Source organism: Symphalangus syndactylus, chromosome 5 (assembly GCF_028878055.3).
Source record: "Symphalangus syndactylus isolate Jambi chromosome 5, NHGRI_mSymSyn1-v2.1_pri, whole genome shotgun sequence".
Taxonomy (NCBI): Eukaryota; Metazoa; Chordata; class Mammalia; order Primates; family Hylobatidae; genus Symphalangus; species Symphalangus syndactylus.
In genome coordinates, this window is record NC_072427.2 from 78,706,006 (window position 1) to 78,768,467 (window position 62,462).

The window sequence follows — 62,462 nt, forward strand, 5'->3', positions numbered from 1 at the left end:
GTCAAGTTTGTGTCAAACCATTTCGCAAACATAAAACGGGAAATGTTCATCTCCCCCATTCCTTTCAACTTTATTTATATGAATAAAGGAACGTGAGACAATTGAGCTGAATTTTAATATTTCCCAAGCATTATTTTGACTGGGTACCCAGGTTTAAGTTATGAACATTGACAGTGTCCATTATATAACCACGCTTGAAGTAATTAAGGACTTAACCACTTCCTAATATTAGCCTATTTTCGACACTGCTCTTCACATATATGCCCATTAACAAATGGAATGTCTGTTCCATTTGTTGGTTTGTGAATGTTTCTGGAAAACCGCAGTGTGTGTGAAGACCAATTTCCATGCTGGCACAGCACGCATCCAAATATTCATGCACAGAGGCCCAGAATTAGAGCAACAAGAGAGCATTTTCAAACACTAGCACGCCCCATTCCCCTTCTGATTGCTTGTTTGCTTAGTACTTCTTCAAACAAAAAAGACTTGAATTCAACGTATAACTACCAAAGAAAGAGTAACGGTAGGGCACATACTCAGGGTTCGAATGAAATTGTAAGCACTCGCGGGAGCAAAACACTAGACATTTGTTTATATTAATATACGAATATACGACCTAAGTAACTAAAACTCTTCTCTAACAGGGCCTTCCAAAATCATTGGTGACAACATGATTTATGTTGAAATGTAAACAAGAAATGACCGTGTGTTCTTTGGGAACTTAAGAACTCAGACTATCCAAGTTTGAATTCAGGTCTGTAAGAAGTGAGAAGCCTGTACTAAGCAACTGTGCTACATTTCTGCTGCAGTTAGGTTATTTTGGACAATTATACCTAAACTATCCTTGGTTTCATCCAGCAAAAGGAATAGAATACAAACAGGAAAGCATGCCAGCCACTTACGGGTTTAATAACACATGACTTTTATTCTCTTGCTCTGAAAACTTATATCAAAAAAAAAAAGAATTTAAGGAAAGTAACTCAAGATTTATGGGGTGCTTGTGCTTCAAAGAAGAAAAAAAAAGGTACCCACTAATTTGCTCAGATATAGCAGGCCTAATGGTTCTATATTTTCAACAGGTTTTAAGAATGGTTTCTAATGTAGGAGAGGGAAAACATCCACTCTCCCTTTTCAGAATATAAATGGAGGGCACTAAACCCTCCTTACACCCAAAACCTATGGCTGCAGTTCAAATCTGACCAAGATAAATGTAGAATAGAGATGTTCTAAACACGGCTAGGACTCAGCAAGTCTAACACACTAAAATCATGATTACATTTTAAAAGAAAATGCACAAAACCAAATAGAAATGTTGACATTTTTCTCATTTGAAAGTAACCTTAATGCTATTAAATTCACAAATGCTAATTTAAATACACAACCCCATTTATCTAAAACACACATTGCAAACACACAAATGATCTATTCTCTCCACATGTCCGCGCCCATTCATATCATGCTTTGGAAATGGGGAGAATAGATTCCCCTTAAACTGCAAGTCGGCAGGTGTTTCTTCACAGTTAACTTCAGCAACATTCCTACAAAGTAGTAATTAACAACGATCTTCTTTGCTTGTTAACTCACAGGGAAACACCTTGGAAACTGCATTTTGTTAAAGTTTCTGTACTAAAATGTAGAAAAACTGAACTACACAAATATTGACAAGTTAAAAATTCCTTAATTTTCTATTCCCGGTACCACTACCACAATTTACAGGGCAATATACCTGATGTAATGAAAAGAAAAAGAAAAAGACAAAGCTACAACAGATAAAAGACCTCAGGAATGTACATCTAATTGACACTACATTGCATTAATCAATAGCTGCACTTTTTGCGAACTGTGGCTGCGACAGTCCTGAACCAGAAGGGTTCCCTGTTTAAGCTGCACTCACTTTTCTGACTATGGATCATCATACCTTCTGTGGCGGATTTTTACAGTTCCTCTAACGCTTTGGGGAGGCCTGTCGCAAAGTAACCTGCAGCTTTCCTGACAACTCCTCGCTCTCTCTCCTGCTAAGAACTGTAGCCCTTTTCTGCTGTTTTTAGAACCTGCTGCTACCATATCCACCACTTCCACCACCAGATCCATAACCACCACCATAGGGACTGCCCGAGCCTCTTCCACCAAAACTGCCCCCTTCCCTGGGTCCATAATTTGATTGCTGTTGTCCACTATAACTTCCAAAATCATTAGAGTTGCCACCACCACCGTAGTTGCCACCGCCAAAACTTCCTCCTTCATTGTAACCGTCATATCCTCCACCACCTCCACCGTGTGCACCACCTTGGTTTCCGTATCCTGGTCCACCACCACCATAGCCCCCTCTACTTCTATAACCAGGACCACCGCCATAGTTGCCACCATCTCCTCCAGATCCACTATATCCACCATCACCTCCTCCATAACTACCTCTGCTGCCACCACCTCCACCACCATAGCATCCTCTTCCACCAAAGTTTCCACCACGGCCAAAATTACCTCCGCCACCTCCAAAGTTTCCCGCGCGACCCATAAAATTGCCAGATCCACCTCCACGACCTCTGTGTGATCCTGCAGACTGCATCTCTTGTTTAGAGAGGGCCTTTTTCGCTTCATAATTATGCCCATTAATAGTGTGGTATTGCTGAACAACAATTTTATCAACTGTGTCATGATCGTCAAAAGTTACAAAAGCAAATCCTCTCTTTTGTCCACTCTGCCCGTCTCACAGAACTTCTATGGTTTCCATCTTGCCGTACTTTTCAACGTAGTCTCTCAAATTATATTCTTCTTTATCTTCTTAAATACCACCAACAAAAATTGTTTTCAGTGTTAGATGGGCACCAGGCTTTACAGAATCCTCTCCAGAAACAGCTCTCTTTGGTTCCACTACACGCCCATCAACCTTGTGTGGTCCAGCACACATGGCTGCATCCGCCTCTTCAACACAAGAATAAGTCACAAAACCAAAGCCCCTGGAACGATTTGTATGGGGGGTCTCTCATTACCACAGAATCTGTGAGTGTGCCCCATTTCTCCGAATGTGCTCTTAAACTGTCATCTGTAGTTTCCAAGCTCAGATCACCAGTAAAACGTTTTCTCAACCGCTCTGATTCCTTTGGATCATGGCCCTCCTCCCCCCGGCGGCGACGGCGACGGCCGGAGTCGGGCTGGGGAAGACAGGGTGGCGGTTTCAGCTTCATTGTGAGTCCGGACTCGGCTCTTCCAACTCGAGTTCCCCAGGTCTCCTTTCATTTCCCTTGGCACTCAGGGAAAGGCCACTCCTTCCCGCTCGCCACCGGGCACACGCCTGGACACCTTTGTTGGTTTCGCCATCGCCCCACGTGCCCCCGGTGACAGGCATTCACGCCGTCTGCTCTGGGATACGTCAGTGCGCGCCTCATCGCCTCGTCTCCACCTCGGTTTGGCCCGGTCCTTGTCTGCACGCACGTGTCCTGGAAAGCGGTGTCGGCTTGCAGGAGCCCCAGGGCTTTCAGAAGCGGGGCGGGCCACTGCTCTTTCAACGGAAGAGGGAGGCAGAGGGCTCACGGATCAGTGAATTTTCAGCTGACACCACGCCTCGAGGGCCATGGGATCATTCTGTGCTGCAGCGAGGCCCTGGCCCGCCTCACCACATGTGGTGAGCCCATCCTTTCTCACTCGGAGGGGTCCAAAGTCACATCTGAAGAGGAGTCCTGAGAACCCTGCAGGCACCCTGAAGCTCCCGCTGCGTCGGTGGAACTCGGCTCAAGGAGGTCCCGAACACCGGACTCTTGGGTGCTGGGCCCTGGGACACGCGCGGCCCCCTCCCCCATCCGGCCCCAAACTGGACCCCGGATCCAGCCGCAGCGCCGGGGCTGCAGCAGGATCCCCCTCTGCTGGGGCGCAGCTGCCCTTATTTAAAGGGGACGGGGCCTGACTGCTGGGAGCGGAGCGCGAGTTGGCCCAGCCAGTGCGCATGCGCGAGGAGCGAGCGGATTCTCCCGTCACAGTGCTTCCCACGGTTGTCTTAGAAACCAGTCCCTGAGGCTGGGCAACGCAGCAGTCCTCCGCGGCAGCCCTTGGGTGTCCAGCCTCCAAGGCTCCGGCCTGACCTCTCCATGGGGTCCACAGGGCGGATTCCCCTAGAATCCTAGAATCAGCGCTGGGCGACGTTGACAGGCCTTGTCTTCTAGGACAGGTGCTGTCGAATCTCCTCTGCAATTCCCGTGTCACTCTTGAGGGACATCCTCTCCTCTGCTCATAGGCGGACTGTCTCCCTGAATCTTCTGGCTGTAAGGAATGTCAGGAAACCAAAGGTACTGCGCCGGACTGCGGCTGGGGTCGCGTGCAGGGGAGGATGCGTCAGGGCTGCCTGGGCGTGAAGGGTTGGGGGTGGGGTTAATCTTGCGGAAAGCTCTTTGCTCCTCTGGCAGGCATTTCAAACTGTGGCTTGGCCGGAGGCACAGGCCCCTCCTGGATCCCAGGTCTTCTTTCATTTCCCTTGGCACTCAGGGAAAGGCCACTTGTTCCCCCTTGCCTCCGGGCACATGTCTGGACACCCTTCTTGGTTTCGCTATCGCCCCATATGCCTCCGGTGACATGCATTCGCGCCATCAGCTCTAGGATACGTCAGTGCGCGCCTGATCGCCTCGTCTCTACTCGGATTTGCCGGGTCCCTGTCTGCACGTGTCCTGGAAAGCGGTGTCGGCTTGCAGGAGCCCCAGGGCTTTTAGAAGCGGGGCGGTCCACTGCTCTTTCAAAGGAGGAGGGAGGCAGAGGGCTCACGGATCAGTGAATTTTCACCTGACACCACGCCTCGAGGGCCATGGGATCCTTCTGTGCTGCAGCGAGGCCCTGGCCCGCCTCACCACATGTGGTGAGCCCATCCATTCTCACTCGGAGGGGTCCAAAGTCACATCTGAAGAGGAGTCCTGAGAACCCTGCAGGCGCCCTGAAGCTCACGCTGCATCGGTGGAACTCGGCTCAGGGAGGTCCTGAACACCGGACTCTTGGGTGCTCGGCCCTGGGACACCTGCGCCCCCATCCCCCACGCGGCCCCAAACTGGACCCCGGATCCAGCCGCAGCGCCGGGGCTGCAGCAGGATCCCCTTCTGCTGGGGCGCAGCTGCCCTTATTTAAAGGGGACGAGGCCTGACTGCTGGCAGCGGAGCGCGAGTTGGCCCAGCCAGTGCGCATGCGCGAGGAGCTAGCTGATTCTCCTGTCACTGTGGTTCCCACGGTTGTCTTACAAACCAGTCCCTGACGCTGGGCAACGCAGCAGTCCTCCGTGGCAGCCCTTGGGTGTCCGGCCTCCGAGGCTCCGGCCTGACCTCTCCACGGGGTCCACAGGGCGGATTGCCCTAGCATCCTAGAATCAGCGCTGGGCGACCGTCACTGGCCTTGTCTACCAGGACAGGTGCTGTCGCATTTCCTCTGCACTTCCTGTGTCACTCTTGAGGGACATCCTCTCCTCTGCTCATAGGCCGACTCTCTCCCTGAATCTTCTGGCTGTAAGGAATGTCAGGAAACCAAAGGGACTTCGCCGGACTGCGGCTGCGGTCGCGTGCAGGGCCAACTGGGTCAGGACTACCTGGGCGGTGGAGGGTTGGGGGTGGGGTGAATCTTGCAGAAAGCTCCTTGCTCCTGTGGCAGGGATTTCAAGCTGTGGCTTGGACTGTGGCACAGGTCCCCTCCTGCTTCCCATTGCTTCTCTCTTTTTCTTTTTTTTTTTTTTCCAGTAAATTACTCTTTAGTTAGTGAAAGAATTCAAATTCAAGGATTACCTAATGCTTATTGCCCTTCCTTGCAGGTCTAAGTGCTAGACCTAGTGACTGTGGCAACTATGTCTCATTGATGTTCCAAAAGGCCAAGAGCTCCTTCCTGCTAGACTTTCTTCGACATTTCAGTTGGTATAAGCACATTTAACTAGCTTTTGGAAAGTTGCTCACTCTCCTCATAGTATCTTATGCCTTCACTTCTCTGTAGTTGAAGCTCTTGCTGCTGCCTTGTCATTCTTTATTTATGCTGACTTGTCCAAACGCAAAAGGCTGCTGAAGTCCTGTCTTAGTGAGTTTCTGTGATCCAGGGTGTGCTTAAAAAGCACACCTTAGGTCCTTTAAAGCTGGTTACATCGCCCTCCTCACGGCTTACTTTTCCACACTGTTCACAAGAGCTAAGATAATACAACTGATAAACAGGTCACATACAGAGATTTCACCTGCTTATAGGTTGTAAACATCAACTTACTGTAAAGATTTTCACTATAATACTAGTTCCAGAGGATAGAAAGTTGTTTAACTGTACAATTAACCTCATGCCATTGAAAGATACTGTCAAGTTTGTGTCAAACCATTTCGCAAACATAAAACGGGAAATGTTCATCTCCCCCATTCCTTTCAACTTTATTTATATGAATAAAGGAACGTGAGACAATTGAGCTGAATTTTAATATTTCCCAAGCATTATTTTGACTGGGTACCCAGGTTTAAGTTATGAACATTGACAGTGTCCATTATATAACCACGCTTGAAGTAATTAAGGACTTAACCACTTCCTAATATTAGCCTATTTTCGACACTGCTCTTCACATATATGCCCATTAACAAATGGAATGTCTGTTCCATTTGTTGGTTTGTGAATGTTTCTGGAAAACCGCAGTGTGTGTGAAGACCAATTTCCATGCTGGCACAGCACGCATCCAAATATTCATGCACAGAGGCCCAGAATTAGAGCAACAAGAGAGCATTTTCAAACACTAGCACGCCCCATTCCCCTTCTGATTGCTTGTTTGCTTAGTACTTCTTCAAACAAAAAAGACTTGAATTCAACGTATAACTACCAAAGAAAGAGTAACGGTAGGGCACATACTCAGGGTTCGAATGAAATTGTAAGCACTCGCGGGAGCAAAACACTAGACATTTGTTTATATTAATATACGAATATACGACCTAAGTAACTAAAACTCTTCTCTAACAGGGCCTTCCAAAATCATTGGTGACAACATGATTTATGTTGAAATGTAAACAAGAAATGACCGTGTGTTCTTTGGGAACTTAAGAACTCAGACTATCCAAGTTTGAATTCAGGTCTGTAAGAAGTGAGAAGCCTGTACTAAGCAACTGTGCTACATTTCTGCTGCAGTTAGGTTATTTTGGACAATTATACCTAAACTATCCTTGGTTTCATCCAGCAAAAGGAATAGAATACAAACAGGAAAGCATGCCAGCCACTTACAGGTTTAATAACACATGACTTTTATTCTCTTGCTCTGAAAACTTATATCAAAAAAAAAAAAGAATTTAAGGAAAGTAACTCAAGATTTATGGGGTGCTTGTGCTTCAAAGAAGAAAAAAAAAGGTACCCACTAATTTGCTCAGATATAGCAGGCCTAATGGTTCTATATTTTCAACAGGTTTTAAGAATGGTTTCTAATGTAGGAGAGGGAAAACATCCACTCTCCCTTTTCAGAATATAAATGGAGGGCACTAAACCCTCCTTACACCCAAAACCTATGGCTGCAGTTCAAATCTGACCAAGATAAATGTAGAATAGAGATGTTCTAAACACGGCTAGGACTCAGCAAGTCTAACACACTAAAATCATGATTACATTTTAAAAGAAAATGCACAAAACCAAATAGAAATGTTGACATTTTTCTCATTTGAAAGTAACCTTAATGCTATTAAATTCACAAATGCTAATTTAAATACACAACCCTATTTATCTAAAACACACATTGCAAACACACAAATGATCTATTCTCTCCACATGTCCGCGCCCATTCATATCATGCTTTGGAAATGGGGAGAATAGATTCCCCTTAAACTGCAAGTCGGCAGGTGTTTCTTCACAGTTAACTTCAGCAACATTCCTACAAAGTAGTAATTAACAACGATCTTCTTTGCTTGTTAACTCACAGGGAAACACCTTGGAAACTGCATTTTGTTAAAGTTTCTGTACTAAAATGTAGAAAAACTGAACTACACAAATATTGACAAGTTAAAAATTCCTTAATTTTCTATTCCTGGTACCACTACCACAATTTACAGGGCAATATACCTGATGTAATGAAAAGAAAAAGAAAAAGACAAAGCTACAACAGATAAAAGACCTCAGGAATGTACATCTAATTGACACTACATTGCATTAATCAATAGCTGCACTTTTTGCGAACTGTGGCTGCGACAGTCCTGAACCAGAAGGGTTCCCTGTTTAAGCTGCACTCACTTTTCTGACTATGGATCATCATTCCTTCTGTGGCGGATTTTTACAGTTCCTCTAACGCTTTGGGGAGGCCTGTCGCAAAGTAACCTGCAGCTTTCCTGACAACTCCTCGCTCTCTCTCCTGCTAAGAACTGTAGCCCTTTTCTGCTGTTTTCAGAACCTGCTGCTACCATATCCACCACTTCCACCACCAGATCCATAACCACCACCATAGGGACTGCCCGAGCCTCTTCCACCAAAACTGCCCCCTTCCCTGGGTCCATAATTTGATTGCTGTTGTCCACTATAACTTCCAAAATCATTAGAGTTGCCACCACCACCGTAGTTGCCACCGCCAAAACTTCCTCCTTCATTGTAACCGTCATATCCTCCACCACCTCCACCGTGTGCACCACCTTGGTTTCCGTATCCTGGTCCACCACCACCATAGCCCCCTCTACTTCTATAACCAGGACCACCGCCATAGTTGCCACCATCTCCTCCAGATCCACTATATCCACCATCACCTCCTCCATAACTACCTCTGCTGCCACCACCTCCACCACCATAGCATCCTCTTCCACCAAAGTTTCCACCACGGCCAAAATTACCTCCGCCACCTCCAAAGTTTCCCGCGCGACCCATAAAATTGCCAGATCCACCTCCACGACCTCTGTGTGATCCTGCAGACTGCATCTCTTGTTTAGAGAGGGCCTTTTTCGCTTCATAATTATGCCCATTAATAGTGTGGTATTGCTGAACAACAATTTTATCAACTGTGTCATGATCGTCAAAAGTTACAAAAGCAAATCCTCTCTTTTGTCCACTCTGCCCGTCTCACAGAACTTCTATGGTTTCCATCTTGCCGTACTTTTCAACGTAGTCTCTCAAATTATATTCTTCTGTATCTTCTTAAATACCACCAACAAAAATTGTTTTCAGTGTTAGATGGGCACCAGGCTTTACAGAATCCTCTCCAGAAACAGCTCTCTTTGGTTCCACTACACGCCCATCAACCTTGTGTGGTCCAGCACACATGGCTGCATCCGCCTCTTCAACACAAGAATAAGTCACAAAACCAAAGCCCCTGGAACGATTTGTATGGGGGGTCTCTCATTACCACAGAATCTGTGAGTGTGCCCCATTTCTCCGAATGTGCTCTTAAACTGTCATCTGTAGTTTCCAAGCTCAGATCACCAGTAAAACGTTTTCTCAACCGCTCTGATTCCTTTGGATCATGGCCCTCCTCCCCCCGGCGGCGACGGCGACGGCCGGAGTCGGGCTGGGGAAGACAGGGTGGCGGTTTCAGCTTCATTGTGAGTCCGGACTCGGCTCTTCCAACTCGAGTTCCCCAGGTCTCCTTTCATTTCCCTTGGCACTCAGGGAAAGGCCACTCCTTCCCGCTCGCCACCGGGCACACGCCTGGACACCTTTGTTGGTTTCGCCATCGCCCCACGTGCCCCCGGTGACAGGCATTCACGCCGTCTGCTCTGGGATACGTCAGTGCGCGCCTCATCGCCTCGTCTCCACCTCGGTTTGGCCCGGTCCTTGTCTGCACGCACGTGTCCTGGAAAGCGGTGTCGGCTTGCAGGAGCCCCAGGGCTTTCAGAAGCGGGGCGGGCCACTGCTCTTTCAACGGAAGAGGGAGGCAGAGGGCTCACGGATCAGTGAATTTTCAGCTGACACCACGCCTCGAGGGCCATGGGATCATTCTGTGCTGCAGCGAGGCCCTGGCCCGCCTCACCACATGTGGTGAGCCCATCCTTTCTCACTCGGAGGGGTCCAAAGTCACATCTGAAGAGGAGTCCTGAGAACCCTGCAGGCACCCTGAAGCTCCCGCTGCGTCGGTGGAACTCGGCTCAAGGAGGTCCCGAACACCGGACTCTTGGGTGCTGGGCCCTGGGACACGCGCGGCCCCCTCCCCCATCCGGCCCCAAACTGGACCCCGGATCCAGCCGCAGCGCCGGGGCTGCAGCAGAATCCCCCTCTGCTGGGGCGCAGCTGCCCTTATTTAAAGGGGACGGGGCCTGACTGCTGGGAGCGGAGCGCGAGTTGGCCCAGCCAGTGCGCATGCGCGAGGAGCGAGCGGATTCTCCCGTCACAGTGCTTCCCACGGTTGTCTTAGAAACCAGTCCCTGAGGCTGGGCAACGCAGCAGTCCTCCGCGGCAGCCCTTGGGTGTCCAGCCTCCGAGGCTCCGGCCTGACCTCTCCATGGGGTCCACAGGGCGGATTCCCCTAGAATCCTAGAATCAGCGCTGGGCGACGTTGACAGGCCTTGTCTTCTAGGACAGGTGCTGTCGAATCTCCTCTGCAATTCCCGTGTCACTCTTGAGGGACATCCTCTCCTCTGCTCATAGGCGGACTGTCTCCCTGAATCTTCTGGCTGTAAGGAATGTCAGGAAACCAAAGGTACTGCGCCGGACTGCGGCTGGGGTCGCGTGCAGGGGAGGATGCGTCAGGGCTGCCTGGGCGTGAAGGGTTGGGGGTGGGGTTAATCTTGCGGAAAGCTCTTTGCTCCTCTGGCAGGCATTTCAAACTGTGGCTTGGCCGGAGGCACAGGCCCCTCCTGGATCCCAGGTCTTCTTTCATTTCCCTTGGCACTCAGGGAAAGACCACTTGTTCCCCCTTGCCTCCGGGCACATGTCTGGACACCCTTCTTGGTTTCGCTATCGCCCCATATGCCTCCGGTGACATGCATTCGCGCCATCAGCTCTAGGATACGTCAGTGCGCGCCTGATCGCCTCGTCTCTACTCGGATTTGCCGGGTCCCTGTCTGCACGTGTCCTGGAAAGCGGTGTCGGCTTGCAGGAGCCCCAGGGCTTTTAGAAGCGGGGCGGTCCACTGCTCTTTCAAAGGAGGAGGGAGGCAGAGGGCTCACGGATCAGTGAATTTTCACCTGACACCACGCCTCGAGGGCCATGGGATCCTTCTGTGCTGCAGCGAGGCCCTGGCCCGCCTCACCACATGTGGTGAGCCCATCCATTCTCACTCGGAGGGGTCCAAAGTCACATCTGAAGAGGAGTCCTGAGAACCCTGCAGGCGCCCTGAAGCTCACGCTGCATCGGTGGAACTCGGCTCAGGGAGGTCCTGAACACCGGACTCTTGGGTGCTCGGCCCTGGGACACCCGCGCCCCCATCCCCCACGCGGCCCCAAACTGGACCCCGGATCCAGCCGCAGCGCCGGGGCTGCAGCAGGATCCCCTTCTGCTGGGGCGCAGCTGCCCTTATTTAAAGGGGACGAGGCCTGACTGCTGGCAGCGGAGCGCGAGTTGGCCCAGCCAGTGCGCATGCGCGAGGAGCTAGCTGATTCTCCTGTCACTGTGGTTCCCACGGTTGTCTTACAAACCAGTCCCTGACGCTGGGCAACGCAGCAGTCCTCCGTGGCAGCCCTTGGGTGTCCGGCCTCCGAGGCTCCGGCCTGACCTCTCCACGGGGTCCACAGGGCGGATTGCCCTAGCATCCTAGAATCAGCGCTGGGCGACCGTCACTGGCCTTGTCTACCAGGACAGGTGCTGTCGCATTTCCTCTGCACTTCCTGTGTCACTCTTGAGGGACATCCTCTCCTCTGCTCATAGGCCGACTCTCTCCCTGAATCTTCTGGCTGTAAGGAATGTCAGGAAACCAAAGGGACTTCGCCGGACTGCGGCTGCGGTCGCGTGCAGGGCCAACTGGGTCAGGACTACCTGGGCGGTGGAGGGTTGGGGGTGGGGTGAATCTTGCAGAAAGCTCCTTGCTCCTGTGGCAGGGATTTCAAGCTGTGGCTTGGACTGTGGCACAGGTCCCCTCCTGCTTCCCATTGCTTCTCTCTTTTTCTTTTTTTTTTTTTTCCAGTAAATTACTCTTTAGTTAGTGAAAGAATTCAAATTCAAGGATTACCTAATGCTTATTGCCCTTCCTTGCAGGTCTAAGTGCTAGACCTAGTGACTGTGGCAACTATGTCTCATTGATGTTCCAAAAGGCCAAGAGCTCCTTCCTGCTAGACTTTCTTCGACATTTCAGTTGGTATAAGCACATTTAACTAGCTTTTGGAAAGTTGCTCACTCTCCTCATAGTATCTTATGCCTTCACTTCTCTGTAGTTGAAGCTCTTGCTGCTGCCTTGTCATTCTTTATTTATGCTGACTTGTCCAAACGCAAAAGGCTGCTGAAGTCCTGTCTTAGTGAGTTTCTGTGATCCAGGGTGTGCTTAAAAAGCACACCTTAGGTCCTTTAAAGCTGGTTACATCGCCCTCCTCATGGCTTACTTTTCCACACTGTTCACAAGAGCTAAGATAATACAACTGATAAACAGGTCACATACAGAGATTTCACCTGCTTATAGGTTGTAAACATCAACTTACTGTAAAGATTTTCACTATAATACTAGTTCCAGAGGATAGAAAGTTGTTTAACTGTACAATTAACCTCATGCCATTGAAAGATACTGTCAAGTTTGTGTCAAACCATTTCGCAAACATAAAACGGGAAATGTTCATCTCCCCCATTCCTTTCAACTTTATTTATATGAATAAAGGAACGTGAGACAATTGAGCTGAATTTTAATATTTCCCAAGCATTATTTTGACTGGGTACCCAGGTTTAAGTTATGAACATTGACAGTGTCCATTATATAACCACGCTTGAAGTAATTAAGGACTTAACCACTTCCTAATATTAGCCTATTTTCGACACTGCTCTTCACATATATGCCCATTAACAAATGGAATGTCTGTTCCATTTGTTGGTTTGTGAATGTTTCTGGAAAACCGCAGTGTGTGTGAAGACCAATTTCCATGCTGGCACAGCACGCATCCAAATATTCATGCACAGAGGCCCAGAATTAGAGCAACAAGAGAGCATTTTCAAACACTAGCACGCCCCATTCCCCTTCTGATTGCTTGTTTGCTTAGTACTTCTTCAAACAAAAAAGACTTGAATTCAACGTATAACTACCAAAGAAAGAGTAACGGTAGGGCACATACTCAGGGTTCGAATGAAATTGTAAGCACTCGCGGGAGCAAAACACTAGACATTTGTTTATATTAATATACGAATATACGACCTAAGTAACTAAAACTCTTCTCTAACAGGGCCTTCCAAAATCATTGGTGACAACATGATTTATGTTGAAATGTAAACAAGAAATGACCGTGTGTTCTTTGGGAACTTAAGAACTCAGACTATCCAAGTTTGAATTCAGGTCTGTAAGAAGTGAGAAGCCTGTACTAAGCAACTGTGCTACATTTCTGCTGCAGTTAGGTTATTTTGGACAATTATACCTAAACTATCCTTGGTTTCATCCAGCAAAAGGAATAGAATACAAACAGGAAAGCATGCCAGCCACTTACGGGTTTAATAACACATGACTTTTATTCTCTTGCTCTGAAAACTTATATCAAAAAAAAAAAGAATTTAAGGAAAGTAACTCAAGATTTATGGGGTGCTTGTGCTTCAAAGAAGAAAAAAAAAGGTACCCACTAATTTGCTCAGATATAGCAGGCCTAATGGTTCTATATTTTCAACAGGTTTTAAGAATGGTTTCTAATGTAGGAGAGGGAAAACATCCACTCTCCCTTTTCAGAATATAAATGGAGGGCACTAAACCCTCCTTACACCCAAAACCTATGGCTGCAGTTCAAATCTGACCAAGATAAATGTAGAATAGAGATGTTCTAAACACGGCTAGGACTCAGCAAGTCTAACACACTAAAATCATGATTACATTTTAAAAGAAAATGCACAAAACCAAATAGAAATGTTGACATTTTTCTCATTTGAAAGTAACCTTAATGCTATTAAATTCACAAATGCTAATTTAAATACACAACCCTATTTATCTAAAACACACATTGCAAACACACAAATGATCTATTCTCTCCACATGTCCGCGCCCATTCATATCATGCTTTGGAAATGGGGAGAATAGATTCCCCTTAAACTGCAAGTCGGCAGGTGTTTCTTCACAGTTAACTTCAGCAACATTCCTACAAAGTAGTAATTAACAACGATCTTCTTTGCTTGTTAACTCACAGGGAAACACCTTGGAAACTGCATTTTGTTAAAGTTTCTGTACTAAAATGTAGAAAAACTGAACTACACAAATATTGACAAGTTAAAAATTCCTTAATTTTCTATTCCTGGTACCACTACCACAATTTACAGGGCAATATACCTGATGTAATGAAAAGAAAAAGAAAAAGACAAAGCTACAACAGATAAAAGACCTCAGGAATGTACATCTAATTGACACTACATTGCATTAATCAATAGCTGCACTTTTTGCGAACTGTGGCTGCGACAGTCCTGAACCAGAAGGGTTCCCTGTTTAAGCTGCACTCACTTTTCTGACTATGGATCATCATTCCTTCTGTGGCGGATTTTTACAGTTCCTCTAACGCTTTTGGGAGGCCTGTCGCAAAGTAACCTGCAGCTTTCCTGACAACTCCTCGCTCTCTCTCCTGCTAAGAACTGTAGCCCTTTTCTGCTGTTTTTAGAACCTGCTGCTACCATATCCACCACTTCCACCACCAGATCCATAACCACCACCATAGGGACTGCCCGAGCCTCTTCCACCAAAACTGCCCCCTTCCCTGGGTCCATAATTTGATTGCTGTTGTCCACTATAACTTCCAAAATCATTAGAGTTGCCACCACCACCGTAGTTGCCACCGCCAAAACTTCCTCCTTCATTGTAACCGTCATATCCTCCACCACCTCCACCGTGTGCACCACCTTGGTTTCCGTATCCTGGTCCACCACCACCATAGCCCCCTCTACTTCTATAACCAGGACCACCGCCATAGTTGCCACCATCTCCTCCAGATCCACTATATCCACCATCACCTCCTCCATAACTACCTCTGCTGCCACCACCTCCACCACCATAGCATCCTCTTCCACCAAAGTTTCCACCACGGCCAAAATTACCTCCGCCACCTCCAAAGTTTCCCGCGCGACCCATAAAATTGCCAGATCCACCTCCACGACCTCTGTGTGATCCTGCAGACTGCATCTCTTGTTTAGAGAGGGCCTTTTTCGCTTCATAATTATGCCCATTAATAGTGTGGTATTGCTGAACAACAATTTTATCAACTGTGTCATGATCGTCAAAAGTTACAAAAGCAAATCCTCTCTTTTGTCCACTCTGCCCGTCTCACAGAACTTCTATGGTTTCCATCTTGCCGTACTTTTCAACGTAGTCTCTCAAATTATATTCTTCTGTATCTTCTTAAATACCACCAACAAAAATTGTTTTCAGTGTTAGATGGGCACCAGGCTTTACAGAATCCTCTCCAGAAACAGCTCTCTTTGGTTCCACTACACGCCCATCAACCTTGTGTGGTCCAGCACACATGGCTGCATCCGCCTCTTCAACACAAGAATAAGTCACAAAACCAAAGCCCCTGGAACGATTTGTATGGGGGGTCTCTCATTACCACAGAATCTGTGAGTGTGCCCCATTTCTCCGAATGTGCTCTTAAACTGTCATCTGTAGTTTCCAAGCTCAGATCACCAGTAAAACGTTTTCTCAACCGCTCTGATTCCTTTGGATCATGGCCCTCCTCCCCCCGGCGGCGACGGCGACGGCCGGAGTCGGGCTGGGGAAGACAGGGTGGCGGTTTCAGCTTCATTGTGAGTCCGGACTCGGCTCTTCCAACTCGAGTTCCCCAGGTCTCCTTTCATTTCCCTTGGCACTCAGGGAAAGGCCACTCCTTCCCGCTCGCCACCGGGCACACGCCTGGACACCTTTGTTGGTTTCGCCATCGCCCCACGTGCCCCCGGTGACAGGCATTCACGCCGTCTGCTCTGGGATACGTCAGTGCGCGCCTCATCGCCTCGTCTCCACCTCGGTTTGGCCCGGTCCTTGTCTGCACGCACGTGTCCTGGAAAGCGGTGTCGGCTTGCAGGAGCCCCAGGGCTTTCAGAAGCGGGGCGGGCCACTGCTCTTTCAACGGAAGAGGGAGGCAGAGGGCTCACGGATCAGTGAATTTTCAGCTGACACCACGCCTCGAGGGCCATGGGATCATTCTGTGCTGCAGCGAGGCCCTGGCCCGCCTCACCACATGTGGTGAGCCCATCCTTTCTCACTCGGAGGGGTCCAAAGTCACATCTGAAGAGGAGTCCTGAGAACCCTGCAGGCACCCTGAAGCTCCCGCTGCGTCGGTGGAACTCGGCTCAAGGAGGTCCCGAACACCGGACTCTTGGGTGCTGGGCCCTGGGACACGCGCGGCCCCCTCCCCCATCCGGCCCCAAACTGGACCCCGGATCCAGCCGCAGCGCCGGGGCTGCAGCAGGATCCCCCTCTGCTGGGGCGCAGCTGCCCTTATTTAAAGGGGACGGGGCCTGACTGCTGGGAGCGGAGCGCGAGTTGGCCCAGCCAGTGCGCATGCGCGAGGAGCGAGCGGATTCTCCCGTCACAGTGCTTCCCACGGTTGTCTTAGAAACCAGTCCCTGAGGCTGGGCAACGCAGCAGTCCTCCGCGGCAGCCCTTGGGTGTCCAGCCTCCGAGGCTCCGGCCTGACCTCTCCATGGGGTCCACAGGGCGGATTCCCCTAGAATCCTAGAATCAGCGCTGGGCGACGTTGACAGGCCTTGTCTTCTAGGACAGGTGCTGTCGAATCTCCTCTGCAATTCCCGTGTCACTCTTGAGGGACATCCTCTCCTCTGCTCATAGGCGGACTGTCTCCCTGAATCTTCTGGCTGTAAGGAATGTCAGGAAACCAAAGGTACTGCGCCGGACTGCGGCTGGGGTCGCGTGCAGGGGAGGATGCGTCAGGGCTGCCTGGGCGTGAAGGGTTGGGGGTGGGGTTAATCTTGCGGAAAGCTCTTTGCTCCTCTGGCAGGCATTTCAAACTGTGGCTTGGCCGGAGGCACAGGCCCCTCCTGGATCCCAGGTCTTCTTTCATTTCCCTTGGCACTCAGGGAAAGGCCACTTGTTCCCCCTTGCCTCCGGGCACATGTCTGGACACCCTTCTTGGTTTCGCTATCGCCCCATATGCCTCCGGTGACATGCATTCGCGCCATCAGCTCTAGGATACGTCAGTGCGCGCCTGATCGCCTCGTCTCTACTCGGATTTGCCGGGTCCCTGTCTGCACGTGTCCTGGAAAGCGGTGTCGGCTTGCAGGAGCCCCAGGGCTTTTAGAAGCGGGGCGGTCCACTGCTCTTTCAAAGGAGGAGGGAGGCAGAGGGCTCACGGATCAGTGAATTTTCACCTGACACCACGCCTCGAGGGCCATGGGATCCTTCTGTGCTGCAGCGAGGCCCTGGCCCGCCTCACCACATGTGGTGAGCCCATCCATTCTCACTCGGAGGGGTCCAAAGTCACATCTGAAGAGGAGTCCTGAGAACCCTGCAGGCGCCCTGAAGCTCACGCTGCATCGGTGGAACTCGGCTCAGGGAGGTCCTGAACACCGGACTCTTGGGTGCTCGGCCCTGGGACACCCGCGCCCCCATCCCCCACGCGGCCCCAAACTGGACCCCGGATCCAGCCGCAGCGCCGGGGCTGCAGCAGGATCCCCTTCTGCTGGGGCGCAGCTGCCCTTATTTAAAGGGGACGAGGCCTGACTGCTGGCAGCGGAGCGCGAGTTGGCCCAGCCAGTGCGCATGCGCGAGGAGCTAGCTGATTCTCCTGTCACTGTGGTTCCCACGGTTGTCTTACAAACCAGTCCCTGACGCTGGGCAACGCAGCAGTCCTCCGTGGCAGCCCTTGGGTGTCCGGCCTCCGAGGCTCCGGCCTGACCTCTCCACGGGGTCCACAGGGCGGATTGCCCTAGCATCCTAGAATCAGCGCTGGGCGACCGTCACTGGCCTTGTCTACCAGGACAGGTGCTGTCGCATTTCCTCTGCACTTCCTGTGTCACTCTTGAGGGACATCCTCTCCTCTGCTCATAGGCCGACTCTCTCCCTGAATCTTCTGGCTGTAAGGAATGTCAGGAAACCAAAGGGACTTCGCCGGACTGCGGCTGCGGTCGCGTGCAGGGCCAACTGGGTCAGGACTACCTGGGCGGTGGAGGGTTGGGGGTGGGGTGAATCTTGCAGAAAGCTCCTTGCTCCTGTGGCAGGGATTTCAAGCTGTGGCTTGGACTGTGGCACAGGTCCCCTCCTGCTTCCCATTGCTTCTCTCTTTTTCTTTTTTTTTTTTTTCCAGTAAATTACTCTTTAGTTAGTGAAAGAATTCAAATTCAAGGATTACCTAATGCTTATTGCCCTTCCTTGCAGGTCTAAGTGCTAGACCTAGTGACTGTGGCAACTATGTCTCATTGATGTTCCAAAAGGCCAAGAGCTCCTTCCTGCTAGACTTTCTTCGACATTTCAGTTGGTATAAGCACATTTAACTAGCTTTTGGAAAGTTGCTCACTCTCCTCATAGTATCTTATGCCTTCACTTCTCTGTAGTTGAAGCTCTTGCTGCTGCCTTGTCATTCTTTATTTATGCTGACTTGTCCAAACGCAAAAGGCTGCTGAAGTCCTGTCTTAGTGAGTTTCTGTGATCCAGGGTGTGCTTAAAAAGCACACCTTAGGTCCTTTAAAGCTGGTTACATCGCCCTCCTCACGGCTTACTTTTCCACACTGTTCACAAGAGCTAAGATAATACAACTGATAAACAGGTCACATACAGAGATTTCACCTGCTTATAGGTTGTAAACATCAACTTACTGTAAAGATTTTCACTATAATACTAGTTCCAGAGGATAGAAAGTTGTTTAACTGTACAATTAACCTCATGCCATTGAAAGATACTGTCAAGTTTGTGTCAAACCATTTCGCAAACATAAAACGGGAAATGTTCATCTCCCCCATTCCTTTCAACTTTATTTATATGAATAAAGGAACGTGAGACAATTGAGCTGAATTTTAATATTTCCCAAGCATTATTTTGACTGGGTACCCAGGTTTAAGTTATGAACATTGACAGTGTCCATTATATAACCACGCTTGAAGTAATTAAGGACTTAACCACTTCCTAATATTAGCCTATTTTCGACACTGCTCTTCACATATATGCCCATTAACAAATGGAATGTCTGTTCCATTTGTTGGTTTGTGAATGTTTCTGGAAAACCGCAGTGTGTGTGAAGACCAATTTCCATGCTGGCACAGCACGCATCCAAATATTCATGCACAGAGGCCCAGAATTAGAGCAACAAGAGAGCATTTTCAAACACTAGCACGCCCCATTCCCCTTCTGATTGCTTGTTTGCTTAGTACTTCTTCAAACAAAAAAGACTTGAATTCAACGTATAACTACCAAAGAAAGAGTAACGGTAGGGCACATACTCAGGGTTCGAATGAAATTGTAAGCACTCGCGCGAGCAAAACACTAGACATTTGTTTATATTAATATACGAATATACGACCTAAGTAACTAAAACTCTTCTCTAACAGGGCCTTCCAAAATCATTGGTGACAACATGATTTATGTTGAAATGTAAACAAGAAATGACCGTGTGTTCTTTGGGAACTTAAGAACTCAGACTATCCAAGTTTGAATTCAGGTCTGTAAGAAGTGAGAAGCCTGTACTAAGCAACTGTGCTACATTTCTGCTGCAGTTAGGTTATTTTGGACAATTATACCTAAACTATCCTTGGTTTCATCCAGCAAAAGGAATAGAATACAAACAGGAAATCATGCCAGCCACTTACGGGTTTAATAACACATGACTTTTATTCTCTTGCTCTGAAAACTTATATCAAAAAAAAAAAGAATTTAAGGAAAGTAACTCAAGATTTATGGGGTGCTTGTGCTTCAAAGAAGAAAAAAAAAGGTACCCACTAATTTGCTCAGATATAGCAGGCCTAATGGTTCTATATTTTCAACAGGTTTTAAGAATGGTTTCTAATGTAGGAGAGGGAAAACATCCACTCTCCCTTTTCAGAATATAAATGGAGGGCACTAAACCCTCCTTACACCCAAAACCTATGGCTGCAGTTCAAATCTGACCAAGATAAATGTAGAATAGAGATGTTCTAAACACGGCTAGGACTCAGCAAGTCTAACACACTAAAATCATGATTACATTTTAAAAGAAAATGCACAAAACCAAATAGAAATGTTGACATTTTTCTCATTTGAAAGTAACCTTAATGCTATTAAATTCACAAATGCTAATTTAAATACACAACCCTATTTATCTAAAACACACATTGCAAACACACAAATGATCTATTCTCTCCACATGTCCGCGCCCATTCATATCATGCTTTGGAAATGGGGAGAATAGATTCCCCTTAAACTGCAAGTCGGCAGGTGTTTCTTCACAGTTAACTTCAGCAACATTCCTACAAAGTAGTAATTAACAACGATCTTCTTTGCTTGTTAACTCACAGGGAAACACCTTGGAAACTGCATTTTGTTAAAGTTTCTGTACTAAAATGTAGAAAAACTGAACTACACAAATATTGACAAGTTAAAAATTCCTTAATTTTCTATTCCTGGTACCACTACCACAATTTACAGGGCAATATACCTGATGTAATGAAAAGAAAAAGAAAAAGACAAAGCTACAACAGATAAAAGACCTCAGGAATGTACATCTAATTGACACTACATTGCATTAATCAATAGCTGCACTTTTTGCGAACTGTGGCTGCGACAGTCCTGAACCAGAAGGGTTCCCTGTTTAAGCTGCACTCACTTTTCTGACTATGGATCATCATTCCTTCTGTGGCGGATTTTTACAGTTCCTCTAACGCTTTTGGGAGGCCTGTCGCAAAGTAACCTGCAGCTTTCCTGACAACTCCTCGCTCTCTCTCCTGCTAAGAACTGTAGCCCTTTTCTGCTGTTTTTAGAACCTGCTGCTACCATATCCACCACTTCCACCACCAGATCCATAACCACCACCATAGGGACTGCCCGAGCCTCTTCCACCAAAACTGCCCCCTTCCCTGGGTCCATAATTTGATTGCTGTTGTCCACTATAACTTCCAAAATCATTAGAGTTGCCACCACCACCGTAGTTGCCACCGCCAAAACTTCCTCCTTCATTGTAACCGTCATATCCTCCACCACCTCCACCGTGTGCACCACCTTGGTTTCCGTATCCTGGTCCACCACCACCATAGCCCCCTCTACTTCTATAACCAGGACCACCGCCATAGTTGCCACCATCTCCTCCAGATCCACTATATCCACCATCACCTCCTCCATAACTACCTCTGCTGCCACCACCTCCACCACCATAGCATCCTCTTCCACCAAAGTTTCCACCACGGCCAAAATTACCTCCGCCACCTCCAAAGTTTCCCGCGCGACCCATAAAATTGCCAGATCCACCTCCACGACCTCTGTGTGATCCTGCAGACTGCATCTCTTGTTTAGAGAGGGCCTTTTTCGCTTCATAATTATGCCCATTAATAGTGTGGTATTGCTGAACAACAATTTTATCAACTGTGTCATGATCGTCAAAAGTTACAAAAGCAAATCCTCTCTTTTGTCCACTCTGCCCGTCTCACAGAACTTCTATGGTTTCCATCTTGCCGTACTTTTCAACGTAGTCTCTCAAATTATATTCTTCTGTATCTTCTTAAATACCACCAACAAAAATTGTTTTCAGTGTTAGATGGGCACCAGGCTTTACAGAATCCTCTCCAGAAACAGCTCTCTTTGGTTCCACTACACGCCCATCAACCTTGTGTGGTCCAGCACACATGGCTGCATCCGCCTCTTCAACACAAGAATAAGTCACAAAACCAAAGCCCCTGGAACGATTTGTATGGGGGGTCTCTCATTACCACAGAATCTGTGAGTGTGCCCCATTTCTCCGAATGTGCTCTTAAACTGTCATCTGTAGTTTCCAAGCTCAGATCACCAGTAAAACGTTTTCTCAACCGCTCTGATTCCTTTGGATCATGGCCCTCCTCCCCCCGGCGGCGACGGCGACGGCCGGAGTCGGGCTGGGGAAGACAGGGTGGCGGTTTCAGCTTCATTGTGAGTCCAGACTCGGCTCTTCCAACTCGAGTTCCCCAGGTCTCCTTTCATTTCCCTTGGCACTCAGGGAAAGGCCACTCCTTCCCGCTCGCCACCGGGCACACGCCTGGACACCTTTGTTGGTTTCGCAATCGCCCCACGTGCCCCCGGTGACAGGCATTCACGCCGTCTGCTCTGGGATACGTCAGTGCGCGCCTCATCGCCTCGTCTCCACCTCGGTTTGGCCCGGTCCTTGTCTGCACGCACGTGTCCTGGAAAGCGGTGTCGGCTTGCAGGAGCCCCAGGGCTTTCAGAAGCGGGGCGGGCCACTGCTCTTTCAACGGAAGAGGGAGGCAGAGGGCTCACGGATCAGTGAATTTTCAGCTGACACCACGCCTCGAGGGCCATGGGATCATTCTGTGCTGCAGCGAGGCCCTGGCCCGCCTCACCACATGTGGTGAGCCCATCCTTTCTCACTCGGAGGGGTCCAAAGTCACATCTGAAGAGGAGTCCTGAGAACCCTGCAGGCACCCTGAAGCTCCCGCTGCGTCGGTGGAACTCGGCTCAAGGAGGTCCCGAACACCGGACTCTTGGGTGCTGGGCCCTGGGACACGCGCGGCCCCCTCCCCCATCCGGCCCCAAACTGGACCCCGGATCCAGCCGCAGCGCCGGGGCTGCAGCAGAATCCCCCTCTGCTGGGGCGCAGCTGCCCTTATTTAAAGGGGACGGGGCCTGACTGCTGGGAGCGGAGCGCGAGTTGGCCCAGCCAGTGCGCATGCGCGAGGAGCGAGCGGATTCTCCCGTCACAGTGCTTCCCACGGTTGTCTTAGAAACCAGTCCCTGAGGCTGGGCAACGCAGCAGTCCTCCGCGGCAGCCCTTGGGTGTCCAGCCTCCGAGGCTCCGGCCTGACCTCTCCATGGGGTCCACAGGGCGGATTCCCCTAGAATCCTAGAATCAGCGCTGGGCGACGTTGACAGGCCTTGTCTTCTAGGACAGGTGCTGTCGAATCTCCTCTGCAATTCCCGTGTCACTCTTGAGGGACATCCTCTCCTCTGCTCATAGGCGGACTGTCTCCCTGAATCTTCTGGCTGTAAGGAATGTCAGGAAACCAAAGGTACTGCGCCGGACTGCGGCTGGGGTCGCGTGCAGGGGAGGATGCGTCAGGGCTGCCTGGGCGTGAAGGGTTGGGGGTGGGGTTAATCTTGCGGAAAGCTCTTTGCTCCTCTGGCAGGCATTTCAAACTGTGGCTTGGCCGGAGGCACAGGCCCCTCCTGGATCCCAGGTCTTCTTTCATTTCCCTTGGCACTCAGGGAAAGGCCACTTGTTCCCCCTTGCCTCCGGGCACATGTCTGGACACCCTTCTTGGTTTCGCTATCGCCCCATATGCCTCCGGTGACATGCATTCGCGCCATCAGCTCTAGGATACGTCAGTGCGCGCCTGATCGCCTCGTCTCTACTCGGATTTGCCGGGTCCCTGTCTGCACGTGTCCTGGAAAGCGGTGTCGGCTTGCAGGAGCCCCAGGGCTTTTAGAAGCGGGGCGGTCCACTGCTCTTTCAAAGGAGGAGGGAGGCAGAGGGCTCACGGATCAGTGAATTTTCACCTGACACCACGCCTCGAGGGCCATGGGATCCTTCTGTGCTGCAGCGAGGCCCTGGCCCGCCTCACCACATGTGGTGAGCCCATCCATTCTCACTCGGAGGGGTCCAAAGTCACATCTGAAGAGGAGTCCTGAGAACCCTGCAGGCGCCCTGAAGCTCACGCTGCATCGGTGGAACTCGGCTCAGGGAGGTCCTGAACACCAGACTCTTGGGTGCTCGGCCCTGGGACACCCGCGCCCCCATCCCCCACGCGGCCCCAAACTGGACCCCGGATCCAGCCGCAGCGCCGGGGCTGCAGCAGGATCCCCTTCTGCTGGGGCGCAGCTGCCCTTATTTAAAGGGGACGAGGCCTGACTGCTGGCAGCGGAGCGCGAGTTGGCCCAGCCAGTGCGCATGCGCGAGGAGCTAGCTGATTCTCCTGTCACTGTGGTTCCCACGGTTGTCTTACAAACCAGTCCCTGACGCTGGGCAACGCAGCAGTCCTCCGTGGCAGCCCTTGGGTGTCCGGCCTCCGAGGCTCCGGCCTGACCTCTCCACGGGGTCCACAGGGCGGATTGCCCTAGCATCCTAGAATCAGCGCTGGGCGACCGTCACTGGCCTTGTCTACCAGGACAGGTGCTGTCGCATTTCCTCTGCACTTCCTGTGTCACTCTTGAGGGACATCCTCTCCTCTGCTCATAGGCCGACTCTCTCCCTGAATCTTCTGGCTGTAAGGAATGTCAGGAAACCAAAGGGACTTCGCCGGACTGCGGCTGCGGTCGCGTGCAGGGCCAACTGGGTCAGGACTACCTGGGCGGTGGAGGGTTGGGGGTGGGGTGAATCTTGCAGAAAGCTCCTTGCTCCTGTGGCAGGGATTTCAAGCTGTGGCTTGGACTGTGGCACAGGTCCCCTCCTGCTTCCCATTCCTTCTCTCTTTTTCTTTTTTTTTTTTTTCCAGTAAATTACTCTTTAGTTAGTGAAAGAATTCAAATTCAAGGATTACCTAATGCTTATCGCCCTTCCTTGCAGGTCTAAGTGCTAGACCTAGTGACTGTGGCAACTATGTCTCATTGATGTTCCAAAAGGCCAAGAGCTCCTTCCTGCTAGACTTTCTTCGACATTTCAGTTGGTATAAGCACATTTAACTAGCTTTTGGAAAGTTGCTCACTCTCCTCATAGTATCTTATGCCTTCACTTCTCTGTAGTTGAAGCTCTTGCTGCTGCCTTGTCATTCTTTATTTATGCTGACTTGTCCAAACGCAAAAGGCTGCTGAAGTCCTGTCTTAGTGAGTTTCTGTGATCCAGGGTGTGCTTAAAAAGCACACCTTAGGTCCTTTAAAGCTGGTTACATCGCCCTCCTCACGGCTTACTTTTCCACACTGTTCACAAGAGCTAAGATAATACAACTGATAAACAGGTCACATACAGAGATTTCACCTGCTTATAGGTTGTAAACATCAACTTACTGTAAAGATTTTCACTATAATACTAGTTCCAGAGGATAGAAAGTTGTTTAACTGTACAATTAACCTCATGCCATTGAAAGATACTGTCAAGTTTGTGTCAAACCATTTCGCAAACATAAAACGGGAAATGTTCATCTCCCCCATTCCTTTCAACTTTATTTATATGAATAAAGGAACGTGAGACAATTGAGCTGAATTTTAATATTTCCCAAGCATTATTTTGACTGGGTACCCAGGTTTAAGTTATGAACATTGACAGTGTCCATTATATAACCACGCTTGAAGTAATTAAGGACTTAACCACTTCCTAATATTAGCCTATTTTCGACACTGCTCTTCACATATATGCCCATTAACAAATGGAATGTCTGTTCCATTTGTTGGTTTGTGAATGTTTCTGGAAAACCGCAGTGTGTGTGAAGACCAATTTCCATGCTGGCACAGCACGCATCCAAATATTCATGCACAGAGGCCCAGAATTAGAGCAACAAGAGAGCATTTTCAAACACTAGCACGCCCCATTCCCCTTCTGATTGCTTGTTTGCTTAGTACTTCTTCAAACAAAAAAGACTTGAATTCAACGTATAACTACCAAAGAAAGAGTAACGGTAGGGCACATACTCAGGGTTCGAATGAAATTGTAAGCACTCGCGGGAGCAAAACACTAGACATTTGTTTATATTAATATACGAATATACGACCTAAGTAACTAAAACTCTTCTCTAACAGGGCCTTCCAAAATCATTGGTGACAACATGATTTATGTTGAAATGTAAACAAGAAATGACCGTGTGTTCTTTGGGAACTTAAGAACTCAGACTATCCAAGTTTGAATTCAGGTCTGTAAGAAGTGAGAAGCCTGTACTAAGCAACTGTGCTACATTTCTGCTGCAGTTAGGTTATTTTGGACAATTATACCTAAACTATCCTTGGTTTCATCCAGCAAAAGGAATAGAATACAAACAGGAAAGCATGCCAGCCACTTACGGGTTTAATAACACATGACTTTTATTCTCTTGCTCTGAAAACTTATATCAAAAAAAAAAAGAATTTAAGGAAAGTAACTCAAGATTTATGGGGTGCTTGTGCTTCAAAGAAGAAAAAAAAAGGTACCCACTAATTTGCTCAGATATAGCAGGCCTAATGGTTCTATATTTTCAACAGGTTTTAAGAATGGTTTCTAATGTAGGAGAGGGAAAACATCCACTCTCCCTTTTCAGAATATAAATGGAGGGCACTAAACCCTCCTTACACCCAAAACCTATGGCTGCAGTTCAAATCTGACCAAGATAAATGTAGAATAGAGATGTTCTAAACACGGCTAGGACTCAGCAAGTCTAACACACTAAAATCATGATTACATTTTAAAAGAAAATGCACAAAACCAAATAGAAATGTTGACATTTTTCTCATTTGAAAGTAACCTTAATGCTATTAAATTCACAAATGCTAATTTAAATACACAACCCTATTTATCTAAAACACACATTGCAAACACACAAATGATCTATTCTCTCCACATGTCCGCGCCCATTCATATCATGCTTTGGAAATGGGGAGAATAGATTCCCCTTAAACTGCAAGTCGGCAGGTGTTTCTTCACAGTTAACTTCAGCAACATTCCTACAAAGTAGTAATTAACAACGATCTTCTTTGCTTGTTAACTCACAGGGAAACACCTTGGAAACTGCATTTTGTTAAAGTTTCTGTACTAAAATGTAGAAAAACTGAACTACACAAATATTGACAAGTTAAAAATTCCTTAATTTTCTATTCCTGGTACCACTACCACAATTTACAGGGCAATATACCTGATGTAATGAAAAGAAAAAGAAAAAGACAAAGCTACAACAGATAAAAGACCTCAGGAATGTACATCTAATTGACACTACATTGCATTAATCAATAGCTGCACTTTTTGCGAACTGTGGCTGCGACAGTCCTGAACCAGAAGGGTTCCCTGTTTAAGCTGCACTCACTTTTCTGACTATGGATCATCATTCCTTCTGTGGCGGATTTTTACAGTTCCTCTAACGCTTTTGGGAGGCCTGTCGCAAAGTAACCTGCAGCTTTCCTGACAACTCCTCGCTCTCTCTCCTGCTAAGAACTGTAGCCCTTTTCTGCTGTTTTTAGAACCTGCTGCTACCATATCCACCACTTCCACCACCAGATCCATAACCACCACCATAGGGACTGCCCGAGCCTCTTCCACCAAAACTGCCCCCTTCCCTGGGTCCATAATTTGATTGCTGTTGTCCACTATAACTTCCAAAATCATTAGAGTTGCCACCACCACCGTAGTTGCCACCGCCAAAACTTCCTCCTTCATTGTAACCGTCATATCCTCCACCACCTCCACCGTGTGCACCACCTTGGTTTCCGTATCCTGGTCCACCACCACCATAGCCCCCTCTACTTCTATAACCAGGACCACCGCCATAGTTGCCACCATCTCCTCCAGATACACTATATCCACCATCACCTCCTCCATAACTACCTCTGCTGCCACCACCTCCACCACCATAGCATCCTCTTCCACCAAAGTTTCCACCACGGCCAAAATTACCTCCGCCACCTCCAAAGTTTCCCGCGCGACCCATAAAATTGCCAGATCCACCTCCACGACCTCTGTGTGATCCTGCAGACTGCATCTCTTGTTTAGAGAGGGCCTTTTTCGCTTCATAATTATGCCCATTAATAGTGTGGTATTGCTGAACAACAATTTTATCAACTGTGTCATGATCGTCAAAAGTTACAAAAGCAAATCCTCTCTTTTGTCCACTCTGCCCGTCTCACAGAACTTCTATGGTTTCCATCTTGCCGTACTTTTCAACGTAGTCTCTCAAATTATATTCTTCTGTATCTTCTTAAATACCACCAACAAAAATTGTTTTCAGTGTTAGATGGGCACCAGGCTTTACAGAATCCTCTCCAGAAACAGCTCTCTTTGGTTCCACTACACGCCCATCAACCTTGTGTGGTCCAGCACACATGGCTGCATCCGCCTCTTCAACACAAGAATAAGTCACAAAACCAAAGCCCCTGGAACGATTTGTATGGGGGGTCTCTCATTACCACAGAATCTGTGAGTGTGCCCCATTTCTCCGAATGTGCTCTTAAACTGTCATCTGTAGTTTCCAAGCTCAGATCACCAGTAAAACGTTTTCTCAACCGCTCTGATTCCTTTGGATCATGGCCCTCCTCCCCCCGGCGGCGACGGCGACGGCCGGAGTCGGGCTGGGGAAGACAGGGTGGCGGTTTCAGCTTCATTGTGAGTCCGGACTCGGCTCTTCCAACTCGAGTTCCCCAGGTCTCCTTTCATTTCCCTTGGCACTCAGGGAAAGGCCACTCCTTCCCGCTCGCCACCGGGCACACGCCTGGACACCTTTGTTGGTTTCGCCATCGCCCCACGTGCCCCCGGTGACAGGCATTCACGCCGTCTGCTCTGGGATACGTCAGTGCGCGCCTCATCGCCTCGTCTCCACCTCGGTTTGGCCCGGTCCTTGTCTGCACGCACGTGTCCTGGAAAGCGGTGTCGGCTTGCAGGAGCCCCAGGGCTTTCAGAAGCGGGGCGGGCCACTGCTCTTTCAACGGAAGAGGGAGGCAGAGGGCTCACGGATCAGTGAATTTTCAGCTGACACCACGCCTCGAGGGCCATGGGATCATTCTGTGCTGCAGCGAGGCCCTGGCCCGCCTCACCACATGTGGTGAGCCCATCCTTTCTCACTCGGAGGGGTCCAAAGTCACATCTGAAGAGGAGTCCTGAGAACCCTGCAGGCACCCTGAAGCTCCCGCTGCGTCGGTGGAACTCGGCTCAAGGAGGTCCCGAACACCGGACTCTTGGGTGCTGGGCCCTGGGACACGCGCGGCCCCCTCCCCCATCCGGCCCCAAACTGGACCCCGGATCCAGCCGCAGCGCCGGGGCTGCAGCAGAATCCCCCTCTGCTGGGGCGCAGCTGCCCTTATTTAAAGGGGACGGGGCCTGACTGCTGGGAGCGGAGCGCGAGTTGGCCCAGCCAGTGCGCATGCGCGAGGAGCGAGCGGATTCTCCCGTCACAGTGGTTCCCACGGTTGTCTTAGAAACCAGTCCCTGAGGCTGGGCAACGCAGCAGTCCTCCGCGGCAGCCCTTGGGTGTCCAGCCTCCGAGGCTCCGGCCTGACCTCTCCATGGGGTCCACAGGGCGGATTCCCCTAGAATCCTAGAATCAGCGCTGGGCGACGTTGACAGGCCTTGTCTTCTAGGACAGGTGCTGTCGAATCTCCTCTGCAATTCCCGTGTCACTCTTGAGGGACATCCTCTCCTCTGCTCATAGGCGGACTGTCTCCCTGAATCTTCTGGCTGTAAGGAATGTCAGGAAACCAAAGGTACTGCGCCGGACTGCGGCTGGGGTCGCGTGCAGGGGAGGATGCGTCAGGGCTGCCTGGGCGTGAAGGGTTGGGGGTGGGGTTAATCTTGCGGAAAGCTCTTTGCTCCTCTGGCAGGCATTTCAAACTGTGGCTTGGCCGGAGGCACAGGCCCCTCCTGGATCCCAGGTCTTCTTTCATTTCCCTTGGCACTCAGGGAAAGGCCACTTGTTCCCCCTTGCCTCCGGGCACATGTCTGGACACCCTTCTTGGTTTCGCTATCGCCCCATATGCCTCCGGTGACATGCATTCGCGCCATCAGCTCTAGGATACGTCAGTGCGCGCCTGATCGCCTCGTCTCTACTCGGATTTGCCGGGTCCCTGTCTGCACGTGTCCTGGAAAGCGGTGTCGGCTTGCAGGAGCCCCAGGGCTTTTAGAAGCGGGGCGGTCCACTGCTCTTTCAAAGGAGGAGGGAGGCAGAGGGCTCACGGATCAGTGAATTTTCACCTGACACCACGCCTCGAGGGCCATGGGATCCTTCTGTGCTGCAGCGAGGCCCTGGCCCGCCTCACCACATGTGGTGAGCCCATCCATTCTCACTCGGAGGGGTCCAAAGTCACATCTGAAGAGGAGTCCTGAGAACCCTGCAGGCGCCCTGAAGCTCACGCTGCATCGGTGGAACTCGGCTCAGGGAGGTCCTGAACACCAGACTCTTGGGTGCTCGGCCCTGGGACACCCGCGCCCCCATCCCCCACGCGGCCCCAAACTGGACCCCGGATCCAGCCGCAGCGCCGGGGCTGCAGCAGGATCCCCTTCTGCTGGGGCGCAGCTGCCCTTATTTAAAGGGGACGAGGCCTGACTGCTGGCAGTGGAGCGCGAGTTGGCCCAGCCAGTGCGCATGCGCGAGGAGCTAGCTGATTCTCCTGTCACTGTGGTTCCCACGGTTGTCTTACAAACCAGTCCCTGACGCTGGGCAACGCAGCAGTCCTCCGTGGCAGCCCTTGGGTGTCCGGCCTCCGAGGCTCCGGCCTGACCTCTCCACGGGGTCCACAGGGCGGATTGCCCTAGCATCCTAGAATCAGCGCTGGGCGACCGTCACTGGCCTTGTCTACCAGGACAGGTGCTGTCGCATTTCCTCTGCACTTCCTGTGTCACTCTTGAGGGACATCCTCTCCTCTGCTCATAGGCCGACTCTCTCCCTGAATCTTCTGGCTGTAAGGAATGTCAGGAAACCAAAGGGACTTCGCCGGACTGCGGCTGCGGTCGCGTGCAGGGCCAACTGGGTCAGGACTACCTGGGCGGTGGAGGGTTGGGGGTGGGGTGAATCTTGCAGAAAGCTCCTTGCTCCTGTGGCAGGGATTTCAAGCTGTGGCTTGGACTGTGGCACAGGTCCCCTCCTGCTTCCCATTCCTTCTCTCTTTTTCTTTTTTTTTTTTTTCCAGTAAATTACTCTTTAGTTAGTGAAAGAATTCAAATTCAAGGATTACCTAATGCTTATCGCCCTTCCTTGCAGGTCTAAGTGCTAGACCTAGTGACTGTGGCAACTATGTCTCATTGATGTTCCAAAAGGCCAAGAGCTCCTTCCTGCTAGACTTTCTTCGACATTTCAGTTGGTATAAGCACATTTAACTAGCTTTTGGAAAGTTGCTCACTCTCCTCATAGTATCTTATGCCTTCACTTCTCTGTAGTTGAAGCTCTTGCTGCTGCCTTGTCATTCTTTATTTATGCTGACTTGTCCAAACGCAAAAGGCTGCTGAAGTCCTGTCTTAGTGAGTTTCTGTGATCCAGGGTGTGCTTAAAAAGCACACCTTAGGTCCTTTAAAGCTGGTTACATCGCCCTCCTCACGGCTTACTTTTCCACACTGTTCACAAGAGCTAAGATAATACAACTGATAAACAGGTCACATACAGAGATTTCACCTGCTTATAGGTTGTAAACATCAACTTACTGTAAAGATTTTCACTATAATACTAGTTCCAGAGGATAGAAAGTTGTTTAACTGTACAATTAACCTCATGCCATTGAAAGATACTGTCAAGTTTGTGTCAAACCATTTCGCAAACATAAAACGGGAAATGTTCATCTCCCCCATTCCTTTCAACTTTATTTATATGAATAAAGGAACGTGAGACAATTGAGCTGAATTTTAATATTTCCCAAGCATTATTTTGACTGGGTACCCAGGTTTAAGTTATGAACATTGACAGTGTCCATTATATAACCACGCTTGAAGTAATTAAGGACTTAACCACTTCCTAATATTAGCCTATTTTCGACACTGCTCTTCACATATATGCCCATTAACAAATGGAATGTCTGTTCCATTTGTTGGTTTGTGAATGTTTCTGGAAAACCGCAGTGTGTGTGAAGACCAATTTCCATGCTGGCACAGCACGCATCCAAATATTCATGCACAGAGGCCCAGAATTAGAGCAACAAGAGAGCATTTTCAAACACTAGCACGCCCCATTCCCCTTCTGATTGCTTGTTTGCTTAGTACTTCTTCAAACAAAAAAGACTTGAATTCAACGTATAACTACCAAAGAAAGAGTAACGGTAGGGCACATACTCAGGGTTCGAATGAAATTGTAAGCACTCGCGGGAGCAAAACACTAGACATTTGTTTATATTAATATACGAATATACGACCTAAGTAACTAAAACTCTTCTCTAACAGGGCCTTCCAAAATCATTGGTGACAACATGATTTATGTTGAAATGTAAACAAGAAATGACCGTGTGTTCTTTGGGAACTTAAGAACTCAGACTATCCAAGTTTGAATTCAGGTCTGTAAGAAGTGAGAAGCCTGTACTAAGCAACTGTGCTACATTTCTGCTGCAGTTAGGTTATTTTGGACAATTATACCTAAACTATCCTTGGTTTCATCCAGCAAAAGGAATAGAATACAAACAGGAAAGCATGCCAGCCACTTACGGGTTTAATAACACATGACTTTTATTCTCTTGCTCTGAAAACTTATATCAAAAAAAAAAAGAATTTAAGGAAAGTAACTCAAGATTTATGGGGTGCTTGTGCTTCAAAGAAGAAAAAAAAAGGTACCCACTAATTTGCTCAGATATAGCAGGCCTAATGGTTCTATATTTTCAACAGGTTTTAAGAATGGTTTCTAATGTAGGAGAGGGAAAACATCCACTCTCCCTTTTCAGAATATAAATGGAGGGCACTAAACCCTCCTTACACCCAAAACCTATGGCTGCAGTTCAAATCTGACCAAGATAAATGTAGAATAGAGATGTTCTAAACACGGCTAGGACTCAGCAAGTCTAACACACTAAAATCATGATTACATTTTAAAAGAAAATGCACAAAACCAAATAGAAATGTTGACATTTTTCTCATTTGAAAGTAACCTTAATGCTATTAAATTCACAAATGCTAATTTAAATACACAACCCTATTTATCTAAAACACACATTGCAAACACACAAATGATCTATTCTCTCCACATGTCCGCGCCCATTCATATCATGCTTTGGAAATGGGGAGAATAGATTCCCCTTAAACTGCAAGTCGGCAGGTGTTTCTTCACAGTTAACTTCAGCAACATTCCTACAAAGTAGTAATTAACAACGATCTTCTTTGCTTGTTAACTCACAGGGAAACACCTTGGAAACTGCATTTTGTTAAAGTTTCTGTACTAAAATGTAGAAAAACTGAACTACACAAATATTGACAAGTTAAAAATTCCTTAATTTTCTATTCCTGGTACCACTACCACAATTTACAGGGCAATATACCTGATGTAATGAAAAGAAAAAGAAAAAGACAAAGCTACAACAGATAAAAGACCTCAGGAATGTACATCTAATTGACACTACATTGCATTAATCAATAGCTGCACTTTTTGCGAACTGTGGCTGCGACAGTCCTGAACCAGAAGGGTTCCCTGTTTAAGCTGCACTCACTTTTCTGACTATGGATCATCATTCCTTCTGTGGCGGATTTTTACAGTTCCTCTAACGCTTTTGGGAGGCCTGTCGCAAAGTAACCTGCAGCTTTCCTGACAACTCCTCGCTCTCTCTCCTGCTAAGAACTGTAGCCCTTTTCTGCTGTTTTTAGAACCTGCTGCTACCATATCCACCACTTCCACCACCAGATCCATAACCACCACCATAGGGACTGCCCGAGCCTCTTCCACCAAAACTGCCCCCTTCCCTGGGTCCATAATTTGATTGCTGTTGTCCACTATAACTTCCAAAATCATTAGAGTTGCCACCACCACCGTAGTTGCCACCGCCAAAACTTCCTCCTTCATTGTAACCGTCATATCCTCCACCACCTCCACCGTGTGCACCACCTTGGTTTCCGTATCCTGGTCCACCACCACCATAGCCCCCTCTACTTCTATAACCAGGACCACCGCCATAGTTGCCACCATCTCCTCCAGATCCACTATATCCACCATCACCTCCTCCATAACTACCTCTGCTGCCACCACCTCCACCACCATAGCATCCTCTTCCACCAAAGTTTCCACCACGGCCAAAATTACCTCCGCCACCTCCAAAGTTTCCCGCGCGACCCATAAAATTGCCAGATCCACCTCCACGACCTCTGTGTGATCCTGCAGACTGCATCTCTTGTTTAGAGAGGGCCTTTTTCGCTTCATAATTATGCCCATTAATAGTGTGGTATTGCTGAACAACAATTTTATCAACTGTGTCATGATCGTCAAAAGTTACAAAAGCAAATCCTCTCTTTTGTCCACTCTGCCCGTCTCACAGAACTTCTATGGTTTCCATCTTGCCGTACTTTTCAACGTAGTCTCTCAAATTATATTCTTCTGTATCTTCTTAAATACCACCAACAAAAATTGTTTTCAGTGTTAGATGGGCACCAGGCTTTACAGAATCCTCTCCAGAAACAGCTCTCTTTGGTTCCACTACACGCCCATCAACCTTGTGTGGTCCAGCACACATGGCTGCATCCGCCTCTTCAACACAAGAATAAGTCACAAAACCAAAGCCCCTGGAACGATTTGTATGGGGGGTCTCTCATTACCACAGAATCTGTGAGTGTGCCCCATTTCTCCGAATGTGCTCTTAAACTGTCATCTGTAGTTTCCAAGCTCAGATCACCAGTAAAACGTTTTCTCAACCGCTCTGATTCCTTTGGATCATGGCCCTCCTCCCCCCGGCGGCGACGGCGACGGCCGGAGTCGGGCTGGGGAAGACAGGGTGGCGGTTTCAGCTTCATTGTGAGTCCGGACTCGGCTCTTCCAACTCGAGTTCCCCAGGTCTCCTTTCATTTCCCTTGGCACTCAGGGAAAGGCCACTCCTTCCCGCTCGCCACCGGGCACACGCCTGGACACCTTTGTTGGTTTCGCCATCGCCCCACGTGCCCCCGGTGACAGGCATTCACGCCGTCTGCTCTGGGATACGTCAGTGCGCGCCTCATCGCCTCGTCTCCACCTCGGTTTGGCCCGGTCCTTGTCTGCACGCACGTGTCCTGGAAAGCGGTGTCGGCTTGCAGGAGCCCCAGGGCTTTCAGAAGCGGGGCGGGCCACTGCTCTTTCAACGGAAGAGGGAGGCAGAGGGCTCACGGATCAGTGAATTTTCAGCTGACACCACGCCTCGAGGGCCATGGGATCATTCTGTGCTGCAGCGAGGCCCTGGCCCGCCTCACCACATGTGGTGAGCCCATCCTTTCTCACTCGGAGGGGTCCAAAGTCACATCTGAAGAGGAGTCCTGAGAACCCTGCAGGCACCCTGAAGCTCCCGCTGCGTCGGTGGAACTCGGCTCAAGGAGGTCCCGAACACCGGACTCTTGGGTGCTGGGCCCTGGGACACGCGCGGCCCCCTCCCCCATCCGGCCCCAAACTGGACCCCGGATCCAGCCGCAGCGCCGGGGCTGCAGCAGGATCCCCCTCTGCTGGGGCGCAGCTGCCCTTATTTAAAGGGGACGGGGCCTGACTGCTGGGAGCGGAGCGCGAGTTGGCCCAGCCAGTGCGCATGCGCGAGGAGCGAGCGGATTCTCCCGTCACAGTGCTTCCCACGGTTGTCTTAGAAACCAGTCCCTGAGGCTGGGCAACGCAGCAGTCCTCCGCGGCAGCCCTTGGGTGTCCAGCCTCCGAGGCTCCGGCCTGACCTCTCCATGGGGTCCACAGGGCGGATTCCCCTAGAATCCTAGAATCAGCGCTGGGCGACGTTGACAGGCCTTGTCTTCTAGGACAGGTGCTGTCGAATCTCCTCTGCAATTCCCGTGTCACTCTTGAGGGACATCCTCTCCTCTGCTCATAGGCGGACTGTCTCCCTGAATCTTCTGGCTGTAAGGAATGTCAGGAAACCAAAGGTACTGCGCCGGACTGCGGCTGGGGTCGCGTGCAGGGGAGGATGCGTCAGGGCTGCCTGGGCGTGAAGGGTTGGGGGTGGGGTTAATCTTGCGGAAAGCTCTTTGCTCCTCTGGCAGGCATTTCAAACTGTGGCTTGGCCGGAGGCACAGGCCCCTCCTGGATCCCAGGTCTTCTTTCATTTCCCTTGGCACTCAGGGAAAGGCCACTTGTTCCCCCTTGCCTCCGGGCACATGCCTGGACACCCTTCTTGGTTTCGCTATCGCCCCATATGCCTCCGGTGACATGCATTCGCCCCATCAGCTCTAGGATACGTCAGTGCGCGCCTGATCGCCTCGTCTCTACTCGGATTTGCCGGGTCCCTGTCTGCACGTGTCCTGGAAAGCGGTGTCGGCTTGCAGGAGCCCCAGGGCTTTTAGAAGCGGGGCGGTCCACTGCTCTTTCAAAGGAGGAGGGAGGCAGAGGGCTCACGGATCAGTGAATTTTCACCTGACACCACGCCTCGAGGGCCATGGGATCCTTCTGTGCTGCAGCGAGGCCCTGGCCCGCCTCACCACATGTGGTGAGCCCATCCATTCTCACTCGGAGGGGTCCAAAGTCACATCTGAAGAGGAGTCCTGAGAACCCTGCAGGCGCCCTGAAGCTCACGCTGCATCGGTGGAACTCGGCTCAGGGAGGTCCTGAACACCGGACTCTTGGGTGCTCGGCCCTGGGACACCCGCGCCCCCATCCCCCACGCGGCCCCAAACTGGACCCCGGATCCAGCCGCAGCGCCGGGGCTGCAGCAGGATCCCCTTCTGCTGGGGCGCAGCTGCCCTTATTTAAAGGGGACGAGGCCTGACTGCTGGCAGCGGAGCGCGAGTTGGCCCAGCCAGTGCGCATGCGCGAGGAGCTAGCTGATTCTCCTGTCACTGTGGTTCCCACGGTTGTCTTACAAACCAGTCCCTGACGCTGGGCAACGCAGCAGTCCTCCGTGGCAGCCCTTGGGTGTCCGGCCTCCGAGGCTCCGGCCTGACCTCTCCACGGGGTCCACAGGGCGGATTGCCCTAGCATCCTAGAATCAGCGCTGGGCGACCGTCACTGGCCTTGTCTACCAGGACAGGTGCTGTCGCATTTCCTCTGCACTTCCTGTGTCACTCTTGAGGGACATCCTCTCCTCTGCTCATAGGCCGACTCTCTCCCTGAATCTTCTGGCTGTAAGGAATGTCAGGAAACCAAAGGGACTTCGCCGGACTGCGGCTGCGGTCGCGTGCAGGGCCAACTGGGTCAGGACTACCTGGGCGGTGGAGGGTTGGGGGTGGGGTGAATCTTGCAGAAAGCTCCTTGCTCCTGTGGCAGGGATTTCAAGCTGTGGCTTGGACTGTGGCACAGGTCCCCTCCTGCTTCCCATTGCTTCTCTCTTTTTCTTTTTTTTTTTTTTTCCAGTAAATTACTCTTTAGTTAGTGAAAGAATTCAAATTCAAGGATTACCTAATGCTTATCGCCCTTCCTTGCAGGTCTAAGTGCTAGACCTAGTGACTGTGGCAACTATGTCTCATTGATGTTCCAAAAGGCCAAGAGCTCCTTCCTGCTAGACTTTCTTCGACATTTCAGTTGGTATAAGCACATTTAACTAGCTTTTGGAAAGTTGCTCACTCTCCTCATAGTATCTTATGCCTTCACTTCTCTGTAGTTGAAGCTCTTGCTGCTGCCTTGTCATTCTTTATTTATGCTGACTTGTCCAAACGCAAAAGGCTGCTGAAGTCCTGTCTTAGTGAGTTTCTGTGATCCAGGGTGTGCTTAAAAAGCACACCTTAGGTCCTTTAAAGCTGGTTACATCGCCCTCCTCACGGCTTACTTTTCCACACTGTTCACAAGAGCTAAGATAATACAACTGATAAACAGGTCACATACAGAGATTTCACCTGCTTATAGGTTGTAAACATCAACTTACTGTAAAGATTTTCACTATAATACTAGTTCCAGAGGATAGAAAGTTGTTTAACTGTACAATTAACCTCATGCCATTGAAAGATACTGTCAAGTTTGTGTCAAACCATTTCGCAAACATAAAACGGGAAATGTTCATCTCCCCCATTCCTTTCAACTTTATTTATATGAATAAAGGAACGTGAGACAATTGAGCTGAATTTTAATATTTCCCAAGCATTATTTTGACTGGGTACCCAGGTTTAAGTTATGAACATTGACAGTGTCCATTATATAACCACGCTTGAAGTAATTAAGGACTTAACCACTTCCTAATATTAGCCTATTTTCGACACTGCTCTTCACATATATGCCCATTAACAAATGGAATGTCTGTTCCATTTGTTGGTTTGTGAATGTTTCTGGAAAACCGCAGTGTGTGTGAAGACCAATTTCCATGCTGGCACAGCACGCATCCAAATATTCATGCACAGAGGCCCAGAATTAGAGCAACAAGAGAGCATTTTCAAACACTAGCACGCCCCATTCCCCTTCTGATTGCTTGTTTGCTTAGTACTTCTTCAAACAAAAAAGACTTGAATTCAACGTATAACTACCAAAGAAAGAGTAACGGTAGGGCACATACTCAGGGTTCGAATGAAATTGTAAGCACTCGCGGGAGCAAAACACTAGACATTTGTTTATATTAATATACGAATATACGACCTAAGTAACTAAAACTCTTCTCTAACAGGGCCTTCCAAAATCATTGGTGACAACATGATTTATGTTGAAATGTAAACAAGAAATGACCGTGTGTTCTTTGGGAACTTAAGAACTCAGACTATCCAAGTTTGAATTCAGGTCTGTAAGAAGTGAGAAGCCTGTACTAAGCAACTGTGCTACATTTCTGCTGCAGTTAGGTTATTTTGGACAATTATACCTAAACTATCCTTGGTTTCATCCAGCAAAAGGAATAGAATACAAACAGGAAAGCATGCCAGCCACTTACGGGTTTAATAACACATGACTTTTATTCTCTTGCTCTGAAAACTTATATCAAAAAAAAAAAGAATTTAAGGAAAGTAACTCAAGATTTATGGGGTGCTTGTGCTTCAAAGCAGAAAAAAAAAGGTACCCACTAATTTGCTCAGATATAGCAGGCCTAATGGTTCTATATTTTCAACAGGTTTTAAGAATGGTTTCTAATGTAGGAGAGGGAAAACATCCACTCTCCCTTTTCAGAATATAAATGGAGGGCACTAAACCCTCCTTACACCCAAAACCTATGGCTGCAGTTCAAATCTGACCAAGATAAATGTAGAATAGAGATGTTCTAAACACGGCTAGGACTCAGCAAGTCTAACACACTAAAATCATGATTACATTTTAAAAGAAAATGCACAAAACCAAATAGAAATGTTGACATTTTTCTCATTTGAAAGTAACCTTAATGCTATTAAATTCACAAATGCTAATTTAAATACACAACCCTATTTATCTAAAACACACATTGCAAACACACAAATGATCTATTCTCTCCACATGTCCGCGCCCATTCATATCATGCTTTGGAAATGGGGAGAATAGATTCCCCTTAAACTGCAAGTCGGCAGGTGTTTCTTCACAGTTAACTTCAGCAACATTCCTACAAAGTAGTAATTAACAACGATCTTCTTTGCTTGTTAACTCACAGGGAAACACCTTGGAAACTGCATTTTGTTAAAGTTTCTGTACTAAAATGTAGAAAAACTGAACTACACAAATATTGACAAGTTAAAAATTCCTTAATTTTCTATTCCTGGTACCACTACCACAATTTACAGGGCAATATACCTGATGTAATGAAAAGAAAAAGAAAAAGACAAAGCTACAACAGATAAAAGACCTCAGGAATGTACATCTAATTGACACTACATTGCATTAATCAATAGCTGCACTTTTTGCGAACTGTGGCTGCGACAGTCCTGAACCAGAAGGGTTCCCTGTTTAAGCTGCACTCACTTTTCTGACTATGGATCATCATTCCTTCTGTGGCGGATTTTTACAGTTCCTCTAACGCTTTTGGGAGGCCTGTCGCAAAGTAACCTGCAGCTTTCCTGACAACTCCTCGCTCTCTCTCCTGCTAAGAACTGTAGCCCTTTTCTGCTGTTTTTAGAACCTGCTGCTACCATATCCACCACTTCCACCACCAGATCCATAACCACCACCATAGGGACTGCCCGAGCCTCTTCCACCAAAACTGCCCCCTTCCCTGGGTCCATAATTTGATTGCTGTTGTCCACTATAACTTCCAAAATCATTAGAGTTGCCACCACCACCGTAGTTGCCACCGCCAAAACTTCCTCCTTCATTGTAACCGTCATATCCTCCACCACCTCCACCGTGTGCACCACCTTGGTTTCCGTATCCTGGTCCACCACCACCATAGCCCCCTCTACTTCTATAACCAGGACCACCGCCATAGTTGCCACCATCTCCTCCAGATCCACTATATCCACCATCACCTCCTCCATAACTACCTCTGCTGCCACCACCTCCACCACCATAGCATCCTCTTCCACCAAAGTTTCCACCACGGCCAAAATTACCTCCGCCACCTCCAAAGTTTCCCGCGCGACCCATAAAATTGCCAGATCCACCTCCACGACCTCTGTGTGATCCTGCAGACTGCATCTCTTGTTTAGAGAGGGCCTTTTTCGCTTCATAATTATGCCCATTAATAGTGTGGTATTGCTGAACAACAATTTTATCAACTGTGTCATGATCGTCAAAAGTTACAAAAGCAAATCCTCTCTTTTGTCCACTCTGCCCGTCTCACAGAACTTCTATGGTTTCCATCTTGCCGTACTTTTCAACGTAGTCTCTCAAATTATATTCTTCTGTATCTTCTTAAATACCACCAACAAAAATTGTTTTCAGTGTTAGATGGGCACCAGGCTTTACAGAATCCTCTCCAGAAACAGCTCTCTTTGGTTCCACTACACGCCCATCAACCTTGTGTGGTCCAGCACACATGGCTGCATCCGCCTCTTCAACACAAGAATAAGTCACAAAACCAAAGCCCCTGGAACGATTTGTATGGGGGGTCTCTCATTACCACAGAATCTGTGAGTGTGCCCCATTTCTCCGAATGTGCTCTTAAACTGTCATCTGTAGTTTCCAAGCTCAGATCACCAGTAAAACGTTTTCTCAACCGCTCTGATTCCTTTGGATCATGGCCCTCCTCCCCCCGGCGGCGACGGCGACGGCCGGAGTCGGGCTGGGGAAGACAGGGTGGCGGTTTCAGCTTCATTGTGAGTCCGGACTCGGCTCTTCCAACTCGAGTTCCCCAGGTCTCCTTTCATTTCCCTTGGCACTCAGGGAAAGGCCACTCCTTCCCGCTCGCCACCGGGCACACGCCTGGACACCTTTGTTGGTTTCGCCATCGCCCCACGTGCCCCCGGTGACAGGCATTCACGCCGTCTGCTCTGGGATACGTCAGTGCGCGCCTCATCGCCTCGTCTCCACCTCGGTTTGGCCCGGTCCTTGTCTGCACGCACGTGTCCTGGAAAGCGGTGTCGGCTTGCAGGAGCCCCAGGGCTTTCAGAAGCGGGGCGGGCCACTGCTCTTTCAACGGAAGAGGGAGGCAGAGGGCTCACGGATCAGTGAATTTTCAGCTGACACCACGCCTCGAGGGCCATGGGATCATTCTGTGCTGCAGCGAGGCCCTGGCCCGCCTCACCACATGTGGTGAGCCCATCCTTTCTCACTCGGAGGGGTCCAAAGTCACATCTGAAGAGGAGTCCTGAGAACCCTGCAGGCACCCTGAAGCTCCCGCTGCGTCGGTGGAACTCGGCTCAAGGAGGTCCCGAACACCGGACTCTTGGGTGCTGGGCCCTGGGACACGCGCGGCCCCCTCCCCCATCCGGCCCCAAACTGGACCCCGGATCCAGCCGCAGCGCCGGGGCTGCAGCAGGATCCCCCTCTGCTGGGGCGCAGCTGCCCTTATTTAAAGGGGACGGGGCCTGACTGCTGGGAGCGGAGCGCGAGTTGGCCCAGCCAGTGCGCATGCGCGAGGAGCGAGCGGATTCTCCCGTCACAGTGCTTCCCACGGTTGTCTTAGAAACCAGTCCCTGAGGCTGGGCAACGCAGCAGTCCTCCGCGGCAGCCCTTGGGTGTCCAGCCTCCGAGGCTCCGGCCTGACCTCTCCATGGGGTCCACAGGGTGGATTCCCCTAGAATCCTAGAATCAGCGCTGGGCGACGTTGACAGGCCTTGTCTTCTAGGACAGGTGCTGTCGAATCTCCTCTGCAATTCCCGTGTCACTCTTGAGGGACATCCTCTCCTCTGCTCATAGGCGGACTGTCTCCCTGAATCTTCTGGCTGTAAGGAATGTCAGGAAACCAAAGGTACTGCGCCGGACTGCGGCTGGGGTCGCGTGCAGGGGAGGATGCGTCAGGGCTGCCTGGGCGTGAAGGGTTGGGGGTGGGGTTAATCTTGCGGAAAGCTCTTTGCTCCTCTGGCAGGCATTTCAAACTGTGGCTTGGCCGGAGGCACAGGCCCCTCCTGGATCCCAGGTCTTCTTTCATTTCCCTTGGCACTCAGGGAAAGGCCACTTGTTCCCCCTTGCCTCCGGGCACATGCCTGGACACCCTTCTTGGTTTCGCTATCGCCCCATATGCCTCCGGTGACATGCATTCGCCCCATCAGCTCTAGGATACGTCAGTGCGCGCCTGATCGCCTCGTCTCTACTCGGATTTGCCGGGTCCCTGTCTGCACGTGTCCTGGAAAGCGGTGTCGGCTTGCAGGAGCCCCAGGGCTTTTAGAAGCGGGGCGGTCCACTGCTCTTTCAAAGGAGGAGGGAGGCAGAGGGCTCACGGATCAGTGAATTTTCACCTGACACCACGCCTCGAGGGCCATGGGATCCTTCTGTGCTGCAGCGAGGCCCTGGCCCGCCTCACCACATGTGGTGAGCCCATCCATTCTCACTCGGAGGGGTCCAAAGTCACATCTGAAGAGGAGTCCTGAGAACCCTGCAGGCGCCCTGAAGCTCACGCTGCATCGGTGGAACTCGGCTCAGGGAGGTCCTGAACACCGGACTCTTGGGTGCTCGGCCCTGGGACACCCGCGCCCCCATCCCCCACGCGGCCCCAAACTGGACCCCGGATCCAGCCGCAGCGCCGGGGCTGCAGCAGGATCCCCTTCTGCTGGGGCGCAGCTGCCCTTATTTAAAGGGGACGAGGCCTGACTGCTGGCAGCGGAGCGCGAGTTGGCCCAGCCAGTGCGCATGCGCGAGGAGCTAGCTGATTCTCCTGTCACTGTGGTTCCCACGGTTGTCTTACAAACCAGTCCCTGACGCTGGGCAACGCAGCAGTCCTCCGTGGCAGCCCTTGGGTGTCCGGCCTCCGAGGCTCCGGCCTGACCTCTCCACGGGGTCCACAGGGCGGATTGCCCTAGCATCCTAGAATCAGCGCTGGGCGACCGTCACTGGCCTTGTCTACCAGGACAGGTGCTGTCGCATTTCCTCTGCACTTCCTGTGTCACTCTTGAGGGACATCCTCTCCTCTGCTCATAGGCCGACTCTCTCCCTGAATCTTCTGGCTGTAAGGAATGTCAGGAAACCAAAGGGACTTCGCCGGACTGCGGCTGCGGTCGCGTGCAGGGCCAACTGGGTCAGGACTACCTGGGCGGTGGAGGGTTGGGGGTGGGGTGAATCTTGCAGAAAGCTCCTTGCTCCTGTGGCAGGGATTTCAAGCTGTGGCTTGGACTGTGGCACAGGTCCCCTCCTGCTTCCCATTGCTTCTCTCTTTTTCTTTTTTTTTTTTTTTCCAGTAAATTACTCTTTAGTTAGTGAAAGAATTCAAATTCAAGGATTACCTAATGCTTATTGCCCTTCCTTGCAGGTCTAAGTGCTAGACCTAGTGACTGTGGCAACTATGTCTCATTGATGTTCCAAAAGGCCAAGAGCTCCTTCCTGCTAGACTTTCTTCGACATTTCAGTTGGTATAAGCACATTTAACTAGCTTTTGGAAAGTTGCTCACTCTCCTCATAGTATCTTATGCCTTCACTTCTCTGTAGTTGAAGCTCTTGCTGCTGCCTTGTCATTCTTTATTTATGCTGACTTGTCCAAACGCAAAAGGCTGCTGAAGTCCTGTCTTAGTGAGTTTCTGTGATCCAGGGTGTGCTTAAAAAGCACACCTTAGGTCCTTTAAAGCTGGTTACATCGCCCTCCTCACGGCTTACTTTTCCACACTGTTCACAAGAGCTAAGATAATACAACTGATAAACAGGTCACATACAGAGATTTCACCTGCTTATAGGTTGTAAACATCAACTTACTGTAAAGATTTTCACTATAATACTAGTTCCAGAGGATAGAAAGTTGTTTAACTGTACAATTAACCTCATGCCATTGAAAGATACTGTCAAGTTTGTGTCAAACCATTTCGCAAACATAAAACGGGAAATGTTCATCTCCCCCATTCCTTTCAACTTTATTTATATGAATAAAGGAACGTGAGACAATTGAGCTGAATTTTAATATTTCCCAAGCATTATTTTGACTGGGTACCCAGGTTTAAGTTATGAACATTGACAGTGTCCATTATATAACCACGCTTGAAGTAATTAAGGACTTAACCACTTCCTAATATTAGCCTATTTTCGACACTGCTCTTCACATATATGCCCATTAACAAATGGAATGTCTGTTCCATTTGTTGGTTTGTGAATGTTTCTGGAAAACCGCAGTGTGTGTGAAGACCAATTTCCATGCTGGCACAGCACGCATCCAAATATTCATGCACAGAGGCCCAGAATTAGAGCAACAAGAGAGCATTTTCAAACACTAGCACGCCCCATTCCCCTTCTGATTGCTTGTTTGCTTAGTACTTCTTCAAACAAAAAAGACTTGAATTCAACGTATAACTACCAAAGAAAGAGTAACGGTAGGGCACATACTCAGGGTTCGAATGAAATTGTAAGCACTCGCGGGAGCAAAACACTAGACATTTGTTTATATTAATATACGAATATACGACCTAAGTAACTAAAACTCTTCTCTAACAGGGCCTTCCAAAATCATTGGTGACAACATGATTTATGTTGAAATGTAAACAAGAAATGACCGTGTGTTCTTTGGGAACTTAAGAACTCAGACTATCCAAGTTTGAATTCAGGTCTGTAAGAAGTGAGAAGCCTGTACTAAGCAACTGTGCTACATTTCTGCTGCAGTTAGGTTATTTTGGACAATTATACCTAAACTATCCTTGGTTTCATCCAGCAAAAGGAATAGAATACAAACAGGAAAGCATGCCAGCCACTTACGGGTTTAATAACACATGACTTTTATTCTCTTGCTCTGAAAACTTATATCAAAAAAAAAAAGAATTTAAGGAAAGTAACTCAAGATTTATGGGGTGCTTGTGCTTCAAAGAAGAAAAAAAAAGGTACCCACTAATTTGCTCAGATATAGCAGGCCTAATGGTTCTATATTTTCAACAGGTTTTAAGAATGGTTTCTAATGTAGGAGAGGGAAAACATCCACTCTCCCTTTTCAGAATATAAATGGAGGGCACTAAACCCTCCTTACACCCAAAACCTATGGCTGCAGTTCAAATCTGACCAAGATAAATGTAGAATAGAGATGTTCTAAACACGGCTAGGACTCAGCAAGTCTAACACACTAAAATCATGATTACATTTTAAAAGAAAATGCACAAAACCAAATAGAAATGTTGACATTTTTCTCATTTGAAAGTAACCTTAATGCTATTAAATTCACAAATGCTAATTTAAATACACAACCCTATTTATCTAAAACACACATTGCAAACACACAAATGATCTATTCTCTCCACATGTCCGCGCCCATTCATATCATGCTTTGGAAATGGGGAGAATAGATTCCCCTTAAACTGCAAGTCGGCAGGTGTTTCTTCACAGTTAACTTCAGCAACATTCCTACAAAGTAGTAATTAACAACGATCTTCTTTGCTTGTTAACTCACAGGGAAACACCTTGGAAACTGCATTTTGTTAAAGTTTCTGTACTAAAATGTAGAAAAACTGAACTACACAAATATTGACAAGTTAAAAATTCCTTAATTTTCTATTCCTGGTACCACTACCACAATTTACAGGGCAATATACCTGATGTAATGAAAAGAAAAAGAAAAAGACAAAGCTACAACAGATAAAAGACCTCAGGAATGTACATCTAATTGACACTACATTGCATTAATCAATAGCTGCACTTTTTGCGAACTGTGGCTGCGACAGTCCTGAACCAGAAGGGTTCCCTGTTTAAGCTGCACTCACTTTTCTGACTATGGATCATCATTCCTTCTGTGGCGGATTTTTACAGTTCCTCTAACGCTTTTGGGAGGCCTGTCGCAAAGTAACCTGCAGCTTTCCTGACAACTCCTCGCTCTCTCTCCTGCTAAGAACTGTAGCCCTTTTCTGCTGTTTTTAGAACCTGCTGCTACCATATCCACCACTTCCACCACCAGATCCATAACCACCACCATAGGGACTGCCCGAGCCTCTTCCACCAAAACTGCCCCCTTCCCTGGGTCCATAATTTGATTGCTGTTGTCCACTATAACTTCCAAAATCATTAGAGTTGCCACCACCACCGTAGTTGCCACCGCCAAAACTTCCTCCTTCATTGTAACCGTCATATCCTCCACCACCTCCACCGTGTGCACCACCTTGGTTTCCGTATCCTGGTCCACCACCACCATAGCCCCCTCTACTTCTATAACCAGGACCACCGCCATAGTTGCCACCATCTCCTCCAGATCCACTATATCCACCATCACCTCCTCCATAACTACCTCTGCTGCCACCACCTCCACCACCATAGCATCCTCTTCCACCAAAGTTTCCACCACGGCCAAAATTACCTCCGCCACCTCCAAAGTTTCCCGCGCGACCCATAAAATTGCCAGATCCACCTCCACGACCTCTGTGTGATCCTGCAGACTGCATCTCTTGTTTAGAGAGGGCCTTTTTCGCTTCATAATTATGCCCATTAATAGTGTGGTATTGCTGAACAACAATTTTATCAACTGTGTCATGATCGTCAAAAGTTACAAAAGCAAATCCTCTCTTTTGTCCACTCTGCCCGTCTCACAGAACTTCTATGGTTTCCATCTTGCCGTACTTTTCAACGTAGTCTCTCAAATTATATTCTTCTGTATCTTCTTAAATACCACCAACAAAAATTGTTTTCAGTGTTAGATGGGCACCAGGCTTTACAGAATCCTCTCCAGAAACAGCTCTCTTTGGTTCCACTACACGCCCATCAACCTTGTGTGGTCCAGCACACATGGCTGCATCCGCCTCTTCAACACAAGAATAAGTCACAAAACCAAAGCCCCTGGAACGATTTGTATGGGGGGTCTCTCATTACCACAGAATCTGTGAGTGTGCCCCATTTCTCCGAATGTGCTCTTAAACTGTCATCTGTAGTTTCCAAGCTCAGATCACCAGTAAAACGTTTTCTCAACCGCTCTGATTCCTTTGGATCATGGCCCTCCTCCCCCCGGCGGCGACGGCGACGGCCGGAGTCGGGCTGGGGAAGACAGGGTGGCGGTTTCAGCTTCATTGTGAGTCCGGACTCGGCTCTTCCAACTCGAGTTCCCCAGGTCTCCTTTCATTTCCCTTGGCACTCAGGGAAAGGCCACTCCTTCCCGCTCGCCACCGGGCACACGCCTGGACACCTTTGTTGGTTTCGCCATCGCCCCACGTGCCCCCGGTGACAGGCATTCACGCCGTCTGCTCTGGGATACGTCAGTGCGCGCCTCATCGCCTCGTCTCCACCTCGGTTTGGCCCGGTCCTTGTCTGCACGCACGTGTCCTGGAAAGCGGTGTCGGCTTGCAGGAGCCCCAGGGCTTTCAGAAGCGGGGCGGGCCACTGCTCTTTCAACGGAAGAGGGAGGCAGAGGGCTCACGGATCAGTGAATTTTCAGCTGACACCACGCCTCGAGGGCCATGGGATCATTCTGTGCTGCAGCGAGGCCCTGGCCCGCCTCACCACATGTGGTGAGCCCATCCTTTCTCACTCGGAGGGGTCCAAAGTCACATCTGAAGAGGAGTCCTGAGAACCCTGCAGGCACCCTGAAGCTCCCGCTGCGTCGGTGGAACTCGGCTCAAGGAGGTCCCGAACACCGGACTCTTGGGTGCTGGGCCCTGGGACACGCGCGGCCCCCTCCCCCATCCGGCCCCAAACTGGACCCCGGATCCAGCCGCAGCGCCGGGGCTGCAGCAGGATCCCCCTCTGCTGGGGCGCAGCTGCCCTTATTTAAAGGGGACGGGGCCTGACTGCTGGGAGCGGAGCGCGAGTTGGCCCAGCCAGTGCGCATGCGCGAGGAGCGAGCGGATTCTCCCGTCACAGTGCTTCCCACGGTTGTCTTAGAAACCAGTCCCTGAGGCTGGGCAACGCAGCAGTCCTCCGCGGCAGCCCTTGGGTGTCCAGCCTCCGAGGCTCCGGCCTGACCTCTCCATGGGGTCCACAGGGCGGATTCCCCTAGAATCCTAGAATCAGCGCTGGGCGACGTTGACAGGCCTTGTCTTCTAGGACAGGTGCTGTCGAATCTCCTCTGCAATTCCCGTGTCACTCTTGAGGGACATCCTCTCCTCTGCTCATAGGCGGACTGTCTCCCTGAATCTTCTGGCTGTAAGGAATGTCAGGAAACCAAAGGTACTGCGCCGGACTGCGGCTGGGGTCGCGTGCAGGGGAGGATGCGTCAGGGCTGCCTGGGCGTGAAGGGTTGGGGGTGGGGTTAATCTTGCGGAAAGCTCTTTGCTCCTCTGGCAGGCATTTCAAACTGTGGCTTGGCCGGAGGCACAGGCCCCTCCTGGATCCCAGGTCTTCTTTCATTTCCCTTGGCACTCAGGGAAAGGCCACTTGTTCCCCCTTGCCTCCGGGCACATGCCTGGACACCCTTCTTGGTTTCGCTATCGCCCCATATGCCTCCGGTGACATGCATTCGCCCCATCAGCTCTAGGATACGTCAGTGCGCGCCTGATCGCCTCGTCTCTACTCGGATTTGCCGGGTCCCTGTCTGCACGTGTCCTGGAAAGCGGTGTCGGCTTGCAGGAGCCCCAGGGCTTTTAGAAGCGGGGCGGTCCACTGCTCTTTCAAAGGAGGAGGGAGGCAGAGGGCTCACGGATCAGTGAATTTTCACCTGACACCACGCCTCGAGGGCCATGGGATCCTTCTGTGCTGCAGCGAGGCCCTGGCCCGCCTCACCACATGTGGTGAGCCCATCCATTCTCACTCGGAGGGGTCCAAAGTCACATCTGAAGAGGAGTCCTGAGAACCCTGCAGGCGCCCTGAAGCTCACGCTGCATCGGTGGAACTCGGCTCAGGGAGGTCCTGAACACCGGACTCTTGGGTGCTCGGCCCTGGGACACCCGCGCCCCCATCCCCCACGCGGCCCCAAACTGGACCCCGGATCCAGCCGCAGCGCCGGGGCTGCAGCAGGATCCCCTTCTGCTGGGGCGCAGCTGCCCTTATTTAAAGGGGACGAGGCCTGACTGCTGGCAGCGGAGCGCGAGTTGGCCCAGCCAGTGCGCATGCGCGAGGAGCTAGCTGATTCTCCTGTCACTGTGGTTCCCACGGTTGTCTTACAAACCAGTCCCTGACGCTGGGCAACGCAGCAGTCCTCCGTGGCAGCCCTTGGGTGTCCGGCCTCCGAGGCTCCGGCCTGACCTCTCCACGGGGTCCACAGGGCGGATTGCCCTAGCATCCTAGAATCAGCGCTGGGCGACCGTCACTGGCCTTGTCTACCAGGACAGGTGCTGTCGCATTTCCTCTGCACTTCCTGTGTCACTCTTGAGGGACATCCTCTCCTCTGCTCATAGGCCGACTCTCTCCCTGAATCTTCTGGCTGTAAGGAATGTCAGGAAACCAAAGGGACTTCGCCGGACTGCGGCTGCGGTCGCGTGCAGGGCCAACTGGGTCAGGACTACCTGGGCGGTGGAGGGTTGGGGGTGGGGTGAATCTTGCAGAAAGCTCCTTGCTCCTGTGGCAGGGATTTCAAGCTGTGGCTTGGACTGTGGCACAGGTCCCCTCCTGCTTCCCATTGCTTCTCTCTTTTTCTTTTTTTTTTTTTTTCCAGTAAATTACTCTTTAGTTAGTGAAAGAATTCAAATTCAAGGATTACCTAATGCTTATTGCCCTTCCTTGCAGGTCTAAGTGCTAGACCTAGTGACTGTGGCAACTATGTCTCATTGATGTTCCAAAAGGCCAAGAGCTCCTTCCTGCTAGACTTTCTTCGACATTTCAGTTGGTATAAGCACATTTAACTAGCTTTTGGAAAGTTGCTCACTCTCCTCATAGTATCTTATGCCTTCACTTCTCTGTAGTTGAAGCTCTTGCTGCTGCCTTGTCATTCTTTATTTATGCTGACTTGTCCAAACGCAAAAGGCTGCTGAAGTCCTGTCTTAGTGAGTTTCTGTGATCCAGGGTGTGCTTAAAAAGCACACCTTAGGTCCTTTAAAGCTGGTTACATCGCCCTCCTCACGGCTTACTTTTCCACACTGTTCACAAGAGCTAAGATAATACAACTGATAAACAGGTCACATACAGAGATTTCACCTGCTTATAGGTTGTAAACATCAACTTACTGTAAAGATTTTCACTATAATACTAGTTCCAGAGGATAGAAAGTTGTTTAACTGTACAATTAACCTCATGCCATTGAAAGATACTGTCAAGTTTGTGTCAAACCATTTCGCAAACATAAAACGGGAAATGTTCATCTCCCCCATTCCTTTCAACTTTATTTATATGAATAAAGGAACGTGAGACAATTGAGCTGAATTTTAATATTTCCCAAGCATTATTTTGACTGGGTACCCAGGTTTAAGTTATGAACATTGACAGTGTCCATTATATAACCACGCTTGAAGTAATTAAGGACTTAACCACTTCCTAATATTAGCCTATTTTCGACACTGCTCTTCACATATATGCCCATTAACAAATGGAATGTCTGTTCCATTTGTTGGTTTGTGAATGTTTCTGGAAAACCGCAGTGTGTGTGAAGACCAATTTCCATGCTGGCACAGCACGCATCCAAATATTCATGCACAGAGGCCCAGAATTAGAGCAACAAGAGAGCATTTTCAAACACTAGCACGCCCCATTCCCCTTCTGATTGCTTGTTTGCTTAGTACTTCTTCAAACAAAAAAGACTTGAATTCAACGTATAACTACCAAAGAAAGAGTAACGGTAGGGCACATACTCAGGGTTCGAATGAAATTGTAAGCACTCGCGGGAGCAAAACACTAGACATTTGTTTATATTAATATACGAATATACGACCTAAGTAACTAAAACTCTTCTCTAACAGGGCCTTCCAAAATCATTGGTGACAACATGATTTATGTTGAAATGTAAACAAGAAATGACCGTGTGTTCTTTGGGAACTTAAGAACTCAGACTATCCAAGTTTGAATTCAGGTCTGTAAGAAGTGAGAAGCCTGTACTAAGCAACTGTGCTACATTTCTGCTGCAGTTAGGTTATTTTGGACAATTATACCTAAACTATCCTTGGTTTCATCCAGCAAAAGGAATAGAATACAAACAGGAAAGCATGCCAGCCACTTACGGGTTTAATAACACATGACTTTTATTCTCTTGCTCTGAAAACTTATATCAAAAAAAAAAAGAATTTAAGGAAAGTAACTCAAGATTTATGGGGTGCTTGTGCTTCAAAGCAGAAAAAAAAAGGTACCCACTAATTTGCTCAGATATAGCAGGCCTAATGGTTCTATATTTTCAACAGGTTTTAAGAATGGTTTCTAATGTAGGAGAGGGAAAACATCCACTCTCCCTTTTCAGAATATAAATGGAGGGCACTAAACCCTCCTTACACCCAAAACCTATGGCTGCAGTTCAAATCTGACCAAGATAAATGTAGAATAGAGATGTTCTAAACACGGCTAGGACTCAGCAAGTCTAACACACTAAAATCATGATTACATTTTAAAAGAAAATGCACAAAACCAAATAGAAATGTTGACATTTTTCTCATTTGAAAGTAACCTTAATGCTATTAAATTCACAAATGCTAATTTAAATACACAACCCTATTTATCTAAAACACACATTGCAAACACACAAATGATCTATTCTCTCCACATGTCCGCGCCCATTCATATCATGCTTTGGAAATGGGGAGAATAGATTCCCCTTAAACTGCAAGTCGGCAGGTGTTTCTTCACAGTTAACTTCAGCAACATTCCTACAAAGTAGTAATTAACAACGATCTTCTTTGCTTGTTAACTCACAGGGAAACACCTTGGAAACTGCATTTTGTTAAAGTTTCTGTACTAAAATGTAGAAAAACTGAACTACACAAATATTGACAAGTTAAAAATTCCTTAATTTTCTATTCCTGGTACCACTACCACAATTTACAGGGCAATATACCTGATGTAATGAAAAGAAAAAGAAAAAGACAAAGCTACAACAGATAAAAGACCTCAGGAATGTACATCTAATTGACACTACATTGCATTAATCAATAGCTGCACTTTTTGCGAACTGTGGCTGCGACAGTCCTGAACCAGAAGGGTTCCCTGTTTAAGCTGCACTCACTTTTCTGACTATGGATCATCATTCCTTCTGTGGCGGATTTTTACAGTTCCTCTAACGCTTTTGGGAGGCCTGTCGCAAAGTAACCTGCAGCTTTCCTGACAACTCCTCGCTCTCTCTCCTGCTAAGAACTGTAGCCCTTTTCTGCTGTTTTTAGAACCTGCTGCTACCATATCCACCACTTCCACCACCAGATCCATAACCACCACCATAGGGACTGCCCGAGCCTCTTCCACCAAAACTGCCCCCTTCCCTGGGTCCATAATTTGATTGCTGTTGTCCACTATAACTTCCAAAATCATTAGAGTTGCCACCACCACCGTAGTTGCCACCGCCAAAACTTCCTCCTTCATTGTAACCGTCATATCCTCCACCACCTCCACCGTGTGCACCACCTTGGTTTCCGTATCCTGGTCCACCACCACCATAGCCCCCTCTACTTCTATAACCAGGACCACCGCCATAGTTGCCACCATCTCCTCCAGATCCACTATATCCACCATCACCTCCTCCATAACTACCTCTGCTGCCACCACCTCCACCACCATAGCATCCTCTTCCACCAAAGTTTCCACCACGGCCAAAATTACCTCCGCCACCTCCAAAGTTTCCCGCGCGACCCATAAAATTGCCAGATCCACCTCCACGACCTCTGTGTGATCCTGCAGACTGCATCTCTTGTTTAGAGAGGGCCTTTTTCGCTTCATAATTATGCCCATTAATAGTGTGGTATTGCTGAACAACAATTTTATCAACTGTGTCATGATCGTCAAAAGTTACAAAAGCAAATCCTCTCTTTTGTCCACTCTGCCCGTCTCACAGAACTTCTATGGTTTCCATCTTGCCGTACTTTTCAACGTAGTCTCTCAAATTATATTCTTCTGTATCTTCTTAAATACCACCAACAAAAATTGTTTTCAGTGTTAGATGGGCACCAGGCTTTACAGAATCCTCTCCAGAAACAGCTCTCTTTGGTTCCACTACACGCCCATCAACCTTGTGTGGTCCAGCACACATGGCTGCATCCGCCTCTTCAACACAAGAATAAGTCACAAAACCAAAGCCCCTGGAACGATTTGTATGGGGGGTCTCTCATTACCACAGAATCTGTGAGTGTGCCCCATTTCTCCGAATGTGCTCTTAAACTGTCATCTGTAGTTTCCAAGCTCAGATCACCAGTAAAACGTTTTCTCAACCGCTCTGATTCCTTTGGATCATGGCCCTCCTCCCCCCGGCGGCGACGGCGACGGCCGGAGTCGGGCTGGGGAAGACAGGGTGGCGGTTTCAGCTTCATTGTGAGTCCGGACTCGGCTCTTCCAACTCGAGTTCCCCAGGTCTCCTTTCATTTCCCTTGGCACTCAGGGAAAGGCCACTCCTTCCCGCTCGCCACCGGGCACACGCCTGGACACCTTTGTTGGTTTCGCCATCGCCCCACGTGCCCCCGGTGACAGGCATTCACGCCGTCTGCTCTGGGATACGTCAGTGCGCGCCTCATCGCCTCGTCTCCACCTCGGTTTGGCCCGGTCCTTGTCTGCACGCACGTGTCCTGGAAAGCGGTGTCGGCTTGCAGGAGCCCCAGGGCTTTCAGAAGCGGGGCGGGCCACTGCTCTTTCAACGGAAGAGGGAGGCAGAGGGCTCACGGATCAGTGAATTTTCAGCTGACACCACGCCTCGAGGGCCATGGGATCATTCTGTGCTGCAGCGAGGCCCTGGCCCGCCTCACCACATGTGGTGAGCCCATCCTTTCTCACTCGGAGGGGTCCAAAGTCACATCTGAAGAGGAGTCCTGAGAACCCTGCAGGCACCCTGAAGCTCCCGCTGCGTCGGTGGAACTCGGCTCAAGGAGGTCCCGAACACCGGACTCTTGGGTGCTGGGCCCTGGGACACGCGCGGCCCCCTCCCCCATCCGGCCCCAAACTGGACCCCGGATCCAGCCGCAGCGCCGGGGCTGCAGCAGGATCCCCCTCTGCTGGGGCGCAGCTGCCCTTATTTAAAGGGGACGGGGCCTGACTGCTGGGAGCGGAGCGCGAGTTGGCCCAGCCAGTGCGCATGCGCGAGGAGCGAGCGGATTCTCCCGTCACAGTGCTTCCCACGGTTGTCTTAGAAACCAGTCCCTGAGGCTGGGCAACGCAGCAGTCCTCCGCGGCAGCCCTTGGGTGTCCAGCCTCCGAGGCTCCGGCCTGACCTCTCCATGGGGTCCACAGGGCGGATTCCCCTAGAATCCTAGAATCAGCGCTGGGCGACGTTGACAGGCCTTGTCTTCTAGGACAGGTGCTGTCGAATCTCCTCTGCAATTCCCGTGTCACTCTTGAGGGACATCCTCTCCTCTGCTCATAGGCGGACTGTCTCCCTGAATCTTCTGGCTGTAAGGAATGTCAGGAAACCAAAGGTACTGCGCCGGACTGCGGCTGGGGTCGCGTGCAGGGGAGGATGCGTCAGGGCTGCCTGGGCGTGAAGGGTTGGGGGTGGGGTTAATCTTGCGGAAAGCTCTTTGCTCCTCTGGCAGGCATTTCAAACTGTGGCTTGGCCGGAGGCACAGGCCCCTCCTGGATCCCAGGTCTTCTTTCATTTCCCTTGGCACTCAGGGAAAGGCCACTTGTTCCCCCTTGCCTCCGGGCACATGCCTGGACACCCTTCTTGGTTTCGCTATCGCCCCATATGCCTCCGGTGACATGCATTCGCCCCATCAGCTCTAGGATACGTCAGTGCGCGCCTGATCGCCTCGTCTCTACTCGGATTTGCCGGGTCCCTGTCTGCACGTGTCCTGGAAAGCGGTGTCGGCTTGCAGGAGCCCCAGGGCTTTTAGAAGCGGGGCGGTCCACTGCTCTTTCAAAGGAGGAGGGAGGCAGAGGGCTCACGGATCAGTGAATTTTCACCTGACACCACGCCTCGAGGGCCATGGGATCCTTCTGTGCTGCAGCGAGGCCCTGGCCCGCCTCACCACATGTGGTGAGCCCATCCATTCTCACTCGGAGGGGTCCAAAGTCACATCTGAAGAGGAGTCCTGAGAACCCTGCAGGCGCCCTGAAGCTCACGCTGCATCGGTGGAACTCGGCTCAGGGAGGTCCTGAACACCGGACTCTTGGGTGCTCGGCCCTGGGACACCCGCGCCCCCATCCCCCACGCGGCCCCAAACTGGACCCCGGATCCAGCCGCAGCGCCGGGGCTGCAGCAGGATCCCCTTCTGCTGGGGCGCAGCTGCCCTTATTTAAAGGGGACGAGGCCTGACTGCTGGCAGCGGAGCGCGAGTTGGCCCAGCCAGTGCGCATGCGCGAGGAGCTAGCTGATTCTCCTGTCACTGTGGTTCCCACGGTTGTCTTACAAACCAGTCCCTGACGCTGGGCAACGCAGCAGTCCTCCGTGGCAGCCCTTGGGTGTCCGGCCTCCGAGGCTCCGGCCTGACCTCTCCACGGGGTCCACAGGGCGGATTGCCCTAGCATCCTAGAATCAGCGCTGGGCGACCGTCACTGGCCTTGTCTACCAGGACAGGTGCTGTCGCATTTCCTCTGCACTTCCTGTGTCACTCTTGAGGGACATCCTCTCCTCTGCTCATAGGCCGACTCTCTCCCTGAATCTTCTGGCTGTAAGGAATGTCAGGAAACCAAAGGGACTTCGCCGGACTGCGGCTGCGGTCGCGTGCAGGGCCAACTGGGTCAGGACTACCTGGGCGGTGGAGGGTTGGGGGTGGGGTGAATCTTGCAGAAAGCTCCTTGCTCCTGTGGCAGGGATTTCAAGCTGTGGCTTGGACTGTGGCACAGGTCCCCTCCTGCTTCCCATTGCTTCTCTCTTTTTCTTTTTTTTTTTTTTCCAGTAAATTACTCTTTAGTTAGTGAAAGAATTCAAATTCAAGGATTACCTAATGCTTATTGCCCTTCCTTGCAGGTCTAAGTGCTAGACCTAGTGACTGTGGCAACTATGTCTCATTGATGTTCCAAAAGGCCAAGAGCTCCTTCCTGCTAGACTTTCTTCGACATTTCAGTTGGTATAAGCACATTTAACTAGCTTTTGGAAAGTTGCTCACTCTCCTCATAGTATCTTATGCCTTCACTTCTCTGTAGTTGAAGCTCTTGCTGCTGCCTTGTCATTCTTTATTTATGCTGACTTGTCCAAACGCAAAAGGCTGCTGAAGTCCTGTCTTAGTGAGTTTCTGTGATCCAGGGTGTGCTTAAAAAGCACACCTTAGGTCCTTTAAAGCTGGTTACATCGCCCTCCTCACGGCTTACTTTTCCACACTGTTCACAAGAGCTAAGATAATACAACTGATAAACAGGTCACATACAGAGATTTCACCTGCTTATAGGTTGTAAACATCAACTTACTGTAAAGATTTTCACTATAATACTAGTTCCAGAGGATAGAAAGTTGTTTAACTGTACAATTAACCTCATGCCATTGAAAGATACTGTCAAGTTTGTGTCAAACCATTTCGCAAACATAAAACGGGAAATGTTCATCTCCCCCATTCCTTTCAACTTTATTTATATGAATAAAGGAACGTGAGACAATTGAGCTGAATTTTAATATTTCCCAAGCATTATTTTGACTGGGTACCCAGGTTTAAGTTATGAACATTGACAGTGTCCATTATATAACCACGCTTGAAGTAATTAAGGACTTAACCACTTCCTAATATTAGCCTATTTTCGACACTGCTCTTCACATATATGCCCATTAACAAATGGAATGTCTGTTCCATTTGTTGGTTTGTGAATGTTTCTGGAAAACCGCAGTGTGTGTGAAGACCAATTTCCATGCTGGCACAGCACGCATCCAAATATTCATGCACAGAGGCCCAGAATTAGAGCAACAAGAGAGCATTTTCAAACACTAGCACGCCCCATTCCCCTTCTGATTGCTTGTTTGCTTAGTACTTCTTCAAACAAAAAAGACTTGAATTCAACGTATAACTACCAAAGAAAGAGTAACGGTAGGGCACATACTCAGGGTTCGAATGAAATTGTAAGCACTCGCGGGAGCAAAACACTAGACATTTGTTTATATTAATATACGAATATACGACCTAAGTAACTAAAACTCTTCTCTAACAGGGCCTTCCAAAATCATTGGTGACAACATGATTTATGTTGAAATGTAAACAAGAAATGACCGTGTGTTCTTTGGGAACTTAAGAACTCAGACTATCCAAGTTTGAATTCAGGTCTGTAAGAAGTGAGAAGCCTGTACTAAGCAACTGTGCTACATTTCTGCTGCAGTTAGGTTATTTTGGACAATTATACCTAAACTATCCTTGGTTTCATCCAGCAAAAGGAATAGAATACAAACAGGAAAGCATGCCAGCCACTTACGGGTTTAATAACACATGACTTTTATTCTCTTGCTCTGAAAACTTATATCAAAAAAAAAAAGAATTTAAGGAAAGTAACTCAAGATTTATGGGGTGCTTGTGCTTCAAAGCAGAAAAAAAAAGGTACCCACTAATTTGCTCAGATATAGCAGGCCTAATGGTTCTATATTTTCAACAGGTTTTAAGAATGGTTTCTAATGTAGGAGAGGGAAAACATCCACTCTCCCTTTTCAGAATATAAATGGAGGGCACTAAACCCTCCTTACACCCAAAACCTATGGCTGCAGTTCAAATCTGACCAAGATAAATGTAGAATAGAGATGTTCTAAACACGGCTAGGACTCAGCAAGTCTAACACACTAAAATCATGATTACATTTTAAAAGAAAATGCACAAAACCAAATAGAAATGTTGACATTTTTCTCATTTGAAAGTAACCTTAATGCTATTAAATTCACAAATGCTAATTTAAATACACAACCCTATTTATCTAAAACACACATTGCAAACACACAAATGATCTATTCTCTCCACATGTCCGCGCCCATTCATATCATGCTTTGGAAATGGGGAGAATAGATTCCCCTTAAACTGCAAGTCGGCAGGTGTTTCTTCACAGTTAACTTCAGCAACATTCCTACAAAGTAGTAATTAACAACGATCTTCTTTGCTTGTTAACTCACAGGGAAACACCTTGGAAACTGCATTTTGTTAAAGTTTCTGTACTAAAATGTAGAAAAACTGAACTACACAAATATTGACAAGTTAAAAATTCCTTAATTTTCTATTCCTGGTACCACTACCACAATTTACAGGGCAATATACCTGATGTAATGAAAAGAAAAAGAAAAAGACAAAGCTACAACAGATAAAAGACCTCAGGAATGTACATCTAATTGACACTACATTGCATTAATCAATAGCTGCACTTTTTGCGAACTGTGGCTGCGACAGTCCTGAACCAGAAGGGTTCCCTGTTTAAGCTGCACTCACTTTTCTGACTATGGATCATCATTCCTTCTGTGGCGGATTTTTACAGTTCCTCTAACGCTTTTGGGAGGCCTGTCGCAAAGTAACCTGCAGCTTTCCTGACAACTCCTCGCTCTCTCTCCTGCTAAGAACTGTAGCCCTTTTCTGCTGTTTTTAGAACCTGCTGCTACCATATCCACCACTTCCACCACCAGATCCATAACCACCACCATAGGGACTGCCCGAGCCTCTTCCACCAAAACTGCCCCCTTCCCTGGGTCCATAATTTGATTGCTGTTGTCCACTATAACTTCCAAAATCATTAGAGTTGCCACCACCACCGTAGTTGCCACCGCCAAAACTTCCTCCTTCATTGTAACCGTCATATCCTCCACCACCTCCACCGTGTGCACCACCTTGGTTTCCGTATCCTGGTCCACCACCACCATAGCCCCCTCTACTTCTATAACCAGGACCACCGCCATAGTTGCCACCATCTCCTCCAGATCCACTATATCCACCATCACCTCCTCCATAACTACCTCTGCTGCCACCACCTCCACCACCATAGCATCCTCTTCCACCAAAGTTTCCACCACGGCCAAAATTACCTCCGCCACCTCCAAAGTTTCCCGCGCGACCCATAAAATTGCCAGATCCACCTCCACGACCTCTGTGTGATCCTGCAGACTGCATCTCTTGTTTAGAGAGGGCCTTTTTCGCTTCATAATTATGCCCATTAATAGTGTGGTATTGCTGAACAACAATTTTATCAACCGTGTCATGATCGTCAAAAGTTACAAAAGCAAATCCTCTCTTTTGTCCACTCTGCCCGTCTCACAGAACTTCTATGGTTTCCATCTTGCCGTACTTTTCAACGTAGTCTCTCAAATTATATTCTTCTGTATCTTCTTAAATACCACCAACAAAAATTGTTTTCAGTGTTAGATGGGCACCAGGCTTTACAGAATCCTCTCCAGAAACAGCTCTCTTTGGTTCCACTACACGCCCATCAACCTTGTGTGGTCCAGCACACATGGCTGCATCCGCCTCTTCAACACAAGAATAAGTCACAAAACCAAAGCCCCTGGAACGATTTGTATGGGGGGTCTCTCATTACCACAGAATCTGTGAGTGTGCCCCATTTCTCCGAATGTGCTCTTAAACTGTCATCTGTAGTTTCCAAGCTCAGATCACCAGTAAAACGTTTTCTCAACCGCTCTGATTCCTTTGGATCATGGCCCTCCTCCCCCCAGCGGCGACGGCGACGGCCGGAGTCGGGCTGGGGAAGACAGGGTTGCGGTTTCAGCTTCATTGTGAGTCCGGACTCGGCTCTTCCAACTCGAGTTCCCCAGGTCTCCTTTCATTTCCCTTGGCACTCAGGGAAAGGCCACTCCTTCCCGCTCGCCACCGGGCACACGCCTGGACACCTTTGTTGGTTTCGCCATCGCCCCACGTGCCCCCGGTGACAGGCATTCACGCCGTCTGCTCTGGGATACGTCAGTGCGCGCCTCATCGCCTCGTCTCCACCTCGGTTTGGCCCGGTCCTTGTCTGCACGCACGTGTCCTGGAAAGCGGTGTCGGCTTGCAGGAGCCCCAGGGCTTTCAGAAGCGGGGCGGGCCACTGCTCTTTCAACGGAAGAGGGAGGCAGAGGGCTCACGGATCAGTGAATTTTCAGCTGACACCACGCCTCGAGGGCCATGGGATCATTCTGTGCTGCAGCGAGGCCCTGGCCCGCCTCACCACATGTGGTGAGCCCATCCTTTCTCACTCGGAGGGGTCCAAAGTCACATCTGAAGAGGAGTCCTGAGAACCCTGCAGGCACCCTGAAGCTCCCGCTGCGTCGGTGGAACTCGGCTCAAGGAGGTCCCGAACACCGGACTCTTGGGTGCTGGGCCCTGGGACACGCGCGGCCCCCTCCCCCATCCGGCCCCAAACTGGACCCCGGATCCAGCCGCAGCGCCGGGGCTGCAGCAGGATCCCCCTCTGCTGGGGCGCAGCTGCCCTTATTTAAAGGGGACGGGGCCTGACTGCTGGGAGCGGAGCGCGAGTTGGCCCAGCCAGTGCGCATGCGCGAGGAGCGAGCGGATTCTCCCGTCACAGTGCTTCCCACGGTTGTCTTAGAAACCAGTCCCTGAGGCTGGGCAACGCAGCAGTCCTCCGCGGCAGCCCTTGGGTGTCCAGCCTCCGAGGCTCCGGCCTGACCTCTCCATGGGGTCCACAGGGCGGATTCCCCTAGAATCCTAGAATCAGCGCTGGGCGACGTTGACAGGCCTTGTCTTCTAGGACAGGTGCTGTCGAATCTCCTCTGCAATTCCCGTGTCACTCTTGAGGGACATCCTCTCCTCTGCTCATAGGCGGACTGTCTCCCTGAATCTTCTGGCTGTAAGGAATGTCAGGAAACCAAAGGTACTGCGCCGGACTGCGGCTGGGGTCGCGTGCAGGGGAGGATGCGTCAGGGCTGCCTGGGCGTGAAGGGTTGGGGGTGGGGTTAATCTTGCGGAAAGCTCTTTGCTCCTCTGGCAGGCATTTCAAACTGTGGCTTGGCCGGAGGCACAGGCCCCTCCTGGATCCCAGGTCTTCTTTCATTTCCCTTGGCACTCAGGGAAAGGCCACTTGTTCCCCCTTGCCTCCGGGCACATGCCTGGACACCCTTCTTGGTTTCGCTATCGCCCCATATGCCTCCGGTGACATGCATTCGCCCCATCAGCTCTAGGATACGTCAGTGCGCGCCTGATCGCCTCGTCTCTACTCGGATTTGCCGGGTCCCTGTCTGCACGTGTCCTGGAAAGCGGTGTCGGCTTGCAGGAGCCCCAGGGCTTTTAGAAGCGGGGCGGTCCACTGCTCTTTCAAAGGAGGAGGGAGGCAGAGGGCTCACGGATCAGTGAATTTTCACCTGACACCACGCCTCGAGGGCCATGGGATCCTTCTGTGCTGCAGCGAGGCCCTGGCCCGCCTCACCACATGTGGTGAGCCCATCCATTCTCACTCGGAGGGGTCCAAAGTCACATCTGAAGAGGAGTCCTGAGAACCCTGCAGGCGCCCTGAAGCTCACGCTGCATCGGTGGAACTCGGCTCAGGGAGGTCCTGAACACCGGACTCTTGGGTGCTCGGCCCTGGGACACCCGCGCCCCCATCCCCCACGCGGCCCCAAACTGGACCCCGGATCCAGCCGCAGCGCCGGGGCTGCAGCAGGATCCCCTTCTGCTGGGGCGCAGCTGCCCTTATTTAAAGGGGACGAGGCCTGACTGCTGGCAGCGGAGCGCGAGTTGGCCCAGCCAGTGCGCATGCGCGAGGAGCTAGCTGATTCTCCTGTCACTGTGGTTCCCACGGTTGTCTTACAAACCAGTCCCTGACGCTGGGCAACGCAGCAGTCCTCCGTGGCAGCCCTTGGGTGTCCGGCCTCCGAGGCTCCGGCCTGACCTCTCCACGGGGTCCACAGGGCGGATTGCCCTAGCATCCTAGAATCAGCGCTGGGCGACCGTCACTGGCCTTGTCTACCAGGACAGGTGCTGTCGCATTTCCTCTGCACTTCCTGTGTCACTCTTGAGGGACATCCTCTCCTCTGCTCATAGGCCGACTCTCTCCCTGAATCTTCTGGCTGTAAGGAATGTCAGGAAACCAAAGGGACTTCGCCGGACTGCGGCTGCGGTCGCGTGCAGGGCCAACTGGGTCAGGACTACCTGGGCGGTGGAGGGTTGGGGGTGGGGTGAATCTTGCAGAAAGCTCCTTGCTCCTGTGGCAGGGATTTCAAGCTGTGGCTTGGACTGTGGCACAGGTCCCCTCCTGCTTCCCATTGCTTCTCTCTTTTTCTTTTTTTTTTTTTTCCAGTAAATTACTCTTTAGTTAGTGAAAGAATTCAAATTCAAGGATTACCTAATGCTTATTGCCCTTCCTTGCAGGTCTAAGTGCTAGACCTAGTGACTGTGGCA

At 49.6% G+C, this 62,462-nt stretch overlaps 10 pseudogenes; all 10 read right to left on the reverse strand.

Moving 5' to 3' along the window:
• Positions 1-2,044: 2,044 nt before the first annotated feature.
• Positions 2,045-3,185, reverse strand: LOC134736750 (heterogeneous nuclear ribonucleoprotein A3-like; annotated as a pseudogene).
• A 5,155-nt stretch (positions 3,186-8,340) lies between these two features.
• LOC134736723 (heterogeneous nuclear ribonucleoprotein A3-like) lies at positions 8,341-9,525 on the reverse strand (annotated as a pseudogene).
• A 5,110-nt stretch (positions 9,526-14,635) lies between these two features.
• Positions 14,636-15,820, reverse strand: LOC129481866 (heterogeneous nuclear ribonucleoprotein A3-like; annotated as a pseudogene).
• Positions 15,821-20,930: 5,110 nt separating this feature from the next.
• LOC129481867 (heterogeneous nuclear ribonucleoprotein A3-like) lies at positions 20,931-22,071 on the reverse strand (annotated as a pseudogene).
• Positions 22,072-27,225: 5,154 nt separating this feature from the next.
• Positions 27,226-28,410, reverse strand: LOC134736724 (heterogeneous nuclear ribonucleoprotein A3-like; annotated as a pseudogene).
• A 5,110-nt stretch (positions 28,411-33,520) lies between these two features.
• Positions 33,521-34,705, reverse strand: LOC129481865 (heterogeneous nuclear ribonucleoprotein A3-like; annotated as a pseudogene).
• A 5,111-nt stretch (positions 34,706-39,816) lies between these two features.
• LOC134736725 (heterogeneous nuclear ribonucleoprotein A3-like) lies at positions 39,817-41,001 on the reverse strand (annotated as a pseudogene).
• Positions 41,002-46,112: 5,111 nt separating this feature from the next.
• Positions 46,113-47,297, reverse strand: LOC134736726 (heterogeneous nuclear ribonucleoprotein A3-like; annotated as a pseudogene).
• A 5,111-nt stretch (positions 47,298-52,408) lies between these two features.
• On the reverse strand, positions 52,409-53,593 carry LOC129481627 (heterogeneous nuclear ribonucleoprotein A3-like; annotated as a pseudogene).
• Positions 53,594-58,703: 5,110 nt separating this feature from the next.
• On the reverse strand, positions 58,704-59,844 carry LOC134736727 (heterogeneous nuclear ribonucleoprotein A3-like; annotated as a pseudogene).
• Positions 59,845-62,462: the final 2,618 nt, after the last annotated feature.